Source organism: Lygodium microphyllum, chromosome 14, assembly GCF_053477565.2.
Source record: "Lygodium microphyllum isolate KBCC chromosome 14, Lygodium_microphyllum_v1.1.10, whole genome shotgun sequence".
NCBI classification, from domain to species: domain Eukaryota; kingdom Viridiplantae; phylum Streptophyta; class Polypodiopsida; order Schizaeales; family Lygodiaceae; genus Lygodium; species Lygodium microphyllum.
In genome coordinates this window covers 118,277,779-118,349,867 of record NC_141148.1, presented here as the reverse complement: position 1 = coordinate 118,349,867, position 72,089 = coordinate 118,277,779, and the positions used below count along the sequence as shown (strand labels likewise).

The following is a 72,089-nucleotide window of genomic DNA, read 5'->3' as shown; positions in this document are numbered from 1 at the left end:
ACAATATTACTCATGGCAAGGTTAAGTGCTCAACAAAGCAAATGGTAAAATCATCTAACAGCCACGAGCAAATCTTCCAGCCAATGCCGGAGCCACTTAGGACTCCCAAATCTCCTACACCCTCTTTCCCTAAATGGACACAAGAAGCACAACAACAGTCATCAAGTGTAGCTACTCAATCCCAATCTCTATCTCCATCTGAGCTTCCAAATGTCCAAGAGACAGGACATGACACCACCCTTAGCTCTCAACCTAAGGATATGCTTGTGCAATCCACCATGGCTACCTCAACTGATGCTCGATCTACACAAGTGAATGCTCTAAGGGCAACAAAAAACACGACCACTTCCAATCGACCTAAGGACTTGACACCGCAATCCTCCAATAGTAGCAAGTCCACTGAACTAGCTGCTACTACTTCCAATCAGGGATCACAGCAATCACCGCCCTTGGCCGTGATAATGCCCCTTGCGGAATGTGTCCTTAGTAGTTTACCCATGGAGGAGGTGTCGCAACCAACTTCCTTGACAACTCCAACACTTCCAAAGCGCCTAAAGCCTAGGTTGGAGTAGTTCAACAAAAGGGAATTGACTGAAGAGCTAGACTCTCCAAAAAGAGAGGCAGTTGTACCCTCACAACCTAGTGAGGCTATTCAGCAGGCCGCGATTATGCCCCATGAGGAGACACTAGAGAAAGAGAATGCCGAGGCCCAGCCAAGCACATCGACGACTGACCTAGTTCAAGGTCTCGAGTCTTCAAGGGATACACCTCGATTGCCTAAGGAAAAGAAGAGAAAAGAACGAAAATGGCAATGGCAGTTGCAAGTGGCTATAGACCCCAAGAAGATTGAAACCAAGAGTGTCGAAGAGCTGAGGAATAAAGCATTGAGTCCATCCACCAATGAACCCATTGATGTCTCTCCTAATAGCAGTGAAACCTCAAACACATTCGTGTGCTCTGAAAAATCAAAGCAGCCATTACCATCAATGATTGCTTGCAACACTCAATCCACGGACAACAGAACTCACAGTGACCAACCAAGAGTGGATACAACACTGTCGCGACAAGATGACAAATTTATACTAGTCACATCCAAGGAGAACCATGATGCAATAACAAAGCCTCAGGAGAAACATGGAAACCCCAAGAGCATAAGCAATCCTAGCGTTGACCAATCTTGCTCATCTAGGCCTGAGCCCCCCCTATGCTAAAGCCTAGGCAAACTCCTAGAACCTTGCATGAGATAGCAACCGAGCAAGCCCTCGTTGAACATAGAAGTGTCGCAGAATGCTTAACTGAGTTGGATGCTAAGCTCAAAGTATTCGCACGTGTCTATGTCCTGGAAGACATGGGCGCATTCCCTAAGGAGCAGCTTGAAGAATACTTGCCATTTTCCCTATCTTGGGAAGAGCAATAATATCTTGATGAGCACTATGACAAGCTCCTGCATGAACGCATGCGACTCACCTCTGACGAGGAAGCTGATGAACTACGCTTAACCGTAACATTCAATGATGTGCTCTGCCAACCAAATCTCTTAGGAATAGAGTAACTAAAGCGACAATCGGGGGGTCAAAGTCAATTTGAGAAACATTGGTTTGAAAACCGTGTTGCAATGGCCGAACTAGGAGCCTAAATCATGACAGTCTCAGAAGAGTGATTGGCCAAATGGTGGTCTCAAAGAGACCCAACCTATGTGGCGCCAACTTCCTTTCGAGTGCTAACTACCATTCGGGGTACAGACTTAGCTAGAACTAGCCAAGAGAACTCTTTGGCTCATAAGGTTCTCAATGAGGAGGAGCTACATGTTGCAAGTAGACTCGGACAAGGTACCATGTTACTTGATGTTGCAAAATACCTGATGTTATTAAGAAGGCTGCCACGAGTACTGGATGCATGTGCCACACTCCAGTACAATCCTAAGTTCTACAATTGGTTTTTATCCTCGTGAAGTGACATGGATTCGTAAACATATACATAAATAAGCAATGAATTTTGTGACCTTGTATAGATAATATCAACACACACAAGTAATGATAGTCAAGTGCAAGGAGAAGAGTTGGGTTTGACAGACTAAGCTCCTCAGGTCCTCCTCTCACCGCACATTTAGAAGTCGTATGACCATTCCCGCATCTAATTGGAGGGCATGCAACCCTCATTATCGCCATAGGAAGCCTTCACCAACATCTCTGATGGTGTAGATGGGGCACCATCCCTTTCTATACACATTTCCCCGTTTTCGGTCTATCCTTCTAGGGATGAGCCCTGCTCCACTCCATGAAAACCACTATGTGCAACTTAGCATAAGCCAAGATCTACTAATGGTTGGAGGCAAAACAAACATCAACAAGGGGCTGTCCCTCTACAACAAACGCCGCATGCCTCACCTCACCCCTCCTCATCATATACGCTTGATAACCCATTGTGTAATCCCTTCCATGCGAATAGCTTTATCCTGCCTCAGGGCCTAATCCTTGGTTCACATTTTGTAGGTCCCCCTACGATAGAAGTCATGGACCACATAGTGTAGTTGGCATGCAGGGAATCTCTCCGCCGTCGAAAAGAGCATAAGGCACTAGCGCCTCCACCAGAACGCTACGTGTCTACTCTAAAGAGGTATGCACCAAAAAGAGGTCCCAAATGACACCACCCAGGACGCAGGCGGAAACCCCCCCAAGTCAAGAGGACGAGGACTCAAGGGAGCACATGGGGTGTGGCAACACCAACCGTGCAGGCTCCCACCAAACGCTCGGGAACCAGGTGCTCAAAAGAGGAGAGGGCAGCTCGAGACAAGCAGGAATTTGATGCATTGTTTAAAAACATTCTGGAAATAGTTGCGGCCAGGGACTACACCATCCGGGTCCTGGTCGACATCTTCCCTGCGCCCAACCTCACAGGAGCCCCTCACCAGTAGAGCCTCAGTTGCCGGACCACCCGCACTCGCCCCGCCTTGTGCAAATAGAGTAGCCCCTATGATATATAAGCATCTTAACAAAGGCCATCCTGCCATAACTTTTTGTCTTTAAATGGTTAAAGGGGCAGGCTCCCCACCTGTATACACTTTCCTTACCTATTGCTAATATATGCCACGTCTTTAACAAGCACCAAAATATGCATCGCAATCAACATCATAGGATTTTGATAAAGTAATATCTTGACATGATTGCATATGTTCGTTGTACTTGATGCATGCGACTTGCATATACTCTCATGAAGTGACAAGTGGATGTAGGATGACACAGGTCTTCGTGCGAACATGTTCAATGCCCAAGTCACCGCAAGACCACCAACCTCACAAAGAGCCGCGACAAAGCCATGCTTCCGAAGGCAAAAATCACCCTTGCGAGTGCCCACGACACATGGCCTAAAGCATGATCTTAACCACTTCCTCTTTCTGGGTTACACTCTATGCCGGCACTCACGATAGTTGTTACCCCAATTGTACCAACATCGCACATTCCAAAGAGTGTTGTAATATCTCAAGTGTATCTCCCCATCTCAACAACTACTTCTCTAATAACGAGGCTAGGGCACAATCATCATTGTAATATCCATTTTCTGAGCTTTCGAAGCTTGACATTTCCCAACCCATTGAAAGGTTGATAGCCTCAACATATTGCAATGGTTGTACTCAGGCAAGTCCAAAAAAAAAAGAAAAGAAGAAGAAAGAAATAAATAAAGAAAAAAGAACAAGAAAAGGAAACGGAAAAGGAAAAAAGAAAAGAAAAGAACGAAAAGATACGAAGCACCCATGATCACAGCACAGCATCTAGGGGTCCTCAAATTAGGTACGTCCAGTGACCTTGGTCAATTGGCTATGTCCCTAGTCCCCTAGCCCTTTAGGATCACCCACAATTGTTCAGGGCACATCAAGGGCAGGACATACCTAAGGAGCTTGTCTCGCCTATGGTTAGACCTGTCACCCTGATCCATTCACAGGATTCCCTCTTGCACTCTGTCTTAATACCATTGCAATCAATTGTGGTAAGCACCACATGAATGGCCATGAAAAGTACACTGTCCTCATCAAGCAAGTCCAATAGCTCCCAGCTACCGAAAATGCGGTGTCCCTATGTTCAATTATGCTACGTCGTGCAGTCACAATGCAAAGGATGTCTCATACACCTTCACGTGTACTTCTTCTCAACATGGACAACTTTGCTTCATCCACACATTGTTACGAGAAACCAACATGCGGTCTTCTAACTACATAATATCTAAGTATGCATGAGCACTCACATAATATCTGTGCCGAAATATATACACAGTCTGGGTCCTCAAGTGCAGGACAATACTCTCAGCTTGCTTAGAGTTCGACCTGTCTCCCAAACTAGTTGAACTACGTCTTGTGCATGATAGAGAAGACTAGCACTACCCCTAGGGAGAGACCACCTATGAGAGGTTTTCAATTGCAGGTATTGAAGACTCCAATGAAAGTGTCATTCACTCTTCATCGACACCCAACTCTGAATTCTTATCCTTTATCATCCTGCAAGCCCGCCAAGAATCGTCATGTGCAGAATCCCCAACAAACCAACACTTGTGCTAGCCATTAGTACAATCCCCAACAAAGAACAACCCTACCACCAACTCCAACAACCCTACCACCAGCCACCTAGGCCATCAACGTGCCCCCAACGACCTTCCTCCACACCACCACCAACACTCCTCCATGGCAACCATGATGTCCCTTCCACCCACGTCTTCAGTGCATGCCAAAGCTTGCTACTTACGACAGTGAGTGCCATGGGACTGGCACTCGTCTAGGAGGGGGTAACGTTAACCGGTAGATGAACAAAGTGAAAATTTTGGAAAAGCTATAGCAGAAGACAAAGGCCAAGCAAAGTGAAACGGAAGACAAAGGCGCACAAGGAAAATCTAGAAACACAAGAAGCGCAAAAAAGTCCTAAATAAGCGAGAAAGGCGCACAAGGAAAAGCGCAAGTCAATACTTTTGTAAAAGAGCACAAGTGCATCATGATTTAATTTAAGGAGCACCGGGCTCTCACCCATGCAATTTGTAAATGTAGATGGGCTGTAGGAAGGAAGCTAGGAAGATAGGAGGACAATGGGAAAAAGGGCCTAGCCATTGCCGGCTATGTAAAAAAGGGGATAAGGGGATGACCGCCCAAAAGGGATTTAGGGTTTTGTATATAAAGTTGAAAAGTGAATGAGAAGCTCATTCTTGTGTGTGGCCAAAAGTGGGTCTCCTCTTCTTCTTCTTCTTCTTCTTCTTCTTCTTCTTGCTTGCTTGAGCTTGTGCTTGAGAGAGGGAGTGTGAGAGTGTGAGGGAATGAGTGTGTGAGGGCAAGGGATCGGGGAGGAGAAGATCTTCATCTTCTTCTCTTCTCTTCTCTTCTCTTCTCTTCTCTTCTTGGCTATGGAGCTTGGAGCATGGAGCTTGAGGATGGAGCTTGCTTGAAGCTTGCACTTGGATCGTGGAGCTACCGGAGTGCACGGGAGAGGAGGTAACTCGATCAGCATGAAGGTAAGCTCACTACACCCATAGATATAGATGGCACGTCAGCTATGTGTGAGAGATAGCCATTAGTACTCGGCTTGGAATGCTTGAAACAATAAGCGGTCCATGGGTCTTGGCGGTTGAGCGAAAGCTCCCACAGCCGGCCTGGGGTGTCTAGGGGTACTTTTCAACTTGTACACCCACTTGAAAGGCAGAGCCCTCTTACCACTAGGCAAGGAAACCAAATCCCACATATGATTCTTATGCAACGAGTCAATCTCAGACTGCATAGCCCTCTCCCAGGAGTGACTATCACCCCTACTCATAGCCTCATCATAGGTGAGAGGCTCTCTTGCATCTGTAACCAAGACATAATTTATGGAGGGCTCATACTGGTCAGGAGGTCATATATCTCTAGTAGAACGCCTCAATTCAAGCTATGTTGCATATCCAATATCCTGTCTAACATCATGTCTAACATCCTGGCCATGAGCATCGGCTACTAGTGTAGGCTTTCTAGATGGTTGTGCAGGGGCATGAGGCTCCTTTTGAAAGATAACCCTACATATCTCAACCACTTTCTTAGGCTACATATGCATTTTGTCCTCATGGAACACAACATCATGGTGACTACGGATCACTTTCCACGCCTATGGATCCCAAAGACAATATCACATCTCACCTACATCTCCATAGCCAAGGAAAATGCATTTCACACTTTTAGATCCATCTTATTGCATTTATCCTTGGGCACATGGCAAAAGGTCTCACATCCAAAGACATGCAAATGAGCCTATGAGGGAGGCTTTCTTGTCCATACCTCCTCTACAACCTAGAAGTCAATACCACTGCAAAGGTGACCTGTTAATGGGATGCATGGCAATAGAGATTGCCTCAGCCCAAAAATGTTGTTGTAAGCATGCTTGGCTAAGCATACTACGGACCCTCTCCTGGATAGTCCTATTCATACACTCATCCATACCATTCTGGGGAGGGGTGTAAGGGGCAGTGGTCAACTGATGCTTAATACCCTGCTCGTCACAAAACTGCTCAAAGGCATGTGAGACATACTCACCCTCGTTATCGGTCCTTAGGATTTCAGCCTATGCCGAGACTGATTCTCTACTAAAGCAAGCCAACGTTGAAAGACGGCCAAGACATCAAATTCCGCTTTATGGAATAAGCCCAAACCTTACGCGAATAATCATCAATAAATGTGACAAAGTACTTCACACCCCCTAATGATTGACAGGGCATGGGTCCACATACATCTGAATGCGCAAGAGCCAAAGGCTCACCCGTGCGTGGAATACCAGACTTTTTATGCAAATTCATAGTGTGCTTACCATATAAACAATGATCCCACGACTCAAAATGCAAGTAAACAAAAGGCAGAAGGTACTACAAAGCACTAAGCATTTTCATTCCCTTAGGTGACATATGCCCAAGACGAGCATGCCAGAGAGATACATGTGGGATAGACCCTACTAACAAGACATGGTCAATAGTACCAGATAAAGGCTACTAAACTTGGCGCCTCTTGCAAGAACAAGCTTGCCACAAGTTATCTTACATATAGAATCACCAAAGCATATACGATAACCTGCATCATCAAGCTAAGCAGCAACAAACACAAGGCTTTTAGTCAGTGTAGGTACATGACATACATTATGTAGAATAAAAGTGCTACCAGAGGGAAACTGTAGAGTGACATCACCAATGCCAACAATAGCAAGAGACTGATCATCACCTAAGCCCACAGTACCAGATACATTGTGATATGTATGAAACCACTCATGGTAGGGGGTCGCATGAAAAGACATGCCCGAATCCAAGAGTCAACACTGTGCATGAATAGATTGAGCCTCGGTTATCTAAGAGGCATCACATGAAGAGGCTGCTAAAATGTAGTCACCATCGGACTCCTTAGGCTGCATGACATTTATCTCCTCAATCTTTACGCTAGACTTTGTAGGTATAATGCTGTAATCATTGGATTTCTCTTGCACTTTTTCTTTCTCCTTTTCTTTACACTTGTCATCGCGCATCTTATGGCACTGCAGCCATATGTGTCCTACTTTCCCACAATAATGGCATGTAAGATCAAACTTATGTCCATGGGACTTGCTGTGTCCACGTGACTTAGAACAGGACTTCTGAGAGTCCTTCCCATGACGATCATTATCTGACTTGCCACTTCTGCCACCTCTAATGGATAAAGTATGTGAATTGCAGGAAGCATCATTGTTTTTCCTATTAATTTCTTCAGTCAAAAGAGCACTCTCTATATCTTGCAATTTTAGCCCATCTTGGTACAAATCGTAGTGCAAAATACATCCCAAGACTCAAGTAAAGTACCAAGAAAAAACAAAGAATATAGATTATCCTAAAAATGCCCTATTGAAGCAGATTCCTCACGATAGAATGAAACTAGCTAAAGTGAGCAAACAATGGGATCCCCTCCTTCATGCGGAGATCCATCAATTGTTTAAGCCAATACATCTATGAACCAGGGCTCTACTTTGCGTAAAGCTCTTGAATCTTTTTCTATAGATTCCATGCACTCCGATCTTCATCTTCAACAACATTATTACAGACCTCTTCAGAGAGTGATAAAATGATAGTGGACTTGCATAATGCATGTAAATCAACCCAGTCATCATCATCCATATTCTCTAGTTTAATACCTTTGTTTCTTAGTGGCTTAATCTGCAATTTCTGTACCAAAACCTGCCATATTTGAGATTTCCAGTAGCCATAGTTGGTGCCATCCAACTTGGCAATGTTAAACAAAGCTGTATCTTTGAGATGACCAGCCATAATGAGTCAAATAGAGGTAGACTATGCAAAAAATAGCATGTTGTAATTAACAATAAATAGGCCAAAACAAGCTGAAAATAAGAGAAACTCCTAGAATGACTAGCTGTCCACCAAATAGTACCAAAAGTGTATCAAAAGAACATGATTAAGCTCAGTAAATGCATCACAGTCCGCATAAAACAGCCTGTTGTAATAAATGATTGTAGTGAGTAAATGAGAGCAAATAGGGAGCTAATAGAGATCCAATGACAATAATGACTACCAAGTCTAGTCTTGCATCAAGCAGCCATAATAGAGGCACTATGACAGCCAATGAATATGAACCAAACACCCAAATGTATCAAGAGAGTCCGTTAGTACAATCGATACATCCCTTGAGTAATAAGCAAGATATACACACCACTCGCAAGACCAACAAAGGTCGGTGTATGCTTAATGAAGATGGTTCAAATCAGCTCATAAGCATCCAAGAGTAGACATGGAAGCATCTACCAAGAAAATATCATAGTCAAGGACGTGTAAGAGATCCCATTCTCAAATGTCAAGTAACAGCTCAAATGCATAACCTGCAAGCTCTAGGTAAATCCAAGACCATAAGCATAAAGCTCCCACTGGCACAAAATTTGATGGAAAATGAGCAACCAAGCTCAAAGATAGCATGTAAATGTATGGGACATCTCATAGCCAAGACCGTGCATCATGAGAGCACCAAGATCATGTAAGCGGTCAAGCATCTGATAACATCCAAGTACATCATATATGAACCCAAGTCAATATCTAACAAGCCAAGAAACATCCAAAAGCAGTTCCAAAGTTTCCAAGTACAAGCCTAACTAAAGCTCCAAGTGGCAAAGAAGCTCAAACAATGTAGGTAGCATGCATCATTGACATATGCTTGAAAGCATGTACCAACGGGTCATGCATAGACCATAGGTATAACCTCTGTCATAAAGCATGCTAGTGTAGACCAATGTCAAGTAAGTGCCAACCAATACAGACCTCAAATGAGGCTCAAAATATATTCTAGGACCAAAATCAGCAGCAGCAAATCAATGGCATATCATATGCATAGCTTCCCATAACATCCGGGCATGATTCGGGTACCAAATGACATCAATAGCTAATACCAAGCAAGCATAAACATCAAATGCTAATGTAGCACTGTTTGGGGCTACCTATGGATTATTATGATAGTCCTGGATTGAATTATATCAAAGCCAAATGTCAATGCCAAGCTCAAGCCTTCAATTCCATGGTTGAAGCATGCTCCTGTGCCTCAAATGAGACCTTTGTGTAGTGCTAATGGCCTAAAGAGGTGCTGGAGATGAAGGCCACATTTTTGACATGTTGAGAAAATGGGGAAACCTACTGAAATCATGTTTTTTATGTTGTTGAGGGAGCTGGGAACTACTTGATGGTTAGGGAGCTTCTATGGCTCCCAAAGAAGCTTCCCAAGTGGCCTCAATAGGCATAAAAGAGAGAGAGCTCAGTTCTAAACCTTCATGGGCTGAGCCATGGCTACCTTGCAATTCAAACCCTATGGATTGAAGTAAAGAGTGGAATGAGAGCTCCAACACTTGTAGATGAGTGCCTGGGATTGCCCAAGAAGGCCCAATGCTTGCCTGAGAAGGATGAGACCGACCGGAAGCTCGAAAGGTGTGGCTATGGTTGTCAAGAGTGAAGACAAGAGTGTAGGTATTCAAATGAATGTTGAAGCACATGTTCAATACCTCAAAGAGCCAAGCTCTAATACCAGTTGAAAGGTGAGAAGGATCGAGTAAGAGAGCATGGAGGTGAGAGCTATGGCAAATGCGGAGAAAGACCAAAAAAGAGAGAGATTCCAAATGTGGGAACTCCAATAGTCACAATGTGTGACCGCCCTTCCCTTTATTCAAATGTCATTGAAAGAATAAAGAATTAAGTGACAATGTTGGGGGCCCGCCACCTGCAGTGTGCAAGTGTGGGTAGTACTGTTAGTGTAGTAATACACAAGCGGCTAGGCAAAGGTGCCTTTACCCCCAACATGTGCATGCCCCTATGTATTGCTCCATTCTCATGAGCCATATCTACTATTTTCCTATCAACTTCTAGATTTCTCATACTTCCACTTTGATTTTATATGGCTACTACTAGCTAAGTTATCCAACATTGTATTATTCAAGACAGAGAGAAAACAAAGATGACAATATAAAAAGGAAGGGAAAAAAAGCAACAAAGAGAGAGCCCAAAAGAGGGGGGGAGAAGAAAAATGAAAGAAACAAAAAGGTAATATATACTCACATGCACTACACTACAACTAGGGGCCCTCAAGTTGGATGCATTGAGTGGCTTTGATGATTGACTAGCTCTATCTCTAGCTGCCTAGCCCTTTTCCCATTTTTTCCCACATTTCCCCAGTGCATATCAAGGTCAAGACTCAAGATATATGAAGGGAGATTCAAGCTCAACCCCCGAGACTTACGGACCGCTTATTGGTCAAGCGTTTCCAACCGAGCGGCCATGGCTACCTCTCACATAGCCGACACACCCTCCCTACCTATGGGGTGTAGTGAGCTTCACCATATACTAAGCTGCCCACTGTGGATGCATATGGAATCTTGGCCATCTTGGCCCTCTCATCATCTAACTAGGGACAATTTGCCTTATAGATCTTTGCATGGGAAGGTAAAGGGTTGCTAATAGGCTTATCACCCTGCATATGGAACTACTCGAGTACCATGTAGATATGCTCTTTCTAGGATAAGTAGAGGAGTCCCTTAGAATGGCTGCATATAATGTGCATACCAAATATATGAGAAGCATGCTCCATGTCTTTCATCTCAAAGCTCATGTTGATCCAATCTTTGAAGCATTCATCACACTATGAGCACTCCCAACAATCAACACATCATTAACATGTAATACCAACACGATAAGGCTACCATTACAAGCCTTCTTCCTATAAAGACACAAATCCATAGCACTATGGGTATAAAACTATGAATGCATGAAGGCATCAAACTCATGACACCATTCCCTAAGTGCCTGCTTGAGTCCATAGAGACTCTTCCTCAACTTGCACACTAGGTATTTCCTGTCCTTTTTCACAAAGCCCTTAGGCTATTGCATATAGATATCTTCATGTATATTCCCATGTAGAAAAGCCATCTTAACATCCATCTACTACAAGTCCAGATCCAACTTTGCAACCAAGGCCAAGAACAAGTGAAGGATAGTCATCTTGACCATAGGGAGTGCATGCAAGAAGTGAGCTTTTGGAGGAGCAAGCTTTTTTGAAGAACCCCCAAATTGTCATTCCGCATCACAGTTCACATGTTCCACCTTTTTTTGCAACAACCACCCCATTTATGACAACCTTCACTTGCACCACCACCTCCTCTACCACCATCATTAACACCATCATCACTTGTTTATATAATTCTTTCTCTCCCTCCAACTTTTTCATTTATCGATTCTTCTCTCTCTCTCTCTCTCCCCCCCTCTCTCTCTCTCATTCATATTAGGGATCCACACTCCCATTCTATCTCTTTCTTTCTTGCAACTCTCTCTCTCTCTCTCTCTCTCTCTCTCTCTCTCTCTCTCTCTCTCTCTCTCTCTCTCTCTCTCTCTCTCTCTCTCTCTCTCTCTCTCTCTCTAGAGGGGGGCTTTGAATTTTTTTTGCAAAAAAGGGGGTTGGCAAGAATCCTTTTTTAGTGAAATAATTTTTCTATAAAAGGATGGAAGGTTGTGAGGATTTTCTTTGATTGATCACTCACTCTCACACATATGCTCTCTTTTTCTTTCACTTTCTTTGTGACCTATGTCTCACTCTTTCTTGTAACATTTCCTCTCTCTTTCTCTCCCTTTGTAGAGAGGGGAGCTTTAAAAATTTCTTTTGTTAAAATGGGGGTTGATGACAACTTATTTCCCAAAAAAATTGAACCCTTTCTCTTCAAGGGGAGAGAGAGAGAGGAAAAATTGTTAAAATGTTAATTAATATGGATATGCTAACATACTAATCTATCATAATATTAAAATAATATCAATATTTACTTTCTTATATTATTAATTATATTAAAATTGTATATTATTATTAATCTCTCTTTGTGTGGTTAATGTAGAAATGTGAGCGAACTAGCCACAAGATTTTAGGCTTGTCATCCATATCATCATTATGAGCTTTTTATGACCATTGCAACTCCTTTAGTATAGAATTGCAAGGAACCTAGTCATAGGATTTAAGATTTTGTTACCCATACCATTATCACAACCTTTTAGCTTCTATAACTTTTTCTATGTTGAGAATCACATCAAATCCTTGCTCTCCCTTGTCCAAAGATGCTAGTAACTCAAAGGCCATGACTTATCTCACCCCCAACTCCATCTTCGATTGTGGCTTGTTCGCTTCCCCCTATAAACCATCATATTCATGTAAGTAACTAGAAGATTTTTCTTAAATATGATAGAATAGCTCACTATAGATAATTGGAAGAACATCGTAATTTACCTTTTCTAAGGTTTCCTGTTACTTATGGTAATAGTTTTTTTTAAATGACTACAAACTACTGTTCATAATTTTTCTTATGCATAATAGATTAACCCCCACTACAAATAAGAGAAGAATATCATAATATCACAATGATAATACTCATCACAATAACAAAAACAAAGTTGAAGACATTGAAATATGAAGAGGTATTTAGATGAGTTAGTGGGAAATGAGCCAATTAATAAGTTAATGAATGAAAGAATCAAACTATTAAGAAAAAATATTAGTAAGATAAACAAAAGTAGATTGATGAGTGGAAAATGTGAGAGAGAGAAGGTGAATATAAGTAAAATGAATGCATGTAAGCAAAATGAATACAAAAAGAATGCATGGTCTAAGTGGGAATTGAAAAACCATCCTATTACTTGGGTGGTGAGAGATCACAACATTACATCATTCACAATTTCAAGGATTATAGTTCACAAAACTAAAATTTAAAACCAAACCTCTTTGTGGCTCTAAGACTGAGAGAGACACACAAAGAGAGAGAGAGAGAGAGAGAGAGAGAGAGAGAGAGAGAGAGAGAGAGAGAGAGAGAGAGAGAGAGAGAGAGAGAGAGAGAGAGAGAGAGAGAGAGAGAGAGAGAGAGAGAGAGAGTGTGTGTGTGTGTGTGTGTGTGAAAATATTTTTCTAGGAGTGTCGTCCTCCAAGCAATCTCTCTCTTCTCTCTCTCTCTCTCTCTCTCTCTCTCTCTCTCTCTCTCTCTCTCTCTCTCTCTCTCTCTCTCTCTCTCTCTCTCTCTCTCTCTCTCTCTCTCTCTCTCTCTCTCTCCCCCCCCTTTATTGTTTTGTTTTATGTTAAATGTAAATCATTAGAGTTAATATTAACTATATATATTATATATAGATAATAGTTGATAATATGTATTTAATAATAATAATAATAATAATATGAACATAGAAATATTGATATAATATATACTAATATATGTAGTTAACACATGTTGATATATGTGTGTCTGTGTGGGTGGGGTGAAAGTTGTGTGTGTGTGTGTGTGTGTGTGTGTGTGAATATATATATATATATATATATATATACATAGAGAGAGAGAGAGAGAGAGAGAATTGTGTGCGTGAGAGAGGGGAGAGAAGTGGGAGGAGGAGAAAGAGGAGGAAGAGAGCAAAAGATGGTGGTGGTGAAGGAGGAGGAGGAGGAGGCTATGGTGGTTAAAAAAAAGGAGATTGTGGTGGTGGTAGCAAAGGCAATGGTGGTGGTGGTGGAGGTATTGGGGCTATTGCACATGGAGATAAATATGGTGGTGGTAGTTGCAATCAAGGGCAAAAGAAGTGAACTATGTGAAATAAAATTGGGGTTGCCAAAAAAAAAATCACTCAACAAACTCACTTCTTGCCCTTCCTGGATCGCAGGAGAAAAGATCTCATCAAAATCAACTCCATTCTCCTATTTAAAACCCTTTTCAACAAATTGGACCTTGTATGTTGGCTTAGGGGAACCAGTGGTGCTCTTCATCTTATACACCCATGTATATGGCAATGCATATTCTCTATTAGGCAAGGAAACCAAATCTCAAGTATAATTCTTCTCTACACTGAGTCAACAAACTTAGATTGCATACCCTTCTTCCAAGAGGAACTATCACCCTTGTGCATAGCCTCCTCATAATTAAGAAGCTCATCAAAATCTGTCACCATGACATAATGCATAGAAGGGTCATAATGATGAGGAGGACACAAGGCTCTAGTGGAGTGTCACAAGACTAATCGGTACATCTTGTCCTCTCTATCCATCATCAACATGATCCAACACAACTATTTTTGACCTTGGGCCAATGAAGCATCAACAGCAATAGCAAGCTATCTAACTAGAGTTGGCTATAAAGTAATGGGAGGCTCCTCATGAAAGATCACCCTGTGTACCTCAATCACTTGTGTAGGTTGCTTATGCATATTGTTCTCATGAAACACGATATCATGATTGTGGATAATTTTCCTAGCCTATGGATCCAAAAGTTGATAGCCCATCTCACTTGTATCACCATATCTAATAAAGATGCACTTTGACAAACTTTGGATCCAACTTGTTATGCTTGTCTTTGGGAATATGGAAAAAAAGCATTGCATCCAAATACTCACAAGTATACATATGAGGGAGGTTCACCAAACCATACCTCCTCAGCAATCCTACCACTAAGAGTAGTGCATGGGGATCTATTAGTCAAGTGAACTAGAGTAGTAACTCCCTTAGTCCAAAAAGTATGAGATGAGCATGCACAACTAGGCATATTGTGGACCCTCTCCTAAATGCTCCAATTCATGCACTTTGCAATACCATTTTGGGGTGGATATAAAGGTGGTCAACTAACAATGCTCTGATCATCACAAAACATCTCAAAATCATGTGAGATATACTCATCACATTATCAAATCTTAGGCATTTCAACCTATATCTAGACTTGTTCTCCACTAAAGCAACAAAACACTTAAACTTGGCTAAAACCTTTGACTTCTGCTTTATAAAATAGGCTTAAACTTATACATAAAGTCGTCAATAAATGTGACAAAGTATTAGCACCATCCAAGGAATGATAGGGCATGAGACCAAAACATTCGATTGAACAAGAGCTAGTGGCTCACCCATGCATATAGACTCGGGCTTCTTATGAGTGTTACATGTTTTCTTGCCATATAAACAATGATCACAAGAATCAAAACATGAATAATCCAAGGATGAAGATACTACAAATAGGTCAACAATTTCATTCCTTTGAGTAACATATGCTAAAGAAAGCAATGCCACATAGATACATGACAGAGCTTAGTAACAACAAATACATGATCAATGGACCCAGAGACAAGCAAATAATAAAGACTATCAATCTTGGCATCTCTACCAAAAATAAGGTTATTGTAAGTGATTTTCCATGTAGAATCACCAAAAGAAATATGATACCCAACTTCATCCAATTGTCATGCAAACGTAAGGCTTTTGGTCAAAGCAAGTACATTCTTTGAGGTTTTAGGCCACCTATGCCTAGCTACCTACATTTGCTTGTATACTATACTTGCACAACTGTACACTATAGGTGGTGGGTACCCATCATTGTCACTTTATTATTTTTTCTTTTGATGGCAATAGAATAAGGAAAGGTAGGGTCACACATTAGACTCTAGCGACACCATTACCCTAACCTCAACCATGGACAAGATTCAAGTAGCTATAGACCTATCAATCAAATCAGCCTAACAAAGCCAAATCCACCTCCAACCCTACATCTCCTAAATGGAGATAATCCCACTTAGAACTAGTTGCATGCATGGCCATGTAGATACCAGTGATGACATACTCATGTCTTCACTTTGTTTGCATGAAACTATGAACAACTTGACCTAGGTCTCCTCGACAAGAATACCACAAAAGTTGTGAAGTCTTTATCTTATTTATGGGAGAAATTTGAATTCACATTCACTAAGGTCACTGTGATGAGCTCATCTCAACCCAAATCTCATGCAAGCAAGCCTTGAAAGGATCCTTAATTACCTCCTTCAAACATAGTTTTGTTCAGATGACACATGAGGATCTCACCAACCTCAACCACCTAGCACAATCCAAGTCCTTGTTTTTGCAACGATGGTTTATCTTATGAGCACTATGGGAAAGAGTGGGATGCCAAATCGCGACCAACACTAAGCAACATTGCAGATGTCAAAGTATGACCCCATTTATGTTGCCTCAACTTTGTTTTGGGTCCTTTCCTTAACCTGTAACCGACTATTAGAAGATAATGTAATACTACATATGTGCATGAATTGGATCCTTAGGAAGAAAGAGCTCCACATTGCCACCCAAATAGGTTCATGTGATCTCCTCATTGATGTCTTGACGTATATCACCTATGGATCATTATGATGCATTGGAATATAACCCTCACTTCTACGATTGGCTATTAAACAAGTAATTAAGGATCCCTTTATGTATAAATAAGTGCTCATGTCCAGAAACATCATAGTTGGAAACCATCCTACACCCGTTTCCCATCACCTCCTTTGCACAATCCTAGGAAATATTCCAATTGATCAAGAGGAGGTGGGACTTTGCAAGTTGTTTTCTTAGGACTCAAAGTTGTTTCTCTTGACTTTGCAAAGTCCCACCTCCTCTTGATTCATAATGATGGGTAAATATATTTTTTCTCTTACATGTGCTTTTCTTAATGAATTCTTCTTAAATCCTCATCATAAGGTGTTGTTAGATTTTGGGCATGGCCGCACAGGAAAAGACAACCAAATCATAAATGCCATTTACTAAGAAAGAGTAGGTGGATTACAAGCTAAGAATGAGGATCAAAGGATATAACCACTTATGGTATAGAAAAATTTTGTAACCAAAGGGAGGTGGTAATCAAGAACTAAAATGCTAGGGAGCTAGTGGATCAATGCATATTAAAGATCTACACAGAGAAATTTGAAGGAGAGATAAATTATGAAAAGTGCATAGAATTTCTTGTGACCTATGACCCTAACAAGTACAATGGGATAGTCATGGTGCATGATGGCAACAATAGGTGGAGATCCCTCTCATTCCAGAGGTGGTCCATAAAGCCCTAGGCCTGCTAGACAAAAAGGAGAAGAGGCCAAAAACATATATTTATGCAATGCTTGGGATGGACAAATTGAATGAGTTTACCGATGACGGCGGAAGCCTAGTGGACATTCCTGACCCGACTATGAGAAATCAAGCAAAGTTCACACACACTTTGTTCTCTAGCAATCATTACACTTTTATGATGAGCAAGATCCAAGTGTCAATGCTAGAAAGTATGGTTGCATGTACAATGGATAATAAGAATCGTAATGCTTTTGTTGTAGATACTATTCATGATGTAACAATGGCACTCATATTTGGTACATAAGACTCTTAAAAATCAAGATCCATGTTGACAACAAGTATAGAAGTAGAGAGGAAAAAAGCTACAACCAAAGACACACTAGGCTCACGTGTCATGAATCGTGAAATCTCTTCTGAGTTCTAACAATCACTCCAGCACCTAAGCTTGAGCTTGAAGAGTAGCTTTTTGTGAGCTTTGATTGATTTGCTTTATGTTCTCTAATTGGGCTTGTCATGGAAATTTCGATTGATGCTCTCCTATTGGGTGCTTTCCAAGTCTTGAGCTTTTGTCTCATCATTGCAAGCCTTCTAGATATTTCCTCCACTTCTAACTGTTGTTTCCTACATTCTCGTTCTTCTAGGTTATCGAGGGTTCATGCTCCAGTATTCCTTTGTATGTGGATGCTATCTTTAGCATTGCCATTAGCATTGCCATGCTGGAGGCTCTTTGTTTCTCTATTGCCGGTGGACCCTTTATGGCCTCCTATGTGATTATCGTCAATGCACCTCCATATCGAAAAAGGAAGAAAAGGCAAAGTTTATTATTAAAATATCGACCAAATGAGAAAAGACCATGGTTGAAGAAGAGAAAGATTGAGAAAAAGTCAAAGAGGAATCTAGGAAGGAAGAAGAGGAACAAAGATTGAAGCAAAATAGGAAGAGGATGAGAGACTTAGAAAACAAGAAGAGGAGGGCATATCCTTGGCCATTAGAAGATCAGTTCAATAACCCTTGAGAGTGAAAGAACTAGCATTAATGAGCCTCAACCTGGGAAGCCCATCAAAAGCAATCACCAATGTAGCATGACATTTAATAAGACCACTAGTTAGGCAAATGCAAGCCTCCACTAGAAACACTCCTTTCATCAATTGTAGATATGAACTAGAAAAAATCACACATAACTACACCCAACTCAAAAGCAACAATAGTACAAAATGCAATAAAGGAAAATCCTGGAGGGAACAAAGTGGCAAAACAAAGGGCTAGAGCAGGCAAAGGAGAAGGGAGAGGGTGGAAAGAAGTAGAAGAAGGTTCACTATGACACCCCAACTTGCATATCAGATGTGACCTTTCCACAAAGAGAAGTATTACATATGCAAAGAAGAAGAGAAAGAGTGGAGAGTAGAAGAAGGTTCATTATTGCAACACCCCAATCAATACCAAAGGTGGCCACCCCAACCAATGGAGGAGAGAAATATCAATGCCATGCAAGACCTAGCCATCCGCTTAGCTCAAGTTGAGTGTGAAAAGAGCTTGACAATTAAGAGGGCTAGAGTAATAGAAGAAGTGATATGGGCACATCAACAAAGCTTCACTAACATGCTGTTTAAGTATGGGAGTCATGTGAGGAGAACACAATGGAAAATCTTAAGAAGAAGTTGCAATTCACTAGGCAAGCACTCAAGCACAACTTGGAAATAGGAGTTCCCTAGTTGGAATATAGGATGCCAAAAAGAAGAGTAAGTGCCTACGACTTAGGGAAACTAGACTCTCAACATAAGATCTAAGGATGATTGGGGATGGTAGCCACTCCAACCTTAAATAGCCACCACCATCACCCCTTACACCTAAGTTAGATTGGGAACCAAAAGAACCTAAGAAATGATTGTCCATATAACCAAGAATTGCCATAGAAGTTGAAAGTGCACCTGCTCCTATAGAAGGAGTTACAGAACCCATGCAAAGAAGAAGGGAGAGGGTGGAGAGATTAGAAGAATGTTCACTACGACACCTCAACTAGTACTAGACATGCCCTTTCCACAAAGAGGGGAGTACAACTTAGTCAGTTGGGACAAGAAAATCATGTGGGAGGCTTAAGAATTCCCCTTGTATTTCTCTCTCAAATTTCCATGTGGACTTAAATAGGTATTGCCACTCATTGTGATGCAAAATATAATTTAGGGTCCTTAGGATTGTGAAAAAATGAATGGAGTAGAATATGCAAAATCTTAAAATGAGGTAGCGAGAACCAACTTACCATTGGCAGGACAACATGTTTGAGATACCAAAGATCGTGAAGGGCTATGACTCCCAACCAACATAAAGAAGGAACGTCTTGGATGATAATATATGGAAGCATAGGTAGCATTCTATAGTGCACTACCCTTTAAAGGGCAGAATCTCAAAGACATTTTTATCTCAAGAGGCATAGAGTTGACTACAACTCTGAAAAGCATGGCATGTATGATTTTTCCCTAATTTTCAATGTCGACGTAAATAAATCAAAAGATAGCTCAAGTTCCATTAGAAGAATTTGATCCCCTGTTTCAAATGGTTCATGGAGGAATTCTCACCTTGTTTGGACTCTAGTTTCATCACTATAAGCAACTACTTAAGGTTATTTCTCCAACTAAATCAAAAGAAGGCAGTAGAAGAGGAGGGTTTGCATCCACTCTTCTTTGACATAAATGTAGGAATATATAGATATGCCATGGTAAGGCTACTTCTTCAAGCTGTACTATTACTGGCATATTGCTTCTAATTGTTAGAGGGTATGAATGTTAGCCAATTCACTAGTTGTACCCACCCCTATTCTCCCATCTACACGCCTAGTTGGAAGGGCAATATTGAAGATCTACATGATGAGTAGAGCATGCTTGGAAAAGTCATTGTGGTCACTCCCCCAACCAATGCCCAAAAGCTAAAGGGAGCAACAATGAAGTTCTCACCATCAATTAAAAAAAAGAAGAAAATAATAATAATAAAAGTAAACAAAATTTTTACCCACAATCACAACAAATAGGGGGCTCAAACTTCCTAGCCCTTCTCCACCTCATTGACTTAGGGCGCTTCAAGGGCAGGATATATCGAGACCATTAGTAGACCTATCACCTTGAGCTTTATATTGCACCTCCCCTAGCACCAACAACTCGAGTGTGGGACAACACTCCAAGATTACTTGGGGTTCGACAAGTCTTCCAATTGCACTCACACTTGCACAATAATTGATGCTAGGAGGCATATTCCACGGTGAATTCCGTGAGGTTTTGCGGTGGATTCTGTAAAATTTTATTACCGGGGCCCATACACAAAGTGGATTCTTTGTGCGAGAAGTCAATGGGGACGCCTATCCTTTTCGGGCGTTTTGTTAATTTAATATGTAAGTGGGTGATTCCATAGCGGGTGATTCCACAAAATACATATTTAAATTAATAAACGTTTATGAGTTTTGAGTGTGCACTTGTAATAAATTAAGGTTAGGATTGATTTCTAACCAATTTATTTTTGTAGCTGAAGACTGCTAAGTATTCACTTTTGTCAGTTTAATTGTATTATTTTTCTAACAATTGTGAATGCTTCAGTTGATGTGTAGAGCAAGCAGCGGTGGCATTGAAAAGCATTTGAGGATAGTGTGTATTCAAATTATCATCAATTTTTTATGGGCGTGTATCTTAGGTCTCACAAGATGTTAATATTTTTCTTTCTCTCTCTAGTCTGCCTATGCATTCCTAGTCCACAATCATCAAACAAATACATACATACATGTGTGTGTGTGTGTGTGTGTGTGTCCCCCCAAAAAATAAACTCTCCATAAAGGTCCATTCGCACGCATGGCTAAGGCATTAGTCTACCTTTCTTGTTAACTCCCCCCAAGGTCGAAGGGCAACACCTAGGGATGGGGATTAAATTGAGCTCTTGCCCTAGCAGCAAGATGTAAGAAAAAACTCTCATTAGGTTTGGGCATCACCTCCCAAGCCAAATCGAGAGCCAAGCCAAGCAACTTTAGAGTTTGGAAATTATGGAAGATGAAATTATAGTGTCAAAGCAATCAAAATGTTTTTAAGGAAATCAAAATGTGGAACACAAATCACCAAGATGAAAGGAACTAGAAATGAGGACAAATTGGCACTCCAAGGCAAAGAAACCACCATAAAGAAGTTCCAAAATCCCAAGCAATGAGTTGCTTTGGGGAAGCATAACCAAGTGAAATTGCTAAAATGAAGATGCTAAAAAAGAGAGCAAATGGGCAATTTCTTGAGGTGGCAAAGCCATGAAGTAGGAGTCTGAAATGCCTAAGCACCAAGGTTATATAGGGTTATGGTGTATTTAGCAACTTTTATAACTTTCATGGTTGGTTTTCTTTTCGTACAAACAACACCCCACATTTCGTTTTGTGCCAATGGTATTCCAAAATGTACACCTTTCAGGCAGCTAAAATGATTTTATTACAACTTTCTTTCTTACTTTCTTCTCTCTCTCTCATAGTCCTCTAAATCCACTCCTTTTACTACATGGAGGACCCTTGATGAAAGAGGCTCTAAATGTCTTGCTATGATCAACTTCACCAATGAACAGTTGAGCAAAGCCTAATATGTAGCATAACACCTAGTCCATATTATAGGCAGCCAAATTCGTGCCTCTTTGTCCATCTTGCTCCTGAAGTAAAAAATGCAACGACTGATTTACCCTTACCACTATAGATCTTGTCTGAAGGGCATTGCTCCACCAGAAGATTGGCATTTGATACATCAAAAAATCTTATTACCAGTCCTGTATTTTTGTTCCTCTATAATTGTGGTGGTGGATGCATTCACCTCATCATTACACTAACAAGCAGACAGGAAGAAAATACCTATGATTTTCACTGAAGAGGATATATCTACAAAGTTTGAACAATTGACACAACACAATCCAATGGACTTGTGCTAGAGAGAACTTGCAGACCACATTATATTCTAGGAAGCTCGATAACAAACTTGAAAATGCGCTAGTACTCCGTATACTACAGTAGACTTCTTATTGAGACCTCTGTAAACTTACTTATGTTTCCATTAACTTCAATCAAGGACTAATTGTTTGAAAATACAAATTATTTTCTTGTATCCACAAAGGTAATAAGGAGCCAGCCTCTTCATGTTTCGAAAAACTCGGAACACTCAAACAACATAATGCATGTTTAGGTCAAGCTTTTGCTACAAACATAATCAAGTGTGATGGCAGGCCAGAATAATCAACAGAATCACCGAGGCCTAAGCGTTACATTTACGTTTACCAAGAGAATCCATGGCAACCATCAGTTAAAAGCAACCAGTTCTCAAGAGTCATAATAGCTTGGCAGGAAAAAATGCATGGCAACCACCAGTTAAAAGTAACCAGTTCTCGAGAGTCATAATAGCTTAGAAGGAAAAAAATGCAGGGTATAATCAAGCAGTGGTATCTCTTGCGTGACCATTCATTGTCTTACCTACAACAAAAGATAAACAACTTAACTGCTTGGATATCTGAGTATCCCAAATATGCCACCCTTTACTGTAGCAGCAATGGTAACTCACAGCCAAATAATTACAGAATGTGTGTCTGGAGCATGGAACTAGTTTGGAATACGGTCATAGTGTGCACATGCATACATTACTGAGTGGCCACAATCCAAAGAGCTACAGCAATATTTATTCCAGTTCAATAAACCTACATGTTTGTCAAACACCAACTTTACGGTATTTGGTGTCCTTGCATGTGCCTGTAAAGTGCTGTTTGAAATTTATTACATCCCCCAAAACTGGACTTCTTGCTAAACAAGCAATCAGTTTGAAAAACATGAAAACACTGAAAATCTCTGAATTGTCACTAGTAGCAAGTAAAAATACTGAGGCAAAACTGCTCATGAAATAACCGTCTGAACTTTTAAGAAAGACCAAGAGCGGAGGACAAGGCACTATGAACTTGCAGCCCTATTTGTGCTTCAGCTTTCTCAAGCTCCGTTGTTGCCACATTTAACTTCTGAGTGTACTCTGCAAGGCCTTTTTTCACCTCTTCTGGATCAAACCAGTCGAGAGGAGAAGCATCAACAGCCACCACATCTGCAACAGAGTTTGCGTGAACAAATGCAAATCCACCACTGACAAAGAACTGAGTGACTTCAGTTCCTTCATGGACAGACATAACTCCTGGCTTGAGCTCTGCAATTGTCGGAACATGTCCTGGGAGGATACCCATCTGTCCTGTTGTTGCTGGTACAATCACCATATCAACCTGTACAAAAGAAGGGACTGAAATGTAGGGCTTTGATGCAAAGGACCTGATAAAAAATTGCTAGATTTGTCTTAGACTTTAGTTTTCTTTACAAGAAGCTTGCTGGTAACTACAATCGCGACTTTGAGGTAGAAGACTCCTGTTCTTGCTGAAATATGCTACCCCACAATAGCCTAATTCGTATGTGTACCTCACTCTTTTATGTGTGCCTCTTGTTATTTTTATTAGCCAAGCATGTATTTCAAACAAGTAAACAGCAAATTCCAGAATTTTTGCAGGTATGTTCCATAGCACTCTATAACACAGTTCAGGATACTTTTACAAATATGTGTCTAGAGAATGTATGAACAGGGGTTTTCTTTCTTTTCCAGCTGTTGGCTTTCTCCTGTGGCATGTTCACCAGTTCACTGCCTCACTCCCTATGTTAGGGGTAGCCATCACCCTCCTAGTTGTGTGCAGTCTATCCCCTTCTGCTGTTGCACTCACTCCTCCAGCCACATCATCTTCTCTCTCCTTGGTCAGCTCTCTATCTCCTTCCTGCCTTCACTAGAGTTCCACACCTATATTCAGCCTTCTGTTCGTTTCAGTGAGATTTTGAGTTTCCTTTCCTGCAGTCTCATTTGCATTCTTCTCTCTCTATGTTCCTTTCTCACTTCCACACTGCACACACACTGTTGAGAGTCATCTCCTGCCACGTCAGCAGTGCCACGTGGCTGCAGTTGGACTGTCCGACTGCAGTCGGCGGATGCATTAAATTATTTCAGTTATTTTTCAGGCATTCTTTTCAGCATTTATAAGGCTGAGTTTCCAGCAGACTTCCACACACTTGTATTTGACAGATTTCAGCCTGCTGGTGATGGAGACAGCACTCGGGGCTGATGGAGATCAAAGTCCTCAAGGCGGAGACATACGCAGATATTCTCTCTGCACCCATGTATAATTCTGCATCCTTATACATCATTCTTCACTGCAGATTTTTTGTGTTTCACTGTTTCTTTCTCTCTCTCTGTTCACTCTTTGTCACATTCATTCGCTTCTGCATTGCTTCACTCTGACATGGTATCAAAGCATATTGGACCTATCTAAAGAGGAGTTTTCAGCACAATACAAGGCTGCGTCTTCAGCGTTCAAGTGCGAACAGGTGGGCTGCGCATCAGAACAAGGCTGAGGCGAGCATGGGCGTGCGAGAAAAGAGAAGATTTGCTGAAGCTATTGCTGTTTTTCTACTGTTAGAGAAGGAAGGAAGCTGTGTTTTTGGCCTTCAAGTGTAGATTTTACCTTTTCATTGCCTCCGGCGGCTGAAGAAGGTTCAGGATGTGGAGACGAGCCCTAGCAGGCTGCCTTTTCAATCAGAGAGGGTTTCTTTTGCATTTGTGCAAGCATTGCAAGTGAAGAAGTCTACAAAGACTGACATGGAGTTCCAAGCAATAATGGACCGGAAGATGCCTGTCTTACTGCCTCTTCCATCAAATCAAAAGCTCGATGGCGACAATTACAGCATATGGCGTGTGATGATGTAGGCCATATTGGAGTCTTATGATTTAGCGAAGCTTGTGATGGAGCACTTGACAGTGGCTTGAGAGATATGGCTGAAGCTTGACCAGATGTATAACCGAATGACCCTTATGAAGAGGGTTTCTTTGGAGGTGCAAATGCGGACCCTGTCCGTGAATAAGTCTTCTTCGCTTCAAGAACACATCAACAAGCTTTAGTAGCTTCAAATGCAAGTTCAAAATGCGGGGAAGTCCATGTCCTCCGAAGACATGGCGATCACTTTATTGTCTCAGTTGCCACCACGATTCGGTACCTTTTATTCGGCTCTTATTGATTTAGGGTGGGAGTTGACTCTTCATTGGGAAGAGTTAGTCCCTATGGTCTTGGACCAAGAGGAACAATTGAAAGGACGGAATGCTTCCAAATCAGAGGCATTGATTGGTCAAGCCTCTCAAAAGAAGGGAAAGGACCAAAAGGAGAAGGCGGACAACAAATCCAAGAAGGACAAAGAGAAATAATCGACATGTCATATTTGTGGTAAGACCAGCCATTGGAAGGACTATCTTGACAAGGACAAGAAGAACACCAAGGACACGAAAAATTTGTAGGATGGTGGTTGCACCCTCATCAGCTGCTTTTCTACACTTAGTGGTCATTGAGGACTCTACACCGAAGACTTCTGATGCTGCGATGACAACTCCCCAAGCTCGAGAGTGGATCGCGGACAGTAGTGCCTCACGGCACATGACTCCTTCGACAATTGGTGTTGCCCATTTGCGACCATTGCGTGGACAGATTCTCATAGGAGACAACTCTTCTATATCTATTGCTGCATGGGGTGAGATGCAGCTGATTCCAGATGGGCATGGTGGTACCCACACTTCCGAGATGTTGCATGTGCTAGGTTTAGGGTATCATTTGCTTTCGGTACATAAGATTTGTTCTCTTGGTCTCTTGGTGGAGTTTGACAGTGATACTATTCGAGTTATTGATCATGGATCGAGGAAGGTTCTCTCTTCAGGGTATGAGGAGAATGGCATCTACAAATTGAAGTCTTCTTCCACTCTTACCCTCTTCTTCTTACTTCTCAGACACATTCGAGCTATAGCATGCTTGGTTTGGCCACCTGAACTATGAGGATCTTCGGAAGGTGTCGCGAGGATCGCTTGTTCAAGGTTTGCCGGACATAGTGGTGAGCCACCAACCATGTGTCTCTCGTATTCGTGGGAAGCAACATAGAGATGCAATTCCCAACAAAGCTTCGAGGCAATCTACTTCACCTATGGAGCTTGTATCTACAAATATTTATGGCCCGATGAGGAATAAGTCCTTGAAGAAAAGCTCATATTTCATGTTGATCGTAGATTACTACAGCAAGATGACGTGGGCCTATTTCTTGGCGCTGAAGTCGAAGGCTTTCCCCCACTTCAAGGGTTGGCTTCTCTTTGAGGAGAACCAATCGGGCCGGAGATTGAAGACCTTGAGATCAAACAAGGGTGGTGAATTTGTTTCTAATGAGTTTGCTCGTTTTTGTGCAGATAGAGGCATTCACTAGGAAACACTCCTCAAGAGAATGGCATTTTGGAGCGAAAGAGCCGAAGTGTAATCGAGATGGCATGCACCATGATGGAGCACTGACAGACACCTCAGTTTCTGTGGGCCGAGATAGTGGCTAAGGCAGTCCACATCCTAAATCGATCCCCCACTTCAGCCGTTGACAAGATGACACCTTTTGAGGCTTACTTTGGACTAAGCCTGAATCTTGATGTCTCTTATTTCAGAATCTTTGGGTGTGACATCTATGTGCACATCCCGAAGACACAGCGTGACAAATTTAAGGCAGCTTCCCAATGACAGGTCTTTGTTGGCTACAGCTCCCAATCCCAAGGTTATCGCTTGTATGATCCCATAAAGCAGGATGTCTACACGAGCTAAGATGTGCGGTTCGTGGAAGTTTCGACCACAGAGGGGGGTGAGGAGCACCCCATACTTGGAGATCCAGGGGAGAGTTGGCTCCCGAGATAGTTCCTTTGGAGCCGGAGTCTCTTGATGGAGATTCTTTTGCAGATTCCGAGTCTTCTGTTCTACCGGCTACCCCAGTGGAGATCCCACCGGTGGATGTACCGAGTCTTCAATAGATGGGGAGCGCTGAGGAGAGATCTAGCCTCCTGGTTGGGCCCGTGACACTCCGTGATTCAAGGATCGAGGGGGTCCCTGAGGAGTGGAAACCGCATGATGGACTACAGAGGTCATGGAGGCACCAGGCACATTCTACAAAGCTTGTTTGCTCTAACTATTATTTGATGTCCCGTGTTATGCAGGATAGAGAGCCTACATCAGTGAAGGAGGCTCTACAGTCTGATCATTGGTGGAAGGCAATGGAAGCCAAGTTGGAGGCTATTGAGCGGAATATCACTTGGTTCCTTGTGTCTCATCCCTCTCATAATAAGGTGATTGGTGTCAAATGGGCCTTCAAGACCAAGTACCATAGTGATGACTCATTGGACAAGCACAAGACTCGCCTTAAGGTTTTGCCCAACAACCAGGTGTTGACTTCCATGATACTTTTTCCCCTACAGCTCGCATGGCGACTATTCGTGTTGTTCTTGCCTTGGCTGATCATAGGAGATGGCCTATTTTTCAGTTAGATGTGAAGTCGGCCCTCTTGAATGTTGATTTGAAGGAGGAGATCTATGTAAAGCAGCCTTCTCGCTTTGGTTCCTCCGATGGGAAGGTTTACAGGTTGAAGAAGGCCTTGTATGGCCTGAAGCAAGCTCCGCATGCTTGGAACGAGAAGATTGATTTGTCCCTCCAGGCCAAGTTGGGATATCGGCGCTCGTGGGCCAATTCGCATCTTTATGTGCACACTTCCGAGGGAGGTCGTGTGTTGTTTGTTTTGTATGTTGATGACTTGATTGTTGCACGTGATCATACCTAGAAGGTCGAAGAGACGAAGGCAACCCTACATCAAAAGTCGAGATGACGGATTTAGGACTTCTCCATTTCTTTTTGGGCCATGAGATTTATCAGTCTCAGAGGGGGATTTTCATCTCTCAACAAAGATATGTACAGGAGATCTTAGTGTCTTTTGAGATGGAGGATTATCGGTTCATTTCTACTCCTATGGATCCGAACTGGAACGTCACTTCACACGCAACTTCTTCCTTGGCGGATGCTACTCACTACCGTCAGCTGATTGGCTTATTGATTTGGCTCCTCAACACACGGATTGATCTATGTTTTGCTGTAGGCCTCTTGGTTGGGTTCATGAGTGCACCTCAACAGGTGCATTGGCAAGCTGCTCAAAGAATACTTCGGTTTCTGAGGGGGACCTCCATCCTCGAGATTTTTTGTCCAACAGGTACAGTTGCTTCTAATCTTGTTCTTGCAAGTTGAAGTGATTCAAATTGGGCTGGAGATGTGGATCAAAGGCGGACTACTACAGGTTATTGTTTTACCTTGGGTGTTGATGCTATCTCTTGGAGTAGCAAGAAGCAGCCCATGATAGCCCTATCTTCGATTGAGGCAGAGTATCGAGCTGTGTCTTCTACCACATGTGAGATTGTGTGGCTTCGACAGTTGTTGGAGGAGCTTGGCTGCCCCCAGACTCGTCCTACTATCTTGCAATGCGAAAATGAGAGTTGCATTGCTTTGGCACGGAAACCTGAATTCCATGCCCGGATGAAGCACATAGAGATCCAGTATCACTTCATCAGGGAAAAGCTTCTAGATGCGACCATTGATGTGGAGTACTATAAGACTAAAGACAATCTTGCAAATTTGTTTACAAAGGCACTTCCCTAGGCTTTACTTCATCGACATTCCAGATCCCTACATTTGTTGCCTTGTCCAGGATGTGAGAGAGAGTGTTGAGAGTCATCTCCTACCACATCAACAGTGCCACATAGCTGTAGTCGAACTATCCAACTGCAATCGGCTGCATTAAATGCAATCGACTTGGTTATTTCGGGTATTTTTCAGGCATTCTTTTCAGCCTTTATAAGGTTGAGTTTCCGACAGACTTCCACATTTGTATTTGACACATTTCAGCCTGCTAGTGACGGAGACAGCACTCGAGGCTGACGGAGATCGAGGTCCTCAAGGCGAAGACATGCACAGATATTCTCTCTACACCTGGGTATAGTCCTACATCCTTATACAGCATTCTTCACTGCAGATTTTCTGTGTTTCTCTCTCTCTCTCTCTCTCTCTCTCTCTCTCTCTCTCTCTCTCTCTCTCTATTCACTCTTTGTCATGGTCATTCGCTTCCGCACTGCCTCACTCTGACACTCACATGGTGTCATTCACCAAGTGTGTTGTGGCATAGAGGCATCATTCAGCTGCATTTTCTTCAAAGCTACTTTGTTTTCCCTCCTTTCAATGCCCTTCTCAACCCATTCATGCTCAATTGCATGGAGGCTCCGTCAAAAAGTCCAACTAGTAGGCGTTATCAATAGTTGTCATCAAATGCAGCTTTTTTTCTTTGCAGGTTTTTCTAAGTATTCAAGATGTCAAACCCTATGATTGGCAAGATCAAATGTACTAGAGTCTGGGAGCTCATTGAGACCATAAGAATGACTATGAGACTGACGAGACCATAAGGATGGTCACGAAGTCTATCAAGATCAGAAGGACCATTACGAAGACAGCCATGATCAAGAGGATTGTAAGGATCAACTGGTGCGATTGTGCCATGGATCAAGGTGGGAAGTAGCCAGACTCCCTCTCATCCCTCCTCCATCCTGCTGGGTATGGAGTGCACGTGTGACCAGCAGGCCATGGTGGTTGGAACTCCACCAAAGGGGGGGAGAGAGAGAGAGAGAGAGAGAGAGAGAGAGAGAGAGAGAGAGTGTGTGTGTGTGTGTGTGTGTGTGAACTCTTGCACACATACAAACTGAAAGATAGATTAATAATCATAGGTGAGATGCAAGTACAAGTGATAGGGCCTGAATATATAGGCTATGTTGTATAGCTAACCCTTTGACCCTTACTTAATGCTAAGTGGTGTAAAAGGTGTTTGCCCCTAAGCACGCCCTTTTACTCACAATAATGTGTGTTCACACACAAGGATAAATAAAAATAGCACATCCATGTTTCTCTTCCCTCATTTTCTTCCAAGATGTCTCTTCCTTGTCTTTCTTCCAACACCCAAAGTGTGGGTGCCTATCCTTTCCAATCTTTTCCCTAACCAAAAGTTGGATAAGACCAATTATGTAATCTTGTCATGCAAGGTCAAGACCATCCTTGAAATGTCCTTTGCAATCTTTTCCCTAACCAAAAGTTGAATAGGACCAACTATGCAATCTTGTCATGCAAGATCAAGACCATCCTTAAAACATCCCCCTAGGATCCAACTTGTACACGAGACACAACGCATGTCGTTCCTGCAGCAAAGAACATAAAAGGGATGGACATCAAACTCTCCTCCCGAGCATAGAAGCAAACACACTCACCCCCATGCCTAGGAGCTAGGCTCTAGTAGCAAATCAGGTTGTCCCAAGAGTGGGCGTTCCATACCACCAACCCATACCATGTTGAGTGCCCTTGTCCAAGATTAGGCATAATCGTTACTTGGTCCCATCTCACTATATGAAGACATTCTTGCTATAATGCTCAATTGATAAAAATTTCAGCACTAAAGTAATACTTCTAACTTCCAATCACGTGCCACAAGCCCACCAATTTAAGAGCTGATGGTTTCCCCAGCAAGTAAAAATTCACGTAAACTGAAATACAAATGTTACCGATCAATCTTGGACAATAGACTCCTGATTGGTCCCCCAATCCGGTGCCCTTGCAGCATTTCTTTAACTTCTATTATTATCGAATGAAGTACACTAAGATTTGACTCAAATCTCCTTCAATTTCCAATACCTTTTGTTGTCAAAAGTGACCAGCAAGCCTTCAATCTGATTTGCCCCTTGATCTAACATGGGATTGGCCTTCAATTGACCCTTGATAGGTCAAAATGAACCCCAAATCTGATGGGATGGCCGGCTTCTTGAACTCTCTAGCTATTTCCTCGAATTCCAACTACCAATTCCAAGTACTAGCCTTCAATTTCTTGGCACGAAACACCGGATGGCTGCTCAACCTTAATTTTTGCTGTAAATTAGGGATTATGGTAGATTAGCTCTTTTAAATAGCCCCAAAACTCAAATTTACCAAACCTTCATTAACAAGAAATGTGTGCCTAGAGAGCTTCCGTGTCCCATGAGCAAAACTCCAATTTAGGAGAATCCTTTAGCATCTATAAATAGATAGGCTGCCCACCATTCAACCTATCCTTGTTTCACAAGTTAGATCAATCCACACACACTCCTTTATTGCTGATGGAGCCTTGTTTCCAACCAGCAACCCACCTCCATCTACTATCCAACCATCATCGACTGCAACCCCTTCATCAAGCGCCTATACCAACTACCTTGATGATCAATATCATCACGTGCATCAACCAACTTGTGTTTTTGGTAATGCAAGCTCCAACACACTCCGACTCATCCATATGAACATAGACATTACACCCAAAGATGAAAAAATGGGACATAGAAGGCTTCTTCCCAAAGAACTCTAGCAGTGTAGTAGCCCTCCAATAAGCAACCTTTGAATGAGGCTACCTATGTTGCTTACCCTATAAGCAACGATAGGGCACAAAGTGTCTATGGAAGGAAAATCTAGAAATCCCTCCACTAACTTCTTCCAAGAAGCGTGTCAAATAGAGTCGAAATTCAAAAGCATGTCACATGTGCAAACAGCAACAATTATGATGTGTGTGGCATTGGGATATTCACTATTACTGCTACATATGGTTCTGATTTCATACTTCTAGATGTCTTGTTTGTGCTTGGCATTACAAAAAACTTGTTGTCTATCTCTGCTATCAATAAGCATGGCTTTCAAGACATCTTTGAGGATGACAAATATATTGTTACAAATAGAGAGATGGACAATACACATCGGCTATTTGGCACCCTATACAAGGGCTTATTCTTATTAGACACTTGTGACCAACAATCTCATGATGCTCTAGCAATCATTAGTATTATGCCTACTATGTAGAATGAGAAGCTTTAGCATGCTCGTTATGGACATATGAGCTTTGGAAGTTTGATGACCCTTCATAGGTGTCACATGATAGATGCATTGCTTGCAGTGGAGACTCCACCTCTTCATGCATGCAAGCGATATATTTTGGGCAAGATGCACAGGTTTGCCTTCAAAAAGAATATTGCAGTGCGTGCTATCCAAAAAAATATAGCTTATTCACTTTGATGTTTATGGTCCCATGACAACACGTGCACTTAAGGGTCATCTTTACTTTGTTACATTTATTCATGGCTACTCGAGGTGTACATGGGTGTAAGGGCTAAAGGCTAAATCTGATGTATTCATGCATTTTAAACATCTTGCGGCAAAGCTCGAGGCTGGGGGTGCCTCCATGAGGGATTAGATTAAGCTAATCTTCTTGATTAAAAATATGGAGAATAGTGGATGGAACAAGTCCCCACCTTGGTCATCATGCAAGAAGCCAAGGGTGGTAGTAGACAAAATAGAGAAAGGGAGCTAGATTACAAAAGGTGGGTGCCCAAAGCACATTATTATAATATATTTACAAGAAGGATAGAATGGAAAGTTGATGTGATGAAAGAGAGAAGAAAATTGCATGTAGCCAACAGTCTGCGCCTTCGTAACTTCAAATCGGTGAAGAATCTGAAAAAAGTTTCTCTTGCAACTTTGTAGACCAGATCGAAACCGATCGGGCAACGCGAGAATTTTCTTGAAATTCGCTTTCCCTTGGGAGTTATTGAGATTATAAAAAACGGCTTCCAAAAGCTGCTTTGACTTTAGTTCCTTATATATATATAAATACATATAAGTATGTGACAGAAGGGATCCATGCTTGTAAGCTTTTATGTAAGATCCAAATGACACTATGATGTGGATATTGACTTGTGTACTAGGATGAGGTGTCCTCTAATGATGGTGATAGATTCCAAATCTTAGTGATGTAGGCAGAACCCACGTGTAGTTGGAGACTAGTTCTTTGAAAAATCTATGCACTCACTCAACTCCTAGATATAATCCATTTCCATCTTCACTAAGATAACTATCCCTTTTACCCTTTACATTGACATCCCTCCTAAGAACTTGTTCCCCCCATTCGCTAGAGTTATCATAATCAAGAAGCAATGTAACATACCTAGTGCTTGAAGAGTAAACCCAAAGTGATATGGTAAGGCTCTTTATAGGAGTTTTAGCCAAATTTTGTGATAGCAATCCGGTTTGTAAAAAACCCGAATCAATGGCATTATGCATCAAGTCACTCTTAAATTAACTCCTTGTTAGCAGTCATGTTTGTCATGCCTTGTCATCTCCTGCCTGTGAGCCTCAGTCTGAGTCAGACGAGGACTTTAGGAGCTCTGACTTGTCTATCACTTGTTTTGACGGAGGAGGTAGCTCATTCTAGAGCACTCAGTTTATTGCATTTCAGTGCATTTTCTCCTCCAGTCGGGATTTTATGTGCATTTCCCGGGGCAGTTTCTGCATTCTTCAACCTGCCTCACCTACCGGACATTGTCCACCCTTTCCGGGATTTTTCTGAGCATTCTTGGCATTTTTACCAGCATTAAATGCTGGTCGGATCAGCATTAAATGCTGGTCGGACATATTTATGGCCTCGGATTTCAGGTCGGCCAGTTTTTGGGTTTTTTGGCTATTTATAACCATTTCCCACTTGCTAGTCAGTTGTATTATCATCTTCCCTCCTTTGGCAAGTGCACACTCCGACTCCGTCATCTTCCTCCGTCTTCGGTGCTGCCATCATCATCAGCCTGATCTGGTGCCCTCACTGACGCTTCGGGCTGCGTGCAGGGGCTGATCAGTCCACAGTTTTGTATTCAGCATTCATTACAGTCAGTGCAGATTTTCTTCCTTCATTTTCTGCTGTCTCTCTCTCCTCCTCTGTGTTCGTGTTCTTCTTCCGTTGCGCACTCTCACATGGTATCATCGCTTGACTGAGAGAACGGAGGACCTAACCTTGTGGAGAGATACCTCACCCCTCTTCTGCTGCTGTCGCCTCATCTCCAACTGCCTCGGCGGCCCCTCCAGGTGGCCATTCTTCTTGCGTTTGCTGCAAACGACTCCTCCCAAGGCTGCCACGTCATCAAACGATCCCTCCTGCTTGCGTTTACCATTAGGCGGCCCCTCTTTCAGCTGGGCAGCACCTCATCAGGCTGCATTTTGCAGATCTGGTGGTCGTTTCCACTCCTGGCGGTTCATCTCCTGCTGGCGACCCACTCCCAGGCTGCGTTTTGGTGCTTTCGGCTTCTGTTCTGGTGATCTTCATCAGATACCCTTGCGTTTTGCAGCTCCAGGTGTTTGTAGGCTATCACAGCCTGTGTTTTGGTGGTTGGTGACCAGACTGTTGGTCCTACTTCGGCTTCACACATACAGAGGAGAAATGTTGGAAGAAGTACCCTCACCTTCGTCCGGGAGCGAAGGGTGGATCTACATCGGAGCCTTCTTCTACCTCTACACCAGCTGTTACCCATGAGTCAGTGTTCCTTCATATCCATGCTTTGGAGGAGGATCCTTCTTCCGTGGCTGCAGTGTCTTCTGCGCAGCCTTGGTTAGTGGACAGTGGTGCTTCGAGTCACGACTCCCGGAGGTGATTTGTCACAGGATCTACGTCCATCAGAGGGTTCAGTCACTGTTGGTGACATTTTATCGGTGCCTATTAGTGGTGTTGGCACATTGCCTTTGTTTACCGACCGACCTTCGAGCTCCTTTTCCCAGGCCCTACATGTTCCGGATTTGGGCCTTCCCCTCCTCTCAGTTTATGGCCTTACGGCACACGAGTGATCTTCACCGAGCATGCCGTTGTTATTGAGGATTCTCTTATAGGAGCTATCTTATCTACAGGTTGGCAGGAGAGCGGACTTATGCTCCATTCCCCTTCTTTGATGCAGGGTCCTCCGAGGCAGTCTATTGCTACACCCGTTCCCGCTTGTGCACCTTCTATTCCACAGGTTCCTTCCCATCCCCCACCCTCTCCTCCGGTGGTTCCCTCGTACCTCCCATCCCTTTCAGAGGGGGACGATCTCGGTGATGCGACTGTGGATTCCCTCGCCCCTAGTGTTTTCGAGGGGGATTCCCAGTATCGTGAGGAGCTCCTTCAGTAGCAGTCTACATCGACGGACTTCATCGACCTTGGCATTCCTCTTGCCACCCCAGGATCCGTTTCTCCCTTGGCCTTCCGCCACATCCAGGATCTGAGAGGGGATGGTAGCAGTCATGTTTGTCATGCCTTGTCATCTCCTGCCTGTGAGCCTCAGTCTGAGTCAGACGAGGACTTTAGGAGCTCTGACTTGTCTATCACTTGTTTTGATGGAGGAGGTAGCTCATTCTAGAGCACTCAGTTTATTGCATTTCAGTGCATTTTCTCCTCCAGTCGGGATTTTATGTGCATTTCCCGGGGCAGTTTCTGCATTCTTCAGCCTGCCTCACCTGCCGGACATTGTCCACCCTTTCCGGGATTTTTCTGAGCATTCCTGGCATTTTTACCAGCATTAAATGCTGGTCGGATCAGCATTAAATGCTGGTCGGATCAGCATTAAATGCTGGTCGGACATATTTATGGCCTCAGATTTCAGGTCGGCCAGTTTTTGGGTTTTTTGGCTATTTATAGTCATTTCCCACTTGCCAGTCAGTTGTATTATCATCTTCCCTCCTTCTTTGGCAGGTGCACACTCCGACTCCGTCATCTTCCTCCGTCTTCGGTGCTGCCATCATCATCAGCAACTAGACATACAGCATATGATACAGGAGGGGAACATTTGGTTGATATAACAGAAGTAGATGATTGTGATGAGCATGCGTTTATGAGCTCATTGTTAGATGAAGATGAGCTGACTTCCTTGAATGAAGCTCAGTAAGATGTCCATTGGATGCAAGCCATGCAGGAGGAGTTAAGACTCCATTGCTACTAACTCTACATGGGATCTTGTGGATCTACCAACTAGCAATAAGGCCATTGGTACTAAGTGGGTTTTCAAACTCAAATGTAAAGCTGATGAACAATTGACAAGTACAAGGCACAGTTGGTAGCAAAAGGCTATGCGCAGAAGAAAGGCATAGATTATGAGGAAACTTTTGCTCCTACATCCCCTATGAGTATGGTGAGAAGTGTGATTGCAATGGCTGCAAATTATGGATAGGAAGTACATTTATTGAATATTAAGATAGCAGTTTTGATGGGGATTTGCATGAGGATGTTTATGTGTCACAACCTCCAAGGTTTGTGGTTAAGGAAAAGAGCACGTGGTATGCAAGCTACATAAGGCTCTTTATGGTCTCAAAAGGCTCCTTGTGCATGGTACTCTAAAATTGATGTTTAATTGGCCAGCAAAGGATTCAAAAATAGTCCGACCACTCCCACTCTATACATTCAGAATGAAGGGGAAGACTTGCTGATTATCATTCTTTATGTAGATGACATGCTGATCACTGGACCTACAAGAGAAAAAATTGCAGATTTTAAGACTGAATTAAAACATACATTTGTTATATCAAATACGGACTGTCTACACTATTATTTGGGGATTCAGTTCACCCAAAATCAGCATGGTATCATTATGTCACAGTCACTGTATGTGGATAAGTTATTACATAGGTTTAATATGCAAGATTGCAAACCTATGTGCACTCCTATGGAGCCTGTCTATGCATGACGGTGAAGAGATGTCTAATGTTGCAATTTATAGCCAAGCTATTGGTTGTCTTATTTATCTTTGGAATACACGTCCTAACATTCAGTATGCAATATCTCACATGAGCGGGAATATGCATAGCCCACGAACCACACATCGGCAAACTGTTAAGCAGATCTTTAGATATTTGTAAGGTACTCAGTCACATGCATTATTATTTCCTAGGGGGACACTTGCATCTATACGCTTACAATGATTCACATTGGGCTGGTGATGCAGACACTAGGCAATCTACTAGTGGACAATATTTCTTTTTGGCTCGTTCATGCATTTCATGGCTAAGCAAGAGACAGCCTACAATGGCTACCTTGTCTTGTGAGACTGAGTACATGGCAGCCTTCACCGCAACAACGGAATGTGTATGGCTGATCTACAAATTTCTTTGGAGGGTCCTACACCCATTCTTTCTAATAGTTAGAGTGCTATTGCAATGGCATGAGATCCTCTGTTTCATGCTCGCACGAAACACATTAAGGTACATTACCATTATATCAAAGAGAGATGCTATACAAAAGGGATCAGTTTGATGTATGTCCCTACACAGGAGAAGGTTGGTGATATTTTTACCAAAGTACTTCCTCGTGAGAAGTTTGAGGCTTTTCGAAAGTCCTTGAACTTGCTACCCTTTGGTGATTGATCTTCCTGTACTTCTACCACATTGGCACTACAGGGGGGTGTTAGAATTTGCAAATTCTAGAGGCGGTACCCATTGTTTTAGTTATTTGGTTTGTAGTGTGAATACAACTACATTAATAAGTTGTGTCACCACTTCTAGAGTTAGTTCTAGAGTTAAATTAACTATAGTTGAGTTAGGAATAGATCTAACCTACTTAAGACCTATTGTATTTTCATTCTATCATTCAAGCACTTACATCTTTTGAGTGTAGAACTATTGTCCACTCTTGCTCATTGTCTTGTGTTTCTCTCTCTCTCTCTCTCTCTCTCTCTCTCTCTCTCTCTCTCTCTCTCTCCATTTCCAACACTTATTTTGCTAGGGTTTGCATTGAGGAAACATAGAGTATACAACCATGACAGAAGCACAATGAGAAAAACACAAACACAAAAAGCAAAACTCAAACCCTAAATGCAAAACTCAAAACTCAAAACTCAAACACAAACAAAAGAAGGGATAGAAAGAACACAACTCTGAAGTGAATGAATGCTATAAATGAATGTAAGAGTATACAATGTGCCCAAGGACAAAGCAATGTGTCTGAGAGTAACATCCACCAGAGACGAATCCCAAGTGCTGTGACCACCAATCGAAGTGACAAAGTGAGAGAAACACCCAACGTTGATCACCAGAGTGTGAGGAGACTGAGACAACTGCAAAGGATGATGCTTGATGATGTGGAAGAAGTAGCAAAATGTAGCAATAGAATGCCGCAATAGAATACCACAGTAGAACATGGTAGTAGAACGTAGCAACAGAACGCAGCAGTAAAATGAGGTGCGTCCCGTCACCAACATGGCCCATCATCTAAAGTTAAGCTCAAAATTAAAAGCTTCAACTTTAAATTAATTAAATTGAAACATTGGCTTGTTAGGGGAAGTTTACATGAAATTGTGGATTTTTATTTTTTCCAAAATATCCTATCATTTACCCAATTAAAATTGGGGCTTTTCAAATCTGAGCCTGCTTTCTTCGAATTTCATCCTTTTTCAATTTAAGCTCTCTCCATGGCATCTACCATCAAGATGTCAAGATATGGCATCACAATTGAAAAATTCTAGCGTATTCTCCATCCGAAAGACAGAGAGATTCAGCTCATACTAATACGAGAAGGCGCATGGAGAGTCGTCTCCACTAACAAGCCAAAGTACATTCGGAGCAACACACAACTTCATCAGGAATGACTCGAGAAGAACAAAAGCGCACTCGCCATCATTAGGCTCAATCTCTCTGACAACCTTCTTCATTACCCTGATTTTACAAAAATGGCAAAAGAGGTCTAGGATGGCCTTCAAACCACATTTGGGGGAGATATTAAGAATTTCAAATTACTTATAAAGATGTAATTATTTAATATCTCCTACAATCCTTCATAGACTCTTAAGCAACATCTCGATCGTGTAAGTCTTCTTTACCAACAATTGGCCATTCTCAATAGCTATCTAGATAATGATGATAAAAAGGCTATATACTTATTAATAGCCTAATGAAAGACGCACAATTTCATGAAACGGTGGCAATTCTCAAGGTGGCTTAAGAGATGAAATATGAAGAAATGGCCACCATCCTTTTGGATGACGAAAGGCGCAACAAAGATACTGACATAGTACTAGCAACCTTCTATATCAAGAAACAACCGCCCAAGTGTCGATACTACAAGCGTATTGGCCACACTTTAACCTAATGCTATAAGAAGAAAGACAAGCAACATGCCCAATATGATGCTGCTAATACCTTATCAAATGGTAACCATGATGAGCCACCTACTAGTTCTAGCGTCTTTAATGTATATGTTCAATCATTGTCTCTTGATAGTACTAAACCTTATTGGTATGCTTTTTGAATCAAATCCTGAATAAATAAATAATGCGTTTTGGAATTAATACTGACCATGCCCATGCGTGTTAAGACCTTTCCACACACTTACTATGTGGGATACTTTGCCTAGATTTTTATCCAAAACGATTTATAATTTCCTTTAATGATTTATTAGGAGCTATATTTTAGAGGTGATTGTAACCACTTACCGCATAACCTTTCGATTGATTTCGAAAGCTATATCCATGGATTTGGCCTCTAGTCACTTTGGGTCCCTAAGCTTTTCGGTAGACCATGTCATGATCTTCCTCATGGTGCATCTCTCTCACTTATCTATCTCCTTTCCAAAATCACTGTACAAGATTAGACACTGCCTCTTAGAGGTAAGACTTTTCTTTTCCTTTTTCCATATATTTCCTATCACAAGTGTTGAGCTAAAACATGCTTTACAGCTAATTAGCATTTTTAAACAATCCCAAAACACACTTAATTAATGAAAAACGCAAATTTGGTGCACGGTTGAGGGAGTTTCAATGGTCCCCCAAAACCCTAATTTTTTCGAGTACCCTTCAACATCTATAAATAGGCAGGTTGCCCAACATTCAGTCTCTTCCTTTTGTGCAAGTTCCTCACTCAACCGCACCGTGCAAATTTCAGCCATCAGCCACCTACCATGTCCTGTCCAACCATCGCCAACTGCAACCCATCACTATCTAGCCCTAGGTGGCCTATTTTCAACCATTGCTCTGCTGTTTGGAGGTCTCCATCTGCTACGTCATCATAGCACACCTAATTAACCTGCGTTTTCAACATCTGACGCCAGGTGACAGGCTACTGCCATCTCTCCCACCGGGCAATTGCTGCAATATCTATGTTTTTACTGTCCAGCAAGTTGTCTACATCAGCAAACACCTCTCCTGTAGTCACCTCAATTGCCTAATACTCTAATGATCAGCCTTTGGTGTTTCCCACACTCCGACTCTCCGACTAGTGGTTACTGCACTTGGGATTGGTCTCCCGTGGACGTCACTCTCCGACATTGCATTACTCTACCCTAGGGCATTTTGTACCCTCATCCTATATATTCAAGCCCTATCACTGGTACCTTTATCACAAACGAGCGCATCAATCTATTCAACTTGTGTACTTGCAAGAGTGCTCTCTCTCTCTCTCTCTCTCTCTCTCTCTCTCTCTCTCTCTCTCTAATCAACAAGAAGAACTAGAGGAATGCAAAAAGAAACTGGATGCACAAAAGGAACACACCAGAACTACAAAAAGAAATGGATGTTTTAAGAAAGGATATGCACACCTATGCAAGTGTGGTGGAAGGCACCCAAAAGAAAATGGAGAATGTTGAGAATACCGTCAAAGAAAATGCAAAATGGATAGATGTGGCAAAAAAGAACAAAGGAATACATGGCAACAAAGTGGAAGTTATGAATGCCACCTTGGAAGAAGAGGCAAAAAGACGGACACGCGCACTCCACGTAAGAGTGGTTGGACTAGATGAGAAAAGCTTCCCAATTGAAGATACTACAGCTCTTGCCACCAAAATTGGGGCTACAGATGTACCCATCATTGGGGCTTGGCGAGTCAGGAAAGCTGACACAAAAACAAAAGTCCTCATCTTGAAGTTTGGAGACTTGGAAAAGAAGAGAGCCTTCCTCTCCAAGAGGATCGCTCTCAAAGGAGAAAAGATCTACCTAGATGAAGACCTCACCCCAGCCTAGTTAGCCCACAGGAGGGAAAATATGCCACGTGTTCTAGAGGCACGGAAAGCAAGTAAATGGGTTGTATACAGAGATGGAAGAGTCATCATCACAGAGAAAAGGACAACATGACGGTGCACGGCCTATGAGACCCTGAAGTTCACACTGTGGAATTGCAATGGCTCCCTTAAGACAGATGCAGGTTATTTTGAGGATACTTTCAAAGGGATAGACATTGCTATGTATACTGAGACACATCAATGTAAAGACAGCCGTCTACCTGATGTATATGGATATAGATGGGAAAGTGTACATCGCCCTCAGCCTAGGCGGCCTGGAGGGACAAGGGGATCAGGAGGTGTAGCAATTCTATTTAGAGAAGAGTTCCGAGATACAATCCAAGTGGTACATAGAGATGTAGAGGCAAGATACATGTGGATCATGTTACGTACAAGCAGAACTCGAGACATGTATATTGCCATATGCTATTTTCCCCCTGCATACTCTAAGTTTGCCCCTAAAGAGGCATCCCCCTATACACCACTATATGAGGGCATAATGAGATACATGAGAATTGGGGATGTTCTACTAGCAGGAGACTTTAATGCACGCACAGGAAACAACCAATCTGCTTTCTTTGACACTAGTGATGAGATGTTCAGAGATATTGCATTAGATGAAGTGGGATTAGTTAGATCAGCCCAAGATAGAGAGAGAACAGAATATGGAACACACTTACTGGCATTGGGAAGAGCACATGGTTTGGCCATCCTTAACGGGCTGCCACAGTGGCCAAGATCTAATGGTTTCACATGTTGGAATAACAAGAAAGGGTCAAGCACAATGGACTACTTGATTGGATCACCCAACTTGCTACCTGACATAAAAAGCTTTGAAATCTCAGGCAGACCAATTGGATTAGCAGCAAACCATGCTATTCTAGCTTTCACAATGCAATATGGGCATATACACGAAGCATAGCCACACATACCAAAATTACCACGCTATGATTTTGTGGAAGCGACCTCACACATATACAGCACTAGTGTGCGAGATGCATTGAGGGAGCTAGACACACAGGCCTCTCTAGATGAGTTTACAAGACAGTTGGCCGAGATAATACACACTTCAGCAGCATACGCTTTCCCACACACTACACCGTCAGATAAACCTCCACGAGGTAATGCCCCACAGAATGGCTAGTATGATGATGAGTGCAAAGAGATACGAGCACGTTTTCAGCGAGAGATGGCACTTGGCATATGTACACATAAGCATGCTCGAACACTCTTCAAACAGTTGGTACGCAAAAAGAAGCGGGAATACCTGAGCAGACTTGAAACAGAAATGTATTCCATGTTCTTGGGGCAAGACAGCAAGAGAGCATGGAAAAAGATGCATGAGAACCAGCCACCCCTACAAATTACTAGACCGGATGATTGGCATGGATATGCTTGCACACTCTATGATGTTCCTGGCCAAGAGCCTATGCCACTCCCCTCAACCTCAAGACCAGCAAATTGCAGATTTTTCACAGAAAAAAAAGTGAGGAATGCCATATGGAAACTGAGAAATGGAAAAGCCCAAGATCATGATGGTTTAGTGGCTGACACTTTCCGCATGCCTGTGATAATTTGGCACCAACGCTGGCTCCATCTTTAATAGGGCAGTTTGTGAGGGATTTCCAACCTGTTGGTCAGACCATATTATTGTGCCACTCTTTAAGAGTGGAGACCCCGCGCTACCTAGTAACTACCGAACTATCACGATTGGACACATGCTGGCCAAGATATATGGCTCTATCATGGAACAAGCATTGAGTGAATGGGCCGAGATGCATGGCCTGAGATCAAAAGGCCAGGCTGGTTTCAAGAGGGGATATACAACTCTAGACCATATCTTTACATTGAGGGCAATCATCGAAGAAGGCAAGGCATTCAAGAAAAAGATCTACTGCCGTTTTGTGGACTTTCACAAGGCCTTTGACACAGCGCCACGTGCTAGACTCGTGAGAAGAATGCAAAACATTGATGTGCCTGTAGAGATGCAGTGGAGTATCTATGCCTCGTATGAGACAGTGACGAGCAGAGTACGAACACCTGAGGGCATCTCAGATACAGTCAATAGCACCATCGGGGTGAAACAAGGCTGTCCAATTTCACCGACACTATTTGGGCTGTATATAGATGAAATTTCAGAATATGTGGATAGGACTGGTGGGGCCCGAGCCAGCCTAGCTGGAGTGCTGATACCATTACTGCTTTATGCCGATGATATTGTACTTATATCTGACTCACCTGAGGGACTAAATAGACACTTGGATGCATTATCAGCCTTTTGCAGAGATAGAGATCTTAAGGTGAACCTTAGGAAAACTAAAGTTATGGTATTTAACACTTCAGCTGCTTGGGTGACAAGAGCTGAGCACAAGTTTACTTTTGATGGAGAGGCAGTGGAGATGGTTAGGCAGTATGTCTATTTGGGGGTCACATTGAAGGGACCACAGTTCTCTTGGAGAGAGACATCAGAGGCTCGTTTGGCAAAAGCATATGCAGCCTTAGGTGCATTGGAGAGGCAATGTGCTCACATACAATTTCATGAGCCGCGCACCAAACTGTGGCTTTTTGACACCCTGGTTACACCCACACTCCTATATGGGGCAGCTATTTGGGGTCCGAGTCTCTTTCACACGAGGAGACAGCCTTTGGGAGACCACGATGGACCAGAGAAGGAATACTATGATGGGTGGGAGCATATGGAAAGACCACTGGTCATCATGATCTCACGTATGATACGAGCGAAGAGCTCGACCCCACATGAGATTATCAGAGCTAAGTTGGGAGCATCACCCATGGTGGCTGAGGCCTTGGTCTAGGCAGTGACTTTCATACATAGACTATGGGAGCTCCCCCAAGATAGATACCCACGGCTAGCCCTGGCCTCTTCTAGACAACTAGCAGCAGATGGTGACAGACATTGTTGGTATGCTCAGATGAGTACATGGATGAGTCTACATGGGCTGCAGATTGACAGACTACCCCCCTTTGACTATAGCCTGGATTGCCCTACACTTGACCTAAGCCAATCAGAGCTAAACCATGTGATCAGAGCAGACATACTGAAGTTAGATACGGAGAAGACCTGGATCTGACCCCCCTCCCCCCATGGCATGAGAATGGCACACTACCAAACGCACTTCCTTCAGGTATCTGAGGATGGTTTCATCACCCGACGACCCAATTACATGGACACACAGCTGCCTCATGGACTATGCACAGTTATTGGTCAGATCCGCACCTCATCCCACCACCTGAGATTGAGACAGGCAAATGGGAGGATATACAGACAGGCAGATTGGAGGGATGAGGTATCCCTCCCATCTGCCTCATGGACTATGCACAGTTATTGGTCAGATCCGCACCTCATCCCACCACTGTCTGTTTCGAGAGGGTTTTGGACCCCTGAGACGGATCATGCAGTTTGAGGATCAGAGATGCTTGGGATTCTTCCTCTTGGAGCTCCAGAGGCACAGAGCAACAATTCTACGGGGTAGGAGGCCCCCACAGCTCGGTTCACATAGATAGAGAGCAGTCACTGACTTTTTCACTGATACACGACAGAGTATGGCAGATATCACTACTATTGCCACACAGCCTACAAGAGTACATCATCATTGGACCTCATCTTCTATAGGTGTCCCTTTGGATAGAGCAGTGACACTTAGCTAGTCTAGGTGCCCACGTCCACCCGGACGAAGGCCTAGACATCCACACCACAGACAAATTAAAGCCATCATTGAGGGCCACAGGAGACAGATGCCGAGACGCCTCAGCCATGCAGAGATACACCTCCTTAGAGAACAGACATATCATTGATGGAGAGTTTTCCTTTCTCTACTCTCACTTTCAGATCACTGACATGTTTTCCTTTTATAGGACACTATTTCATTTTTTTTCAGTCTTATAGGCATGTTTTTCATCTTTTTCTCGTTTCAAATGAGAAACACACCATCATTGTATGTATTGCTTTGGTCTCATAGGCCACATTGGCCTTTTAGAGACGTTAATATATACTCTCTCTCTCTCTCTCTCTCTCTCTCTCTCTCTCTCTTCCCCCCATAGAGCTTCACCTTCCATAGCCTACTGGTCACACGTGAGCTCCATACCCAATATTAGGTTGCCCAACTGTCTCCCAAATCTCCAAGGACGAGATGGTCAACACCCCCCTCTATGGCTAGAAACTCCACAAACCGAATATCTCAACTCATATATATCTCCTGTGAAATGGGATCATATATCCGTGGTACTACAAGCTATAATCCATGAACACCTATCTTTTAGAAGCCAACTCCAACTTATCCCTCTATTTCTTCAGGATGTGAACATAAGCATCACACCCAAACACCCGAAAATACAAGACATCTAGCTTTTAACCAAAGTACACCTCAAAAGATGTCATACCAACCATAGCCGATGTAGGGGATCAATTGAGGATGTGGACAGCAGTGGCCACTGCTTCGGCCCATAGACACTAAGTTGTCTGCCAATGCTCCATCATAGTCCGCACCATCTCAATTTCATTGCAATTCTTTCACTCCAATATGCCATTCTCTTTAGGTATATTTGTATTGGCACTCTTGATGAGTACCACAATCTCCACAAAACCCAAACTTTAGGGAGGCAATTTCATTACCCATTTTATCACCAAATCAAGTCTATCATCATCCAACATAGGAGACGCCCACCTAAATACTCGAGCATAGACAAGATAGAGTGGCGACAACACCATCCTATGATTGGCATACTCTAACCCAAAGGTGTGGCTTGACACCATATATGATAGATGAATGCTCATGGATGACAGGCCACAAATAAACTCTTTAGTTAGCTTCAGATCTAGATTTCCTAGTCAAACTGAAACCGATCTGCTTTACTAATTAGATCTAGAATAGACCAGGTAATTCATTTGTTTGATTTTCTGTTTGATATTTTGCACTTTCCATTCGATATGCATTTCCTCTTTCAGGCGCATCATGAACAAGATGCCATATGTAACTAGATGTCAGCAATACAACACTCAGGTCTTATAGGTTTTAAGGCATTTTGCAGACGTTAATCTCTCTCTCTCTCTCTCTCTCTCTCTCTCTCTCTCTCTCTCTCTCTCTGTGCGTGCGCGTGTCTCTGAGAAACTCATCAATAGAGAGTAAAATAAATGCATACCTCCTTTCCATCCAACTCTGACTTGTAAGGGAGAACAAAATTGACAGTGAGCTTGGTGGGCAGGGTGCTAGGGACAGGGGGACGAGGTTTCATGAACTGGGAAGGGAACTTGGGCAACTGCAAGTTGGGAGCGACCTTCTTGAAGGCTTCCTTGAAGACATCGGAGACAGGGGGGGCCACCTCCGCTGCCTTCTCAGCGAACCCTCGGCTCTGCTGCCGAGAAGCAGAGGCCAGGAGTCGGGCACCAACCCTCGCAGACCCACGGCTCAACATTTTGATCTGTCGAAATGCATGCATTAGCCTGCTCAAATGTGACCTGCCGCATTATCATGGACATGGCGCCCCCGTTGTTGGGTCCTCGCACAAGCCGCCCATCATGCCAGGTTGGTGCCCACCAGAGTACGTAAACAGGCCAATGATGTCATGCCCATCTTTTCTTCTTTTTCGGAATTTTTCAGTCCCCCTTTTACCTTTGGCATGAAGGGAGAGCTGCTGAGGCAGTTGTGCATGCAAATCCTAGGGACAGCTTGCTCTTTCAACCTAACCTGGGCAGTGTGCGGGCTGCTTAGCACTTTCATGAAAGCTACCATGGTTAATGCTAAAGTCATGACTAGGCTAGTATTATGGCAACTCCATTCTACCCCTAGGAGTCGTGTCGAACTAACACATCAAGAGGTAAGTTTGTTAATGTATAAGAATAGAAAAAGGTAAAGCAGATTGGCAAGCCACATGCATCCTATTCAAGTGTGCCTCTTTATTGGGCTCTTTCACCTAAGGTAGACAATTGCCTCGTCTAAGTGCTCAGTAGCAATGTGCTTCTATGAAATATCTAAACAAGCACCCTTTCTACTTGTGTCATTAGTAGTTAGTGGTCTATGTGGTAGGGATTGGTTAGAAATTGGTGGCAACTCAAATCTTGCCATTGGCTATCGATGACATGATTGATGAACATGTTAAGTCAAATGGCATTTGACACACAACCCCCATACTTGCATTCTTTCAAATTGTCCACTTTAATCTAATCCCATCCTAAGCAACACACAATAAGTATTCTTGCGGCCATCAGCAAGGGTCTTAGATGTCAATATTTACATTGAATATTTGGTTATTTGTGAGAATATCACACCCTGTGAGGACCTTTTTTCTATGCATTTGTTTGAATTAATTGTCTCCATTTTCTATGACGGTGCTAGATTGTGAGCTTATGTCATCCATTTCACATATTATGGGCCAAGATCTTGGTTGCACTTCAAAGCATGTATGCAATCAATTCTCAATTTAGTTTCTTCACATTTTGGGTTTCTAGAAAACTAATTGCCAAACCAAGGGGGGGTGTGTGTGTGTGTGTGTGTGTGTGTGTGTGTGTGTGTGTGTGTGTGTGTGTGTGTGTGTGAGTGACTTTTATATTTGGTCACTTGAATTTCTCACCTACAATAGTGCTTTCTGCACTAAAAATGTTAGGCTCTTTAGCCTAGTAAACCTATGCAAAAAGGTTTCCTATTGCAAGGCAACATCATCAAAAGCCTAGATCACATTATTAGAGCCTTTTACGAAGTATGTTGGGAAGTCATTGGTTTGGCTAACATTTAAACCTTTCACATTCTTAATTTTATATACATCTCATGCTCATGTTTGGACCCTAAAAGGTGGCATTCCCACCTTTGGGATGGCAATGCATGAAGAAAGGTTTTGTCCATGTCTTCATTTATTACCTACTTCAATTTGCGTATGCTTGAGATTTCCAGATTTGTATTGATGTTGTGAGTCACATTGGTATAAAGAAAATGATTGTAGAAATTTTATCATCCATCACACATGTTGAGATTAGCATCATCACAATATCCAAAACTCCACATACAAATCAAATGTCATGCCCCATCAAAACTTCCTACATTAGCACCACAATCCCAACCACCATAAAATCCCACTTAGGCATCTCTATCAAGGACTACATAAGCTCCAGTCAACATTCTCTAGCTAATGTATTGTAATCCTGTCATCTATATCCACAAAGATCATAATATAGAAAGCATTGTTGTGCAAGTCCACACCATCAGTCAACCACATCAAGTGACATAATAAACCACCCATCAATCTATGCACCATGTTTTGAACATGTTTATTTTGCTTGGAAGCTCATGACATCATAGTGAAAAGTGCAAGATGACACTAGATATACACTTTCCCAAGCCAACCAATATCCAAATGAACCATGTAGCCTTAAGCTTTGAGGCTTCACATATAGTATAACCAATTGTGCGATACCGATGTTAAGGCTTGAACCTTCACCCCAAGCCAATGCACCAAGTCCTAGTAACTTAGAAGTCCATATACATTTCCATGGCTCCAAGTAAAACCTTGCTAATCATGGGAGAAAACCTTAGAAAACTATCTTACTAAAGCACAAACATCTATTGTTAAATCTTTCTAAATGCTACCTCCTAAAGGGCATAAGACATATCTACACTGGATATTGAAGAGTGTCAATGATCTAGGGCATCTTTGGCATATACCTCATTTAACATCTCTTAGACTCTACAAGAGCTCAATAATGGGACCTGGATGGACATGTTCTTTCACTTGTTTCCTCTCTCTCTCTCTCTCTCTCTCTCTCTCTCTCTCTCTCTCTCTCTCTCTCTCTCTCTCTCTCTCTCTCTCTCTCTCTCTCTCTCTCTCTCTCTCTCTCTCTCTCTCTCTCTCTCTCTCTCTCTCTCACATTAGCTTTTATTGTTTTCCTAAAGTTTTCTCATCTCAATCCCACAGCCTAAAAAGTTGTCCCATGCTTGAGGATCCAATTTATATATAGGTTATGATGCAAATATTATGCACGTGCATATGCTTAACATAGGCTAGTACTTAGTTTTAGAAGACAAATTCATTGGGGCTCTTCTTGTTGGTGGTAATCAATGTAGAAGGGAATCTCATTGGTTAAGGGATATGAAAATTTTCAATTGATTGAGGGAAGGATTATATGAAAAATTTTAGAAGGAGACATCGGAAATTAGATAGACAAACTTTTCTAATCTAGCTTCTTCAAGGACATGGTCTCTATTGGATTGATTGATTGCCAACTTAAATAGCAATCGATATGAGTGGTAACTTTCTTCTTGAAGTGCCTTCTTAGCCTTGTCTTTAATGGGTTTGATCTTCTAGCACTAGAGTGGATAGGGTATAGAGGAAAAAAGTACAATTGATTCAGGGTGACATGTGTAACCACATGTAAGTTGAGACTCCCTAGGTATATCCTACCCTTGATGTGCCTTGAGCATATATGGAGGAAGTTAGAAAGAGGGCTAAGGGGTTCAATATGGAGTTGGTAGACCAAGCTAGGTAATTCTAACTTGTGAAACCCTAGGTATTGTGTAGTGCTTGTGGATGCTTATTTATTTTTCTCTTTATTTTTAAAGTCTTTGAGTGGTGTTATACAATGATCATATTCTTGGGGGGGTAAGGGCACTTGTGCCTAGCCGCTCACATACTCATTGTACATTGTACCCACACACGTGTACACTGTAGGTGGAAAGTGTCCATCACAGTTAATTCGTTCTTTATTCTTTTATTGACTATTGAATAAGGGAAGGCTAATTATACATTTGTGATTGTGGAGTTCCCACATATGGTGTCTCTCTCTTGCTCTATCCACCATAGCTCTTGCTTCACCTTTGCTTCCACTCAGTCTCTCTACCTTTCAATTGGTATTAGAGTGGGCATTGGAGGAGCTTCTTCATCCTTTGCTTCATCCAGCTTGAAGGTTTCATGGCAGCTCCAACCCTCTTCTTCTTGAGGTAACCATTGATACTAAGCTCTCTTCCAGCTTCTCTGTGCTTGTCTAGGATATCAATGGGGATGCATTGGTGTGCTCCCTAAGCTTCAGCCCGCGGCCAACCCAATAGTGTAGCCAGATCTAGCATGATTGCAGTTAACTGGAAAGCTTTATGTAGTAAAATTTACGTGATTCTCAAATATGTCATATGCTTATGTGAATGCATTGGCACTAATGTATGTGCTCGATTATGTCTATGGTGATATTTGAGGCTTAGCTTTGAGCTACATTGAATGTATTTGGGCACTTGCCACTTGATTCTGTGCTTACTTATGCTTACGGGTATTGAAGCTTCATTGGACACTTATGCTCCTAGATGTACTTGCAATGCACTTGGGCTTCTCAGATGATTTGATGTATATGTCTTGAGCTTTGCTTACTCACTTTGTATTTAAGATTTGCTTCTAGTGGAAGACACTTGTACTTATTTAGTAGAGCTTCGTTCTTTGAGACATTGGGACTCTTGGTTCGTGTACATGCTCCCTTGCATGCTACTAGACACAATTATCTCCTTTTGTAGGCTGGTTTGTTTTTTTATACTTTGGACATTGGCATTGACCTTTATGAGCAATTTGTCAATGATATATACATGTATATTGGTTATTTATTAAGCACCATTGCTCTTTACTTAGTCAATTGTGCATTTGGTTGATCTGGACACGGTCTTGAGATCTTCTACATACATGATGTTCATGAACTAACAAAAATCTTAAAGATTGAAGAGATAAATGTAGTACAACTTGAGTCTGATAAGGACTATATGTTAGTTGCTTTGTCTCTTAGTGCTACTCAGTTGGCCCTAATGCTTCATCTATGTAATCTCAGTATTGGTTGCTTGATTCGAAGGCTTCTTTCTATGTTACCTCGCATTAGGATTCGTTTCATACCTAGCATAGCATTACAAGTTCTATGTGACTAGGAAATGATATTGCATTAGATATCATTGGCATTGGGGATGTTAGATTGCAATTTTATTTAGGTAGCTCTCTTATTTTGCTTAATATACATTATATACTAGCTTTGACCAAAAGCCTACTCTCTGTTTGACAATTATATGATGGAAGATATCATGTCACTTTTGGTGATTCTACATGGAAGATTACACGTGGTTGCCTTATTTTTGCTTGAGGTGTCAAGGTTGGCAACCTCTATCCTTTGTTTGTATTTGGGTCTACTGACTATATATTAGTTGTGACTGATTTACCACATGTATCTTTGTGGTATCATCACCTTGGGCACATGTTTTTCAAAGGAACGAAAGTACTTACTCATTTGCAGTATCTTCTGTCTCTTGATTACTTGCATTTTGATTCATGTAATCATTGCCTTTATGGTGGTAGACACTTAACACTCGTAAAAAGTCTCGCTCTATGCACATGGGTGAGCCTCTAGTTCTTGTGCATTTTGATGTATATGGTTCCATGCCCTATTAGCACTTGGGTGGTGTAAAGTACTTAGTGACAATTATTGATGATTATTTGTGTAAGGTGTGGGCTTATCTTATTAAGCAAAAATACCATGTTTTGGCTACATTGCAATGCTTTGTTGCTTCTATTGAGAACTAGTTTGGGTATAGGCTAAAATATCTAAGATTTGACAATGGCCATGAATATGTCTCTAAGGCATTTGAGTAGTTTTATGATGAATAAGGTATTAAGCATCAGATGACCACCCCATACACCCCAACCCAAAATGGTATTGTAGAGTGCACGAACATGATTATTCAAGAAAGAGTCTGTAGTATGCTTAGTTGTGCAAACTTATCATAGTACTTTTGGGTGGAGGTTGTCGCTACTATCGTGCATTTCATTAATAGATCCCCACACACTACTCTTGGTTGCCAAGTTGTATAAGAGGTATGGTTTGGGAAACCTATGCTGTCATATGCTCATTTGAGGATCTTGGGATGTGAGGCTTTCTACCATGTTCCCAAGGTCAAGTGCAACAAGTTGGATCCAAAGTTTGTTACATAAATCTTTATTGGATATGGTCATGTAGGTGAGATGGCTATATCACCTTTGGTATCCACAAGCTTAAAAGGTTATCAACAACCATGATGTTGTGTTTCATGAAGAGAAGATATGTAAGCAACTTGAGCAAGTAGTTGAGGTACACATGGTGGTTTTTCAAGAGGAGCTTCTTATTATAGTACAACCAATTAGATAGCCTACAGTTAATGATGTAGTGGCTCCAGATCCACCTATTGTGTAGGATCATGTTGTTAGATAGAGAGGACATGCCAGGCTCCACAATCCACATTGAGGTGCGCTACTAGAGCTTCCCATCCTCTTGATCACTATGAGCCTCCCCTCAATGGATCATGTCATGGTGAGATAGACTCTCCTAAGCCACTTACCTGTGACGAGGCTATGTGTAAATGTGATTCTCATTCTTAGGAGAGGGCTATGAAGTAAGAGTTTGGTTCGTTGCAAAAGAACCGTACATGGGACAGTTTCCTTGCCTAGTGGAAAATGTCCATTGCCATGCAAATGCACATGCAAGCTGAAGAGTACCCCTGGTCACCCAAAGCTAGCATACAAGACTTGATTGGTTGCAAAGGATTTTAAGCAGGAGTATGGTGTTGAATTCAATGAAGTATTTTCTATTGTAATCGAGATGACTACCCTATGCTTGGTCTTGGCCTTGGTTGCATAGTTGGATTTGGATCTTTATACGATGAATGCTAAGATGACTCTCTTGCATGGGGACTTGCATGATGAGACTTATATGCAATAGCCTAAGGGCTTTGTGAGAAGGCAGGGAATACCTAGTGTGCAAATTGAAGAAGGGTCCTTATGGGCTTAAGTAGGGACCTAGGAAGTGGTGCCATAAATTTAATGCTTTCATGCATTTGTAGAGGTATTCCCGCAATGATATGGATCCATGTTTATACACGAAGAAGGCATGTGATGGTAGTCTTGTTATTTTGGTGCTTTATATCGATGATGAATATGCTTATAGTTGGGAGTGCTTAGGTTGAGTTGGATGCTCTAAAGACTTAGCTCAAGAAGAGCTTTGAGATGAAGGACATGGGACAAGCCTTGCATATACTTGGTATATGCATTATGCACAACTACTCTAAGGAACTTGTCTACTTGTCCCAATATGTGTACATTCATAGAGTACTTGAGCAATTCCATATGTAGGATGGTAAGCCTATTGGTGGTCCTTTACCTTCTCATGTGAAGGTTAATCAGGCCAACTATCCACAGTCAGATATGATGAGAGGACCGAGATGGCCAAGGTTTTGTATGCATTCACAGTGGGTAGTTTGATGTATGCCATGATAGCCACTCGTTTTGACATAGCTTTTACAATGGGAGTAATGGTATGCTATATGGCTACACCTAGCAGTGCCATTGGGATGCCATGGAGGGTATCATGAGATACCTCGAAGACACAGTAGATATGTGCAGTTGGTATGGCATCTAGGATACAAGAGCTACAGGTTACACTGGCTTTGATTATGTAGAACATGCAAATAATAGGAAGTACACCTCTATGTATGTCTTTATCTATGCTAGAGGTGCTATCTTTTGGATGTTTAAGGTGCAAAAATACACTACCTTGTCTCCTATCGATGCTAAGTACATTATAGCCTACCATTGAGGCTTGCAAGAAGGCCCTATGGTTGCAGATCTTGGTATGACAACGAATCATACACTATATTCAGATTCAATGAGTACCATTCAGATTGTCCATCATCTGGACTTCCATGCAAAGATAAAGCACATTGAGATGCACTATCACTTCATCAGGGAGGTAGTAGAGAACAAGTCCATTAAGCTTGTCAAGTTACCCAACTATCAATACAAATCTTGTAGATCTGTTCACTAAAAGATTCCTAATGGAACAATATGTCACAACTCTATAGAAACAAAATTTGTATCCTTTTTCATTAATTTGTCTATATAATGATTTATTAAATTTATTTCCTTTGCACTAATTAGATATAAAGAAAAGTGCATTGGAGCTGGCCACTGATGAGTGGTCACAGGTTATGATGGACCCACGCGGTGGGTTAGAGAAAAGATAGTTCACACTTCCACCTATATGACCCGATTGGGCGCCTGTGACTAGAACTCACGCATATCAAGGTTAGACTCGCACATAGAAAGGATTGATGCCTTGAAGTGTGGGCTAGATCCACCAGAACAGACAGTTACAATCAACAAGATGGCATGATCATGAAATGCTTGTATAATGTGCATGTGTGGGCTGAAAGCTTGAAATGCACATTTCTTTGCATAGGAAAGTCACATGAAGATTCGGATACCATTTTTGCGATGTACACGGAAAAAGCTTTCATATGATACCCATATTGGGGGGGTCCCTAAATTTTAGGAGATCCCTAAATTTTAGGAGGTCCCTAAATTTTAGGAGCCTCGAATTAGCCTAAAAATGCTAGTCCTAAAAAATAGGGATGTCATTCTAAAAATAGTAAGTTCTGTACTCTGACTATGCTTACTAAATTTGGTTGTTTCTATTCTTGACAGTATTCAACCCAAAAAGGAAGGCCATAGAGAAGAGACAAGTGTCAAGACACTTGTCACACAAGTTTCCAAGTGTCCCACCACTTGTCACATCTCATGACATGTGGCTGGACACTTGTCTTGTGCTACTCCACTTTCCCCTTTTGTACTAGCTCTCCCCTCTCCTATAAATAAGAGCTCGTTTTCTTCATTCATCATCATTTTTCTTTGCTGTAAACTCATGAACAGCACCCATAGATAGCCAGAAACTGGCCCCATCCATCCCCATCATCATCCCCCACTTCTCCATTATCAAATTCCTCCATATTCCCTCTTCTATCACTGTTTTTTTTACAAGTCAGCAAGCCTGTAAATTCATTACAGCACCTCCTTCTCGAGCTCTTTCTTCCATTTTAGCTACAAGAAGTAAGCCCTATCCATGTACTGCTGATCAACGATGGAGAAAGGCTGAATTTCCCTTTTTCTTCTCTCATATTGTAAAGAAATCAGTTCTTATCATTGCATAATAGATAATGCATGTGTGTTTGTACATCTTTGCATGATCTTGTGAGAGTGAGAATTACTTCTTCTCACTCTCAGGTTGATTGTAACTGAGCTCTTCCCTAAGGGACTTGGGTTGAGCAGAAATACATTCCTTCGGGGGGGTTGCCCATCTTCAACCCTCAATTTTGTCTCCATTACTTTTACATTTTCATGGCTGTAATTTTGTGAGCAATTTTCATTTTCAGCTTTAAGTGTTCATTCTCTTTTATATTAAATCTCGAAAACAAGCGAATATCATAATTGTTAAGCATACTACGTTGTTCGGGGCGTTTACAGTGGTATCAGAGCTTTGGCTCGGTCCTCACCCCCAACACTGGTAGTGCTTACAACTATAAGTTTGTTTGTTTTCAGCCCTTGCATTGAGTGCTTGAGCATATATTTTTTTTCTTTAGTCTCAATGGATCAATCGAGTGCTATCCTTCAAGCCATTCAAAGTCTTAGAGAGGAGAATCAGCAAATTCGTGAGCAACTTCTCAAACTAGAAAACGTTGAGAATCCCAAAGAATTCAAGGAAAGAAGCCCCTCTACTTCAAGGAGACAAAGCCATACCAATGAAAGGAACCGATCAAGAAGTCTAACTACTTCTAAGAGGCAGTCCCATTCTACTTCAAGACAAAGAAAGAGATCGCGTCGAAGCTCATCCTCTTCTTCAAAGTCATCTGGCGCCTATTCTGATGGATCCTCTTCTAGTAATGAAGAGTCACACCCTTCTCGTGGAAGACCTCATCATCGTCAAAGGCGTCGACATTCTTCACCCTCGTCTCCATCTCCATCCCCATCAAGCACTTCATCATCTTCAACCTCAAGATTCGAGCATGGACGAAGGCATAAGAAGAAGAAGAAGACTAAGTCACTATCTCAACTTGAAAAGAAGATCAAGTTTAGTATGTATGATGGTTCCCGAAATCCTGATCTTCTTCTGAAGTTTATTCGTCAATTTCAAATTTTGTATGGTCGTGACAAGTATAAAGAAAAAGAAAAGATTAAGTTTGCAGCTTTACATTTAACCGACTTAGCCCATACTTGGTGGACGGGGTTGGAATATGATCATGCTGCCCTAAAATCATGGCGGTCCTTTTTTCGCCTGATACAAAGCCAATTTCTTCCTGTTCATTTCAAAAGAGATGTAAAAATGGAATGGGATCGGCTTTGGCAAAGGAAAAATGAGTCACTTGGTGACTATACCAAGAGATTTTGGGAGCTACTTTTGAAGGTCCAACATTTCAAGAAGATCAGCAGTTCGGAAAAGCTTAGGAAGTTTCAAGGAGGTTTGCATTTTAAACTTCGTACTGCTCTTAATCATTATCATTGTTCTAGTCTCAGGGAACTCATTGACCATGCTGAGACATGGGAAATGGAGCACAATGGCAACAAATCATTTCAAAAGAATGATAAGAAGAGAGTAGCTGATGATGAGGAGTATTCAGCCCCAAATGAAGGACAAAAACAGTGGCAAAAGCAGCCATCAAATCAAAAGAAGATGAAGCCCTATGCACCTCCTAATGCTTCTCAATTTCGCTCCAATCTATACCCACAAGCAAAGCAGCTTTCCGAAGAAGAAAAGCAACGCTTCATGAAAGAAGGGAAGTGCTTTAAATGTGGACAAACAGGCCACATAGCGAAGCAATGTCCAAACAAGGGACAAAGCAAGGTTTCTGACAACAAGCCTAAGTCGCCAGTGAAAATCAATGCTATTAGTGATGTAGTTGCAAACACAACTCACACTCCAGAGACGCGCAAATTATTAAAAGCTTGGGGACAGTTGCAAGGTAAGCAAGCACTATTCTTGATAGATCTTGGGGCAAATGAAAATATTATTTCCTTGCAATTAGCTAAAGAGCTTGGATTAAAGAATGAAGAGATGGACACTCCGGCAGAAGTTCGCCAAGCTTTGAATGCTAATGAAGGTGAGACAGTGAAGACTGTGATACCCTACATTGGCAAGCTCAAGTTTCAAATTCAAGGCTACAGTGACGAAGATACCTTCTGTATCGGAGACCTTGATGGTTGCGATGTGATTCTTGGCATGCCCTGGAATCATAGAGTAGATTCAACCATCTTCTCTCAGAAAAAGAAGGTAGAACTCACCAAAAAAGGCAAGAAGTACGAGATCCAAGCTGGAGTTTCTGGAGACACCATACCTATGGTAAGCCATATGCAAGTCTCTAGAGCAATTAAGGATTGTGTTCAATGTTGTCTGTTTTATGTCACTGATGTAAAAGATAATATGAATGATGAAAACCAAGAGCAACTTCAGCTCTTGGAAAAGTATAAAGATTGTTTTTCGGAAGATCTTCCTTATCAGCTTCCCCCAGAAAGTCCAGAAGACCATCATATTGATATTATTCCGGGCAGTTCTCCTCCTAATATAGCACCATACCATGTGAGCCGTCCTCAACAAGAAGAAATCAGAAAGCAAGTCGAAGACCTACTCAACCGTAGGCTAATTAGCCCAAGTAGCTCACCATTTTGTTCACCGGTTCTTCTTGTTCAAAAGAAAGATGGCACATTCAGGATGTGCATTGATTATCGAGCCCTCAACAAAATCACTGTGAAGAATCGGTTTCCTATTCCCAGAATTGACGACATTTTGGATCGTCTAGGAGGCTCAAAGGTTTTCAGCCGCATTGATCTAAAGAGTGGTTATCATCAAATTAGGGTAATACCACAAGATGTACACAAAACTGCTTTCCGCACTTCATACGGTCTTTATGAATTCTTGGTGGTTCCTTTCGGATTAACCAATGCACCAGCCACCTTTAATCGAATGATGGAGCGCATCTTTAGAGAGCATCGACAATATGTCGGTACTTTCTTTGATGATATTCTTGTCTTTAGCAAGAATGAAGAGGAGCATCATCAACACTTGGAAATTGTTCTACAATTACTACAACAAAATCAACTCTTGGTAAATGGTAAAAAGAGTGAATTTTTCATGCATAAAATAAATTACCTTGGGCATGTCATCTCTTCTGAAGGGATTCAGATGGATCCTGAAAAGATCAGGATAATCCAAGAATGGCCTCATCTTCGTGATGTACATGAGGTGCGATCGTTTCTTGGCTTATGTTCTTATTACCGCCGCTTCATCAAGCATTTTGCACATATGGCTTCTCCACTTCATGACCTTACAAAGAAGAAGATCTCTTTCCAATGAAAGGAAAAAGAGAAGGCAGCCTTCACAAGGCTGAAAGCAGCTCTTACTTCTGGACCTGTTCTTATCATTCCAGATCTGGTAAAACCATTTGTGGTGGAAGCAGATGCTTGCGGTGATTGTATTGGTGCAGTGCTAAATCAAGAAGGCCATGCCGTAGCCTTTGAAAGCCGCCGTCTAAATGATGTGGAGAAAAGGTATGACATTTATGAAAAGGAGCTCTTAGCAGTGGTTCATGCTTTAAAGATATGGAAACATTATCTTTTAGGCAATGAATTCCTTATTAAAACCGATCATCAAAGCTTGAAGTATTTCAAGACTCAAAAGCATTTGCAGGAGAAACATGCAAGATGGGAAAATTTCTTGTTTATGTTTCATTTTCAAATTATGTACACTCCAGGGAAACAAAATGTAGTTGCTGATGCACTTTCTAGAGTGCCTCGCATTGCAACTATTACAGTGGCTCATCATGAAGATTTTCAAATGATGAAGAATACTTATGATGAAGATACTGATTTTGCAGCAATTTGGTCAAATTTACAGCAAGGAGATTCTCATCCAGATTATTCCATCAAAGACGGTTACCTTCTCATGAACAATCGCCTTTGTGTCACTCTTCCTGTTCGACAAAAGGTGCTTAAAGAAAGTCATGAACCCCCTTATGCAGGGCATAGAGGGAGGACAGCCACCCTAAGTGCAATTGAGCGCTACTTTTATTGGCCAACATTACGAAAAGATACACATAACTTCATTGAGGCTTGTCTGGTATGCCAAAAATCCAAATATGATAGGCAGAAGATTCCAGGATTGTTGCAACCTCTTCCAGTGCCCAAAGATCCATGGGAATCTATCACAATGGATTTCATCTCAGGTATTCCAAGAACACCTCAAGGTCATGATATGATTTGGGTCATAATTGATAGATTCAGCAAACAATCACATTTTATTCCATGTCATAAAACATTGAAATCCGCACAAGCTGCAAGACTTTTCATTCAACATATCTTCAGATTACATGGTATGCCTTCTGAGATCATTTCAGATAGAGACTCCAAATTCACAAGTAACTTTTGGCGTGCTTTATTTGAGAATTTGGGAACCACTTTAAAGTTCTCTTCAGCTTTTCATCCTCAAACTGACGGCCAAACAGAGGTGATGAATCTCACTCTTTTGGATATGTTGAAAGCTTATGTTAGTGAACATAAGTCACAATGGGAGAAATATCTTCCATTATTGGAGTTTGCTTACAACAATACAGTGCACTCATCCACAGGGAAAGCTCCAAATGAAATAGTACAGGGTAAAGTGATTCCTCCTCCAATTATTCGCACGAAAGATAAGATTTTTGCTGCTGATGAGTTTGCTTCAGATTTAAAAACAACAATGGATCAAGTTCGAGCCACTATCAAAGTGGCCCAAGAGCGACAAAAGAAGCAAGCAGATAAACGAAGAAGACATTTGGCTTTTGAAAAAGGTCAATATGTCTTGCTAAAGTTTGATAAAAGCAGGCTCAAACAAGGTTCTGGTCAAAATTCATCTTTTCCAAAGCTCTCCAGTAGATACTTTGGACCCTTCAAAGTGATTGAGAAAATAAATGAAGTTTCTTATCGACTTGAGCTTCCTACTCATTGGAAAATACACAATGCTTTTCATGTAAGTTTGCTAAAACCTTACATAGGACCAGAACCAAAGGAACCCATTACTGAAGATCCCCCAGAAGTTGAAGAAACAGAGCAACTCTTGGAACCTGAAAAGATTTTGTTTCTCAAGGATCGAACCACGAGAAGTGGCCTTGTGACACGAAAATTCTTACTAAAATTCAAGAATCTACCCACAACAGATGCACAGTGGGTAGATGAAAAATTCATGAAGGATTACCCAAATATTCTACAGCAATATCAAGAAGCTTTTCAGCTGAGGACAGCTGAATAAAAGCCAGAGGGCTGTCACAACTCTATAGAAACAGAATTTGTATCCTTTTTCATTAATTTGTCTTTATAATGATTTATTAAATTTATTTCCTTTACACTAATTAGATATAAAGAAAAGTGCATTGGAGCTGGCCACTGATGAGTGGTCACAGGTTATGGTGGACCCACGCGGTGGGTTAGAGAAAAGATAGTTCACACTTCCACCTATATGACCCGATTGGGCACCTGTGACTAGAACTCACGCATATCAGGGTTAGACTCGCACATAGAAAGGATTGATGCCTTGAAGTGTGGGCTAGATCCACCAGAACAGACAGTTACAATCAACAAGATGGCATGATCATGAAATGCTTGTATAATGTGCATGTGTGGGCTGAAAGCTTGAAATGCACATTTCTTTGCATAGGAAAGTCACATGAAGATTCGGATACCATTTTTGCGATGTACACGGAAAAAGCTTTCATATGATACCCATATTGGGGGGGTCCCTAAATTTTAGGAGATCCCTAAATTTTAGGAGGTCCCTAAATTTTAGGAGCCTCGAATTAGCCTAAAAATGCTAGTCCTAAAAAATAGGGATGTCATTCTAAAAATAGTAAGTTCTGTACTCTGACTATGCTTACTAAATTTGGTTGTTTCTATTCTTGACAGTATTCAACCCAAAAAGGAAGGCCATAGAGAAGAGACAAGTGTCAAGACACTTGTCACACAAGTTTCCAAGTGTCCCACCACTTGTCACATCTCATGACATGTGGCTGGACACTTGTCTTGTGCTACTCCACTTTCCCCTTTTGTACTAGCTCTCCCCTCTCCTATAAATAAGAGCTCGTTTTCTTCATTCATCATCATTTTTCTTTGCTGTAAACTCATGAACAGCACCCATAGATAGCCAGAAACTGGCCCCATCCATCCCCATCATCATCCCCCACTTCTCCATTATCAAATTCCTCCATATTCCCTCTTCTATCACTGTTTTTTTTACAAGTCAGCAAGCCTGTAAATTCATTACAGCACCTCCTTCTCGAGCTCTTTCTTCCATTTTAGCTACAAGAAGTAAGCCCTATCCATGTACTGCTGATCAACGATGGAGAAAGGCTGAATTTCCCTTTTTCTTCTCTCATATTGTAAAGAAATCAGTTCTTATCATTGCATAATAGATAATGCATGTGTGTTTGTACATCTTTGCATGATCTTGTGAGAGTGAGAATTACTTCTTCTCACTCTCAGGTTGATTGTAACTGAGCTCTTCCCTAAGGGACTTGGGTTGAGCAGAAATACATTCCTTCGGGGGGGTTGCCCATCTTCAACCCTCAATTTTGTCTCCATTACTTTTACATTTTCATGGCTGTAATTTTGTGAGCAATTTTCATTTTCAGCTTTAAGTGTTCATTCTCTTTTATATTAAATCTCGAAAACAAGCGAATATCATAATTGTTAAGCATACTACGTTGTTCGGGGCGTTTACACAATATGCCTTCCTTAGGAGGTTGATGGACATAGGATGAGATGGCCTATTTTCTCATATTGTTTTACTCTATGTGCATGTTATACTTTTCTCGTTTTTTTTAAAACTCCTCACTAAGGCACATTCGTCTTTAAGTGGGAGGTTGTTGGGGGTAAAGGTGTTTGTGCCTAGTCGCCACCCACATTTATTCATTATACACTATACCCACATAGCTATACACTATAAGTGGTGGGTGCCCATCATTGTCACCATTCTTTATTCATTCAACGACTATTGAATAAGGGAAGGCCAGTCAGGCCAGTCACATATTTGTGACTATTGGAGTTCCTATACACAGTGTATGTTCTCTCTCTCTTGCTCTCTTGCTCCATCCACCACGGCTCTTACTTCCACTAGTGTGCTTCTACCCACGCTCTACCTTTCATATACATTAGGCTCTTAGCCTTGCATACATAAGGATTGGAAGGCAAAGGCTACTTAGAAATAGTAGCCCCACAGTGCTCTAGATTGGTGACATGCACATAAGTGCACATGACAAAAGTTGAGGGCCAAGATGATTAAAGTATAATGCCTTAATATTAATGGGGTTAGTGTTGAAGCTCTGTATGGGTGTGTTAATAAAGAAGTTGAGTTATTCTTGAAGTGGTTATAGCTTGCGAATTCACTTATAAAAATTTATCAATGGTGAGATACAAGTTAGGTTGGTTTGCTTGAAGAGTGTAAAGTATGCTAAATGGATGGCTCTTTGAGCTTCTTCCTGTGTTGTTTAGGAGAGATAGAGTGGATCTTGTGCCCTCCTAGCATTGCTCATGAATTTATGCAATCAAGATTGCCTCCTCGTGTTGCAAGTTTGGGTTTTCACAACTTTTTACTTGCTCTTGACTTGCAACCACTTTAGAAAACCACAACAGCAATGTGTAATTGATAAAGAAGTCTAACTTGATGTGTAGTGTGATTTCTCTTCATTTCCTATTGTGCACAATGATATTTAGGTGTTTTTTGCAATCATTTACATATAAGAAATAATGGATTTTTTAATTTATATACAAAACAAATGTAACTTAAGAAAGAAGCCATTGGTAGAAAATTCTATTGCCTTGAAGAGAAGGGTATATGTCTAAGTCATGGGTTCAAACAACTTAGTAAATATATAACTTACATGTCCAAAATAATGTGACATGTGCCTAACCTACTTGCCACATGCAACTCTTCCTCGATCCAAATTTTGTCTAATAGAGGATGGTTTACTATGTCACGTGACAATTCATACTTCTCGATAACAACCATCACTCTTAAGGGAAGTGGGAGCCATATGTGTTGCATTATACCTAGATGTCTTTATGGCTCTCTGCTCTTCAATATTGGTCATGAGTTGAAATCCTTTTCAATCAAATGAAACTTTAAGGTCATACCATGTCTTTAAGAATGGGGATCTAACATTTTGTGCCTTCTAATCAAACTCTTGGATCTCTTTTTCATCAGTTCCATTGATGCTAATTCTAAATGAGGTGAGAAGCCTTACTATTTTAGCTACTTGTGGTGCTAAAAAATATGATGGTATTCCTCCCAAGTGTTGGGCATATCCTTGAGTTCATTAGCATTCTCTTCTTTAGGGAATTGACATCTAAGAGAGCATATTATTGTGCTAACATCACCTTTGCTAATTCAAATATAGATCTCATTTCATAACACGATTTTAGACCATCAAGAAGTTGAGGTTTCGATTGAAATACTTGACAAATTTCATTGTTAGACGCCCCAATGGATCCACTCCTTCTTGGTTGATATTTGTCCTCTCTCTTCTTTCCATTGTTTCTTCTTTCATCAAATAGTTAGTAGCACCCGTAGTGGATGACTATTGTGTTGGTTTTGCAATTTAATGGGGAGTATTAAGGGATTGTTGTTTCATCATGAAAGGGTTCGTAATGATACATGTCTATTGTCATACTAAAACTACATTCTTATGGTTTTTGTTTTTTGATGTGTATCTAGAAACAAATATGGGTTGTTGGTGGTGGTTGTCTTCTTGATTGGAGCTACTACATGTTGCTAAGGTTTAGATGGAGGCTTTAATTTTGATTTTGTATCCATGGTAACTTGCATTGGAGACCTTGTAGAAGGTTTTCATTGACCTAGCTTGGTAGCCAAAGCATGTGATTTTCCTAATAGGGTCCTTGAGCTTGCTATATAGCTTTTGGCACACATCTAGGCATGGCACTACAATTCTACTAGTTCCTAGCATTTCTTATTAGCCTCCTTCATTTCTATCTTCCTAAATTGTTGGACCTTTAAGAGGATTGTTTTTTGAATTTCATGTCTCTTCATTCATTCTCATTTTTCTACTTGTTCTTGCTAGTAGGGATAGTGACTTTGGCTAACAAGCTTTAAGTCATTATCTTGGGTGTCGTTTAGGTTAGTCACCAATATTCTTGTCCCTTGGTAGACCCCTTGGTAGATGGTGTCAATTCTACGGTTGGTCTTCCTACTTTAAAAGGTTTCCTTTACTAAAAGTTACTATTACTTGTGCACCAAGTAATGTTAAGTGCACTCTCATTGTAGTAGTGTAGTCCACATTGCAACTTGTTCACTTTGCCAAGTAGCACTAATTTTCCAACATCCTCTACAAGATTTGATATTTTGTGTCATTCTTCTCTTAAGTTACTTGTGGGTGTCCCTTTGCTTCTTGAGAGCAATTGATGGGCTTTTGCTTCTCATTGACAATTTTCCAATCATTCCACCTACCTCTATACAACTTGTTTCTCAAGTATCATTTTTTTTTGTTTCACTAACTAACAAAATACTATTCTCATTAGGGGATTTGATGGGCCTTAAGGGATTTCTGCCTTAATATCTTTTTTGCAATGTTAGGGTTTTCTTTGAAAACCTACTCTTGCCTTAAGTGTCTACTCTCATTGACTAGCAACTCTGTCCAAGAAAGCTTGCTTAGCGGTGTGATTATAATCATTTTGAGTACAATAATTACCCTATTTGGAGTTTGGATGCAAAATTTACAACCAAATGAAGCTCCAAATATTTTCTTGGTAGTCATGGTTAGATAGGTGTGGGAAATTAGGGTCATGGGAAAGGTGCCTTGCTTTAGTCATGTTATGTGGAGAGTCTCCTTAAAAAATAGGGTGTGATAGGGTTTATACTCTTCAATTTTTGAGTTTCTTTTGGTTGCAAGTGATTATTGAGCTCTCTAATTTAGACATGGACCTCTTCTTCGTTCTCTCTTCTCCTCATGCATGATGAGATGATTTGTTCTCTCTCTTAGCTTCTCTTCTCTTTCAATTACCCATTTTGCATTGTCTCTTATACTCTTTCTCTCAATTTGCATCTCTCCTATGGTTGATAGGTATGTTTGCTACTCTTAAAGTCTCTTTTAAGGTCATGATCTAGTCTTGGTTAAGGGTATGCCTTATTTTGATCTCTAGTTGCACTTACCAATCCAACAGATGGGTTGCCAATCATGGGCTAAGTCTAATCAATAGCCATGGGCTATCTCTACCTAGTTGTGAGCTAGTGGCAAATCATGGGCTAGAATCTGCTTTCTTGTACACCAATGGCTCAATTATAAGGCTATTGTTTACTCAACCATGGGATAGTGGCAAGCAATTTGGGCTAACTCTTCATTTGTGGGGTATCTAGTTAGAGACTATCCAATCGGAGGCTCTCTAACCATGGGCTATTCAATTGTGAGGCATCCACTCATGAGCTATGTAGTTTGAGGTTAAGAAAATGAGTTGCGGGCTTAATGGGTCATGGTATGAGCAAGTTGAGTTGTTTGAATAAATAAGCTAGTGAGCTAAGCAATATGGATTGTGCGCTAGTAGTCATGTGGCCAACAAGGTTGTGATCGAGAGGGACTACATTTGACTATCTTATAATGACCTTGTTTGGAGTTTGGATGCAAAAGTTATAACTAATAACTAATTTAAGCTCTATGAATTTCCTAGTCATAGAATTTGTGGTTTGGCACGCCTTTTTTAAGCCATGACAAGATTTTTCACCATCATGATTAGTCCAAAATCTAACAATAAGCACTCATACATCTTATCAACTTGCAAACCACATCATTACCTTCTCCTAAACCTCTCAAATACATCAAAATTGAGCACACACTATATCCTATCTAAGTAGCAATGAATTGAAATACAAAATATGACTTACACAAAATAATTAAGTTTTTTTTAAGGTTCTTTTTCATATGTGGTTTTTAGTGAGGTCCTCTTCATGGCTTTTTGGTGAGAGCCTCTAGTTGGCACATTGATACAAGATCAATCAAAGCTCATGAGTGTGGATTCCATCCATGTCTTGGTAGTGGAGCCAAAAGGTTAGGCTCTATGAGAACTCAACAAAGATGAGAAATGGGAGATACATGGACACATATTCTTTCATTCTCTCTCTCTCTCTCTCTCTCTCTCTCTCTCTCTCTCTCTCTCTCTCTCTCTCTCTCATTTGAATGTGGCTCCTCTCAATCCAACATTGCTCCATCCTTTGATTATCTACCATCGCCACTCCAATGCTAAGACGAGCATAGAGAAGAAGAAGGGGAAAAAAAAGAAAGGATGGAAAATGAAGCTTTTCCCAATTGCTCACTCACCTCTCAAATTCTTTCACTCTCAGCGTCTCATCTTCTCACCATTTGGATAGCAAGATGGGAGAAAGAAGAAAAATAAAAGGAGGAATGATGAGTAGCTTCTCTTCCTTGAGTCCCCACTCACTCCCTCACTCTCTCTTCCTCACTCTCAAGCTAAGGTGAAGCAAGCAAGCAAGAAAATATAGAAGATGGAGAAGAAAAGGATCTCAATAGTTCACACATAGAAGAAAGAGCTATGTATTCCTTTTACAATTTACATACATTAGGGTTAGGGTTTCCACTTTAGGTTAGGCACCCTCTACCCCTTTTCATTTTACCAATTACACACATTAGGGTTATGGTTTTCACTTTAAGCTAGGCACCCTCTACCCCTTTTCCACTTGTGATTGATCCTCCATTCCACTTTGGGCACTATAGTTATGGTCTCAAGGTAAAAGTAAATAGAGTTTTTGGCCCTTAGATGCTCTAGGCTCATCCATCACTTTATCCTCCCAATATATGACTAGTTTTCTCTACCACATCATTGGTTGCCTTGCCATTTCTTCTAGCCACCACTTGCCCAAATGCATTGAAAGCTCGAGCACCTCCTCCACCACCTTTGGTGACAATACTCGATCAAGTGATCGGGGGTAGGAGAAGATGAATTCGAATGTCCTTCTAGCGACTTTCATATTGCTTCCATAGGGTCAGTTCTTGTGCCCAGTTGATTGGCAAGCACTCTTCACGTTGAGGGATAGGGACTTCAGGTAGTACTGTGGCTGAGGCTTAGTACTAAGATTTCTCTGACATCTTCACCAAGATTTATCTGACATCTCCACCAATTCCCTCCTTTTGCACCTCATTTCCACAATTCTCTCTAGGACAGAGGGGTCTTTCTTATGTGCTTTTGCTTGTGACTCTGGTTGTGGGGTGGACTTGGCACATTGGGCTACTCTGCCTCATCATTCTCCTACTTAAAATCAGGCCTTTCTTCAAGAATTGGACCTATAGGCTCCTTAGTAGGGGCTATGCTTGTTGCTCTTGTTCCCCAAATCCTAGCAAGTCAAGCTCTTGCCTAGACAACCCTACCTTGATCAGATGTCACCTTTACTCTTCCATACTTAGGCTAGTGCTAGCCCTGGGTGTGTTTTCATGGAGACCATATCTCTTAATGCTCTCCTTGTGAGTTTTAATTTCCTTTTGAGCTCGTCAATTGTTTCTTCTCCTTTTGCCTAAGTGATATTTAGCGCAATGGTTTAAGAAATCCTGTTGTTGTGCTAGCGTCCTTGTCTCTATTGCTTCCGCTCTTCCTTCAACCATTATGCGCTTGCTTTTTGATAGCTCTAGGCGTTGATTCTAGCATCGTTCCTTTTTGCCCATCCTTTAGCTTTCTCTTTCATCTATTCGAGACTTTGGTTTTGCTCTTGTGAGATGATAGGTATCAACTACTCTTGCTCTTTCCATATGGCAAGCATCTTATCTTTGTCTTGGCCTTGGCATTCCACCTGCTCCTTTAGGATGCCATGCTTATGGAGTGCTACATGGAGTTGATTTTTCAGCTTTGCCATCTTCTTCATAGCCTCTTTATCTCTTTATGTCTTAAGGACCATTTGTTGTTTCAAATCTTTGTTTTCTAACTCCATCCATTTGTTTTCTTTGGAGTTAAAGGCACATAGTTGCTCTAATGCCATGCGACTTTCCCTTTCTTTCTCGTACCGGTTTTGTAGATTCTCATAATCCTGTCTTGCCTTTAAGGAGTCTTTTAGCACTATCACTTCCCTTGTGAATATCGTTATTTGCCTCGTCTTTTCTAGTCAGAAGGCTACAAAAGCATCCTTTTTCACTTCTAGCTTGGCAAGAGTAGCTTTTCTCTCCTCATTGATTCTATCACATTGACTTTGGAGCTCTTTCACTAGCTCATCATACTCCTCCATGTTGTGCATTGCTGAGGTATTGAAGTGGTTGATATCTCAAGGTATGGTCTTGGCTCCTACTATTGGGGCCCCTTTTGATACTGTTGGTTCTAGCTCATTCACTTTGCCGAGTAGGTACTACACCCATGCAATCATGTTACTTTCATTGACTAATACTTATATGGCTTCTTGTGTTGAGGTAGTTGTGGTAGCCATGACTAATGGTAGTGCATGCATGGGTCCCTTTTCCTTACCCTCTACCACTGGTCTCTATTTAGCCTCCTTTATGGCAACACTTGTCCAGGCACATTTTTATGTGTCGGGCTCATCATGGCTAGTTCTTGGGACTGAGAGGTATATTCTACAGATCTTTTGATGGCAATGGCCACATGTTCCTCCTCCTCTCGTCTTAACCTTTCTTCCTCCTCTTGTTTTTTTTAACGTTCCTCTTCAAGTTTCCTTGACTCTTCTTTAGCCTCTACAGGTCTCTGCTTTCTTCATTAGTGGTTTTGGTCTTCCTGATGGGAATCCTTTGCATAATTCTTCACCCCTCTCCTTGACTCGATGGTGTTTAGCCTTGCTCCCTCTCCTCGCTGACCATTCTCTCACTTGAGGTTTCTTATTGTTGAGTTTGGTGGTTAGCTTCCTTCTTCTTAAGTTAATGGCTCTACTTCTTCCTCTGTTGAACTCTGTTAGCTTCTTCTTCCCCAAGGTTCCTTGTAGAGAAAGAGACAGGAGGGCTCACTATAATGGATGAATGATGCTCATGGATTGGCCATTGTTCTAGTGTTTCCTCCACTTTCTCTTCTCTATCCATCTCCCCCACAGCCTCTTGTATTAAGGCTATTAGCACTCCTCTGAAACCTATATTCAATGCCTTGGATGTGGGTTTTTTCCTTTTTGATTCAGCCTGATGGGGATTCTCTACCTGTGGCTCTTGGGACTAATGCCTAGATTGTCGTTCAGACATAGAAGTTTAGACTTACTTCGTCCCCAGTGCCTTGGCTGCAATACTCTTGAGAGCAATGGTACCCCTATTCTGCTTTGTGAGTGCACTATACCTCTGGCTTGAGAAGAGAGCATGTGCCATCTTAGCTTGCAAATTGACAGTGAGCTTGGGGATGTCTGCTAGGCTGATTCCATCATTCATGTACACTTGTTGCTTATTCATCCCTAGCATCCCATACACTCTCTCTTTGGCCTATTTTTTGGCTTGTCCACTAACCCTAGAGCTTTCTCAACCAACTTCGGGCTAAGCACAACTTTCACACTCTTGGTTACATCCCCTTGTTTGATTGTCATTGTACCATTGTTCTTCTTGATATCCAAGGATCTGAGAAATTTTGTGCACTTGCCATGATCTATTTGCTAGTTGACCTTCTCGAGGTACTTGGCTAGATTGCATTGCCGCATACTCAGTTGCCACAAGTTGTTCTACATTGTGTATGCTTTGGTATTCTAACTAATTTAAAACCTACAACTTTGTGGTTAAGTAGTGTTTGTTTCATTCTTCCTCGAAAAATGGGAGCCCTACCATTTTGATTCCTATCATAACACAACAGCTCACAATGAGTTCTCTTTGAAGGACAATTTTTCAAATAGTTAAATGTATAAGCAGAAAATGAAAATTTTTCATATCAATCAATCCATACATTCCAACAAGTAAGAACTTTATGAATAATTTTTCACTAAATGAATATTCAATTCATCCTTCTCTTTGGAGTTCAATCATATTTCAATTCATATTCACCTTTCACTTACTTCACCTTTCACCTTACTCCCTTCCCTCTTGAAATGATGAGATTTTATCTTAAGGCCTATGGATGGTTGGGGTTTGACTTGACTAAATTACTTAGCTATGGTTGCCTTCACTATGATGTGGTCATTGGAGTATTTATTATCTGTCACCTGTGATTGAGCTTGAGGTTCAAGGAATGTGTGGTTCTCTATTTTTATAGTGGGTGGTGCACTCTAGGTAGTAGGGCAAGGCTTATTGGTAGTGGGTCTGACTTTTGGGTGATAGAACTATTGAATATTCATGGCTTAAGCATATTTTTGCTTGCTCTAGTTTTAACCTCCTGCTGGCTTATGAGTACGTTGTCGGAGGGGTTTTAGTCAAAAGGTCGTATTCACTGGGAATTAGAGAGAGAAGGAAGTAGAAAATGGAAGATATAAGAGAAGAAAAAGAATAGACAAGAGGTACACAAGATAAAGATAAAGCTCAATGAATCAAAGCACTATGTATTGATAGAACTTGAGAAGATAAGTCAAATCCTTGTTCGAGACTACTTAGAAGCAATCTCCAAGCATTAGATAATCTAGAGCTTCTCGTTAGACCAAAAACATGCACCAAACACTAACTTCTTCTCTATTGCTAAGACGATAAATTTGATAGTTCTATTGACTTGGAAAGGGGGGTAAAACTCTAGGATGCATGGTTATAATTCTTCCAAATCGCTCCTTCTTCCCCCCATTCGGCATGCTATTTGTTGAGTATAAACTGTGATTTTGCGCCGCACAAATTTGCAAGTCCTTCTTTTTGCATGGGATCTCCTAAAATTGTCTGAAAAGCCACTTACTTTGTGCATGTCACTCTATTCTAGAAGTTTTCTACAACTTTTTAGGATATCCAAAATATCAAAAATAGGCTAAACTTGTCCAAAAAATCTGATATTTTGAAACTAACCATACTATGGATACTAACACTAATGACTAATATGACACCGACTCTCTAGATCAATAAAAAAGCCGAATGATGATGAACTTCAGGGTTTTTCAGACTGTGTCCACGTGTAGCAACATGACATCCACCATGCACGAGACATTTCACTTTCAGTAACTTTCCTCTTTTCACCTGCATGCAAAGCATGTGTCCATATTGTAGCCTTTGGACCCAACCATCACTTGGCCAGGCATTCTATCCAACTATAGACCAAAAGTAGAAGTATGTATAGCCGCATAAGCATTTCGAATAGCTAAGTCTTCCAATAACTTTTGCATACCTCCCTTTCCAAAATCAAAAGTAAGAGGCAATCTCATTTCTTGTGCATGGATCTTGCCATCTTTCCAAAAGATGAGATGTCCTGCCAAGGCCTCCTGATAAGCAGCACAATCCTTCTTTTCATGTTGCAAACTATCACACCACATACATCTTTTCCCTTGTTTAGGGGGATGCTACCCGTCCCCTTTCCTCTTATTATTTTTCATCCAATTTTGCGACCTTCAATTGAAGATCTTGTATGCCTTTAACCAATTCATCTAATACATCTTCCCTAATAGTGGGAACAACAGGTGCGGCCATAGGGCTAGCCATAGAAGCGGATGGCTTACTGGATACATCAACTATTTTTCCTATAACAGTGGGCAAGCTAGATACATGCAAATTTGCTATCCTTCTATGCTTTTTCACCAATGCAATAATAGCTTCCTTAACATGCCTCCACTCTATTTTAAGCCATGTCTTTGTAGTCTGATCCTCTAACAAATCATCAAGCTTCTCTTGAAGCTCAGGATCTATTGCTTGTAGAAACATTTCAATTTTCTGACTTGCAAGAGCTTGCTACTCTGCAAGATCTAACTGCTCAAACAACTTTCAAATTCTCTTAATAACTCTATAGCCACAATATCCTTATTGGGTTTTAGAACCCACTCTTGAAAAGTCTTGCGGATAATCAAACTAGTGCCTTCAATGTAAAATTCTTCCTAGAGTGCCTTTTTAAAAGCATCCTGCATATACAATTCAATAACATAGGCTTTCAATTCATGTATAATGACCCGTACAAAATACTGGCTCCATGCAAGTTGAGCCACCCCAAAGAACTCTATCTTTTGAGCATAGGTATGCAAATATGTAGATAGATTCCTGCCATTAAACAACTTCATCTCAC

General features: G+C 41.5%; 1 protein-coding gene across 1 annotated transcript; it reads right to left on the bottom strand.

Moving 5' to 3' along the window:
• Nucleotides 1-23,016: 23,016 nt before the first annotated feature.
• On the bottom strand, nucleotides 23,017-46,623 carry LOC148026033 (ATP synthase subunit delta', mitochondrial-like). Its single transcript, XM_087693279.1, has 2 exons — nucleotides 46,302-46,623; nucleotides 23,017-23,620 (listed from the first exon to the last, which is right to left on the bottom strand). The coding sequence occupies exons 1-2, from the start codon at nucleotides 46,596-46,598 to the stop codon at nucleotides 23,273-23,275; spliced, it is 645 nt and encodes a 214-aa protein (XP_087549405.1). The 5' UTR covers nucleotides 46,599-46,623; the 3' UTR covers nucleotides 23,017-23,272.
• Nucleotides 46,624-72,089: the final 25,466 nt, after the last annotated feature.

Excerpts from the sequence above, each read along its gene's own strand:
- LOC148026033 (XM_087693279.1), bottom strand. The coding sequence starts at position 46,598 with ATGCATGCATTTCGACAGATCAAAATGTTGAGCCGTGGGTCTGCGAGG. Across the intron at positions 23,621-46,301 it reads CAGAGTTGGATGGAAAGGAG|GTTGATATGGTGATTGTACC; the intron begins GTATGCATTTAT and ends TCTTTTGTACAG.